This window comes from Palaemon carinicauda, chromosome 3, assembly GCF_036898095.1.
Source record: "Palaemon carinicauda isolate YSFRI2023 chromosome 3, ASM3689809v2, whole genome shotgun sequence".
Taxonomy (NCBI): domain Eukaryota; kingdom Metazoa; phylum Arthropoda; class Malacostraca; order Decapoda; family Palaemonidae; genus Palaemon; species Palaemon carinicauda.
Window position 1 is genome coordinate 67152854 of NC_090727.1, and position 60441 is coordinate 67213294.

At 45.9% G+C, this 60441-nt stretch overlaps 1 long non-coding RNA gene across 1 annotated transcript; it reads left to right on the plus strand.

Annotated features, from left to right (window-relative positions):
* The first annotated feature begins 6226 nt into the window (after nucleotides 1-6226).
* Nucleotides 6227-58420, plus strand: LOC137637729 (uncharacterized). Its single transcript, XR_011043769.1, has 3 exons — nucleotides 6227-6360; nucleotides 56747-56868; nucleotides 57802-58420. It is a non-coding gene; the product is annotated as an uncharacterized lncRNA (long non-coding RNA).
* Nucleotides 58421-60441: the final 2021 nt, after the last annotated feature.

Sequence of the window (60441 nt, forward strand, 5' to 3'; positions counted from 1 at the left end):
TAGTAGGCCATGTGCACAGTTTGGAGGCCCTTGGAGTTGGAGGTGAACAGTACGGGCGGATCTTGGTGCCTATGATCCTTGCTCTGTTACCTCATGACATAAGGTTGGACTGGTCGCGTAGTGGACAGAAAAGAGGAGATCTCGACGGATTGCTGAAGTTCTTGCAACGAGAAGTGGAAGGCAGAGAGAGGACAGAGGCTATCAAGAGACTAAGCCTTGGAAAATCCGAGGAACCCAGTGTAGAGCGACGGACTAAAAAGCACACTCCCAGTTCAGCCTCTGCCCTTCAAACTTCATCAGAAGAAAGTGGTTCGAAGACGTCTTGCGCATTCTGTGGAAAGCTGCATCCCAGTGAAAGGTGTTTAGGTATAACTAAGCTCCCCCTTGCAGAAAGAGAAGAAGCCGTGCGTAATCGGCGTTTGTGTTTTAAGTGTTTATCTAAAAGCCATTATGCCAAGGCCTGTTGGGCTAAGTGTTCAAAGTGCAAGACTGGGAATCACAACTCCCTTGTATGTCGGAGATCTGAAACGAAACCCTCCGTAACAGCTAGTGAAAATAACCCTGTAGTAGAGGGAGTGCAAGAGGGGTCAAATTCTGTGACCCATGTGGGGGTAGCACCTTGTGAGGTGAAAAACAAGGTTAATTCAAGGTGTTGTGTATTGCAGACGGCCCAAGTCAGGGTAGTAGGTCATCAGGGTATCACATTTGCTACTGTAATGTTTGATACGGGGTCAGATCGGTCTTACATTTCAAGGGAACTGGTCAAACGGGTCAAGCCTAAGTGGCTGACTTCTGAGTATTTATCATTTTCTGCCTTTGGTGGAGGGAAAGCCTCTAAGGCAGATTTGTGTAGTATTTATGAAATAATGAGTGTAGGGGCAAATGATCACAAATATAGTTTTAAGGTTGCTGAGATTGATGTAATTTGTCCTCCATTATCTAGGTCCAAAGTGGACCCTAAGTGTTTAGAACCTTTTTCTCACCTTAAGTTGATCGATGAGTATGGATCCCATCGAAATTTACATATTGATATGTTGATAGGCCTTGATTTATATTGGAAGATGATGATCCCCAACCAGGTTATGTATCATGACGGGCTTGTGGCCCAGGAGACAATTTTTGGTTGGATTTTGTCCGGATCCTTTAATAGGTCTGAAGGTAATATTGGTGTAAGTGTACAATTGTTAGCAATTGAGAATGTACAAGAGTGTAGTTTGAGTCAATTTTGGGATCTAGAGTCTGTTGGCATAAAACCCAACGAACTACATTCTGAGGCGATGAACCCTGACCCAGTCTTGGTTCAATTTGAGAATTTGGTAAGTTTTAAAGATGGTCGCTATGAAGTGGCCCTACCATGGAAATCTGAGAGTATGAAATTAGATTTGATTAATAATGAACATCATGCTTTGAGAAGATTGGAAGGTCTCTATAATAGGTTAGGTAAAAACCCCTGTCTGCAGGAACAGTATTTTAAGGTGTTTAATGAGTATGAAAAGGAGGGTATTATTGAAGAAATTCCTTCCCATCAACGGGAAGGTGGGTATCCTATATTTTATTTGCCTCATCGGCCTGTGGTACGGGAAGGGAGCCTAACCACCAAGGTGAGGCCTGTTTTTGATGGATCTGCACGTGGCAGTAATGGAGTATCTCTGAATGATTGTTTAGAAAGTGGTCCTTCACTCAACCCTGATTTAGTTGAGGTGTTGTTAAGATTTAGAAGGTGGAGGGTGGCCTTAACAGCTGATATTACAAAGGCTTTTCTTCAAATAAAGGTAAGAAGGGAGGACCGTGATGTTCATAGGTTTTTGTTGAAAGAGGGGAACAATGTTAAACATTTCAGATTTATAAGAATGCCCTTTGGTAATAAGAGTAGTCCATTTTTATTAAATGCCACCTTAAAATTTCATTTAAAGAAATACCCTCTCACAGAGGTGGTTTCTGAACTGTATGAGAATCTGTATGTAGATGATTGGCTATCTGGGGCTGATAGTCCCGCAGAAGCAAGTTTAAGATTTGAAGAAGCCTATGGTATCCTGCAGGAGGCTGGTATGTCATTGTCAAAGTGTACTTCTAATTGTAAGACTTTAACTATAACTGAAGGTTCTAGTGAAGAGAGTGTCAAGGTTCTAGGCCTCCACTGGGTATCTTCCCCTGACTGTTTTACCTTTAAGGTTGAGAACCTGGACCCCTTTGGAGATATTGTTTGTACCAAAAGAAATGTGTTAAGCCTCATAGCTCGGTGTTTTGATCCCTTGGGGCTCATATGTCCGTTTGTTATGCATGCAAAAATACTGTTTCAAGAAATCTGGAGATTAGGTTTAGATTGGGATGAGCTATTACCCGAGGCTATTCAAGGCAGAGTTAAATTATGGGTTGTAGGATTTTCTGTGCTTGAGTCATTTAGAGTAGATCGGTACTTGTTTTCTGAGTCACCCTTTAAGGAAATTCCTAATGTTCAATTCCATGCATTTAGTGATGCTTCAGAAAAGGGTTATGGTGCTTGTGTTTATGTGAGAGTGCCTGAGGGGGATAAATTCAAGGTATCGCTGGTTGTTGCAAGAGGCAAGGTAGCCCCTATAAAAAGGGTTTCCCTTCCTAGGCTTGAATTACTCGGAGCCCTGTTATGTGCTAGACTCGTTGTGTTTGTGACGTCCGCCTTGCAGCTGGGTAAAGAGGTTTCTGGTCAATGTTGGACGGATTCCACAGTAGCCCTAGCTTGGATAAAGGGGGACCCCAATAGATGGAAAACCTTTGTGGCTAACAGGGTTGTTGAGATTCAACATTTGACACCTCCTTCATGTTGGCAGCATTGTCCAGGCAAGGACAACCCAGCGGATCTTGTATCTCGAGGTGTTTTTGCTGAGCAGCTTTTGCAGTCTGATATTTGGCTGAAGGGTCCTCCTTGGCTCTGTTCCTCCCCGCTCCCTCATCAGGAAGGCAGGGGGGCGGACATTCCTTCAGAAGAGATATGTGATACTGACACAGTTTGTGTTGCAGTTGAAAATGAGCCGCCCTTATTTGAATTCACCCGATGGAGTTCCTTTACAAAGGCCCTTAATGTAGTAGGTTGGGTACTGAGATTTGTTGGGAATTGCAGACCTTCGTCCCGCAAATTAAGTGGACCTTTAACCTATGGAGAATTGACGAAGGCTAAGGTACAACTGCTGTACTTTGTGCAACGAGAGGCCTTTGCAAAGGAAGTAAATGCTCTGAGTAGATCTCTCCCCCTCCCAAGGGGTTCTTCCTTGATTAAACTTGATCCTTACCTAGATGAGGATGGGCTACTGAGAATAAAAGGGCACTTAGAGAATGCAGACTTGAGTTTTGAGAGTAAGCACCCTATAATAATTCCTGGTACCCACATTGCTTTACTGTTAGTTCGTTTCCAGCATAGGTTGCTCAAGCATGCTGGTGTTGCTACACTTGTATCCACTTTACGAAACAGTTACTGGATCATTCGCCTTCGTCAGATTGCAAAGAAGGTTTGTCGAGAATGTGTGGCTTGTCGGCGTTGTGATGCCTCGGCTTGTTCCCAGCCTGTGGGGCCACTTCCCGAGTTGAGAGTTAAGTCGGCTCCTCCATTCACGGTTACAGGTCTGGATTTTGCTGGTCCTTTATTTTGTATTGATTTTCCATCCAAGAAATTGTATATACTTCTTTTTACCTGTGCTGTCATTCGAGCTGTTCATTTAGAGCTCACCGAGTCTCTTTCGGTTGTTGATTGTAATTTGGCCATTAGACGGTTTGTAGCTAGACGGGGTGTTCCAACAGTGTTCTACTCTGACAATGCTAGAACCTTTGTGAGTGTCTCCAACCTGTTAAGAGAACATTATGGCTCGTTGACGCCCCAATGGAAGTTTATTGTACCTAATGCTCCTTGGTGGGGAGGCTGGTGGGAACGCCTCATTAGATCTGTGAAAGTTGCACTGAGGAAAACATTGGGCACTAATTCTTTGTCCAAGAGTGAATTAGAGACTACACTTCATGAGGTGGAAGCTTGTATTAATTCTAGACCCTTGACATTTGTAGGTGAGGAACCTGATATCGCAAATCCTCTTACCCCTTCCCATTTCCTAATTGGCCGTTCTGCAGGTTTTCAGTTAGAGTTAGTAGATGATCCAGACTGTGGTGTATCCTCAAAGGATTTGTGTGTAAGAGAAGCTGTGCGTCTGGGTCAGTTAGACAAATTTTGGAGAATATGGCAGACTGAGTATCTTAGAAACCTGCCTTGTATGGTGAAGGGGTTCAAGCCAAATTGTAACCTTAAAGAGGGTTCTGTTGTACTAGTAAAGGATGAACGGGTGCCAAGGTTAAGGTGGCCTCTTGGAGTTATTACTAAGTTGTATCCTGGAAAAGATGGGGTTGTTAGAAGTGTTGAGGTTACAACCAAACGTGGATTTATATCCAGACCTGTGCAAAATTTGTATAATCTAGAAATAACAGATTTGAAGGGTGAAATGGGTAGTAATTCCCAGGAGGAGAGACTTGAGAATCTTAGACAGGAGCCTGTAGAATCACCCTTAGTGTCTAATGTTGGTAAGTCCCGAAAGGGAAGACCTATTAAGGTTCCTATTAAACTTGACTTGTAGATTAAGGTAATAAGATAGCCTTGGAAGGCTCTGATGATGATAGGAGTGTTGAGACACTCCTATGGTGGGGAGGATGTTAAATGTTGGTTTGTTTGTCCTATGAAAACGCACCCAACGTTCGTTTACGTTGGTAAGTGTAGTGTTTGTCCAATGAGAACGCACCCAGGTTTGTTGACATTATCGAAATAGTTGATTTATTGAAAAATATGTTTATTTGAAAGGTTGATATGTTATTATGATTGGGTCATTACAATTATAAAGAGTAATCCATGTGAATTGTGATTATATTGTGAAAACTGTATTAATTTCCCGAGTGGATGGGAGCCGGGACTTCCCCTCTCCCGTTTTCGTCACGTATTTGTATTTTTTTTACCTTTGGGGAAGCTTTAAAGAGAATAAAAGTGAGAAATTTATGATTTGCTGGTTAAATGGATTGTCTTGTCTGTATCACAATGTTATCTATTTTTTTTTATGTGAAGTTTTCTACAAAAAGGAACCATGGGACCTGCGTGCTCCCCCAAGCTTTTGTTTGAATCTGTAGTAGAGAGTAGAGAGGAATAAACGAGAAAACGAGAAGGTCGTTTCCTTTCTCCCGTAGTTTATTTTTGAGTGTTACGAGAAAATTGAGGAGGCTATGCCTCAAACTGAGGGGCTTATGGCCCAAATACAACATATATATATATATATATATATATATATATATATATATATATATATATATATATATATATATATATATATATATATATATATATATATATATATATATATATGTGTGTGTGTGTGTGTGTGTGTGTGTAATATATATATATATATATATATATATATATATATATATATATATATATATATATATATATATATCAACAGTTTGAATAATATTTAGCTTCTAAATCTTTAAGTCCTTGTGTCTGAGTTAAACACTATCAGTAGATTTAGGAGGGGAATAAAATTTGATTTAGTGTTAGTTAATCAGCTAAAGTATACGCGTTTGAATATAGATTATCACTCAAGTTTGTTTTTAGAATATATTTCTTGAGAACTTTCTGTTCAATGTGATATGCTCTTTGAGATTTCGTCTGATTTGAACTTTATCGAACATTATTCATAAAAATATAATTCAGAATTTCTTATTCCTAAAAACATACCTTCGATAAATCTCTGGTATTCATTCGAAAGTAATATTGATAGTTAATTTTGTATAATTTCATATATATTTTGTCTATTTTTAAAAGTGTATACATTGATAATTCCATTAATATTGGGGATACGATAGTACCTCATTATTTGATACTGACCTAATTATCATTTTCCTTACTATTATATATTTAATCCTATTTTCTATAGGTTGACTAAATATGAAATATTATGAATTTCTTTTCTGTTCTTTCTATGTAAACAAGAATCTTCTTCCCTTCTCTACTTTCGAAGTCTTTCTATATATCTTTCAATAATCATAATTTATTCTACTACAATCAAATTAACTACTGCTACTTATAGTAAACGTTTATACTAGCAATTTAGGATCAATTCAATGCAGATTCTAATAAAAAAATGGTATAGATGATTAAGATTGGGGTATAAATAAATTAAAAAAGTGTTAGTTTTGCTGAACATTGTTGGAACTTTGTTTTGGAAATGTAAACAATGCCTGAAAGTTTGTAATATAGTGACATCTCCCGTTACTTGTTGCTCCCTTTTGACAACAAAAAAAACGGCGATATATTGAATTGTGCTGTGCAAAATTTTTCTGTTTTCCTTTATTGTAAAGGTGAGATTTTCCTTAATGCATAAAAACTTTATTGATATTCAAATAATTTGATAGTTACTGTGGTATTCTTTCTTGAGTTTGAACTAGTGTGAGAGATGTGTTTTTCAATATTAATCTTACCCGATAATCATGTAGCTGTCAACTCCGTTGCCCGACAGAATTCTACGGACGGGATACGCCAGCGATCGCTATACAAGAGGGGGGTGTACTCACCAGCGCCATCTGTGGTCAGGTACTCCAGTACTTCTTGACAACACCACCTCAATTTTTCCTCTGTCGTGCTTCCGGCAAGACCTACATGGATACGCTTATGATTTTGGAGTCTTTGTTCACGGTTTTGGTGAAGTATTGCTCTGAGATTTCAGCTTTCGCTATACAGGAAGCTTTTCCCTTAGCTTAGATAGCTTTTGGATTGATTTTGATTAATGGTATAACGATCTTTGCTTTAATTTGGAATCCCCCTTGACTGTTCTCTGATTCAAGATGTCCGACCATTCTCAAGCTCCTCCCCAAAGACGATGTAGGACTTGTATTAGGCGTCTTCCGAAGGCCTCGGTTGATCCTCACACCGTTTGTTCCGACTGTAAGGGAAAATCCTGTCAGTTGGAAGATCGATGTGAGGAATGTGCCGGACTTTCGGAATTTGATTTTATTCGATTCCTCAAGTATACGACTAAGTTAGAGAGAGAGAGAGTTAGGAGGAGTTCGGCTCGCTCTTTACTTTATTCCTCCCCCCATGATCCTCAACCTTTTCCTCCCCCTGTAGTGGCTACCCCCGAACCTATTATTAGTGCTCAGCCTGATATGTCGGATGTTTTACGTGCCATTCAGGCTTTAGGTGATAAGGTGGAGTCGGTAGTGAGTGACCACAAGTTTCTCTTGGCAGATGTCAAGGAACTTAAAGTGAAAAGTGCAGTGGGAAGTGGTAGTGCCAGTGCTGTGCCTAGTGTCAGTGTCAGTGTTGCGCATGAGGATACTTCTGTGCGTGCCAGTCGTCCTCCCAGTCAGGGACCTCTTGCAAGCTCCCAAGCCCAGGGGAGAAGCAATGTCGAAGGGCAAAAGGGTTCGGCAGGCCTTGATCGGCGCACAGTAGTATCCTCAGTGGTTGCGGGCGTATCTTATAGAGATCGTCACTTCCACTCTCAGACGATTGAGCCCTTTATTTCCTCGTCTGCAGAAGATGTTTCCGGGAGGAAACGCTGGACCCAGGTCTCAAGGCCTCTTAAGCGTAAGGTCCAGACCGCGCGAGTCCAACAACCCGGGTGTAGCCACTGGGCTAGCTCGGACTCGCCGCAGTCATTGGATGGCTGCACGCCTCCTAAGAGAGGTAAAGCATTGCCTCAACAGACCTCAACTTCTGTTAAAGCTATGCCTCAACAGACCTCAACTTCTGTTGATCCCAAGTTGGCTATGCTGCAGACTATGCAGTCGCAGCTTGCGGTGTTGATGCAGGAGTTTCAGGCAGAGAAGGTTATCACACCTCCTCCTGCGAGCGCTCCCCCACCTCTGCGCAGTCCAGCCTGCCAGACGTATGAGGTTGAGGTTCCTCAAGCTACCTCCATGCGTGAGCTGCCGCTTTGGGAGTTGCCAGATACCAGCGCTGTGCAGCAACCTCCACTTTCCTTGAGGCAGGAGCCTCTTGCCACGCGGCAACCTCCTCAACACTTGGGGCAGGAGTCTTATGCTTTGCAGCAACCTCCTCTACCCTTGAGGCAGGAGCCTCTTGCGTTGCAACCATCCTCGAGGCAGCAACCTCTTGCGGTGCGACAACCTCCACCATCCTTGAGGCAGCAACCTCAACTCTTGCAGCAGCCACCTCCACTTTCCTCGAGGCGAGAACTTCAACTCTCGAGGCAAGCACCTCAACTCTTGAGGCTAGAACCTCAACTCGTGGGACAAGAGCCTCTCTCTGCGCAGCCACCTCAACCCTTGAGGCAAGCGCAACCCTTGAGGCAGGAACCTCATGCTATGAGACAGCCACCTCAACGCATGCAGCAACCACATTCTTCTCAGCTTAAGCCGCTTCCTATTCAACTTGAACCGCAGACTATGCAGCATGAGCCTCATGCTTTACAGCATTCGCCTCTCACCACGCTTGCTCCTCAGACCCCCGCAGAACCTCCTTCATCCCAGCCTCAGGACTTTGTCATTACCAGCCCTCATCCTCTTCAGCAGAGTCTTGAGGATGAATCCGCTAGTGCGCATGCACCCGTTCTTCAGGATTCAGCCATTCAGCATACTGCTTTATCGTTACCTCTCGCTTCTCAACACTCAGGTGATGAGGTTTCTGAGGATGAAGCGGCTCACCTGGATGATCCTTCATCTGATGTGGAGGAACCCAAGTCATTGCCACCCTCCATTGACTTTCGCAAGGTCCTTACTCTTTTCAGAGAGTTATACCCTGAACACTTTGTTTCTGCTACCCCTCGTTCTCCTCCATCCGAGTTCTCTCTAGGCATGCAACCTGTTAAGTCTGCCTACACTAAGCTTGTCTTCGCCAGATCGTCAAAGAGAGCTTTGAGAATGTTAGGGGATTGGTTGCAGTCCAAGCAGCAACTGGGAAAGACATCTTTTATGTTTCCGCCTCCTAAGCTGGCTTCTAAGGCGGGCGTCTGGTATGCCACGGGAGAGGAACCAGGCTTGGGGGTCCCTGCCTCTGCCCAGGCTGACTTCTCAAGTTTGGTTGACTCTCCACGAAGGTCAGCTATGAGACGCTCTAAGGTCTGCTGGACCTTTTCTGACCTGGACCACTTCTTAAAGGGAGTCTTTCGCGCCTTTGAAATTTTTAATTTCCTCGACTGGTGCCTGGGGGCCTTGAGCAAGAAGACTGCCCCTTCTGACAAAGACTCGGCCATGCTGATTATGTCCTGTATGGACAAAGCAATTCGCGATGGTTCCGGCGAACTTGCCTCTATGTTTGTATCGGGAGTCCTCAAGAAAAGGGAACAACTTTGCTCCTTCCTTTCCACTGGTATCACCTCTTGCCAAAGGTCACAGTTACTTTTTGCTCCTCTTTCTAAGTTCCTGTTTCCTGAGGATCTTATCAAGGAAATGTCTGCGGCTCTTATACAGAAGGATACGCATGACCTCGTGGCCTCTTCAGCACGGAAGGCTAAGGTTGCACCTTCAGTACCAAGAACTTACCGCACCCCAGTGGCTGATACTCCTGCTACCAGATTTATTCCGCCCTTTCGTGGCAGAGCCCCCAGCCGAGGAAGTACCCGCCCAGACGGTCACAGGGGCAGGTCCAAGAAAGGTACCAAGTCTTCGAAAAGCAAACATTGACTCTCCTCCTCTCCAGACAGCCGTAGGAGCCAGACTCAAGACCTTCTGGCAAGCTTGGGAAAGAAGAGGTGCAGACGCCCAGTCTGTCAAGTGGCTAAGGGAGGGTTACAGGATCCCATTCTGCCGCAATCCCCCTCTGACCACTTCTCCCATCAACCTCTCTCCCAACTACAAGGAAAAGGACAAGAGGCTAGCGTTACATCAAGAGGTGTCGCTCCTGTTACAGAAGGAGGCAGTGGTGATAGTCCGGGATCATCAATCCCCGGGCTTTTACAACCGTCTCTTCCTGGTGGCCAAGAAGACAGGAGGTTGGAGACCGGTGCTGGACGTCAGTGCGCTCAATGCTTATGTCACCAAGCAGACGTTCACTATGGATACGACGAAGTCGGTCCTAGCAGCGGTCAGGCAGGAGGACTGGATGGTCTCGTTGGATCTGAAAGACGCCTACTTTCACGTCCCCATTCATCCAGACTCCCAACCTTTTCTGAGATTCGTTTTTGGAAAGGTTGTGTACCAATTCCAAGCCCTGTGTTTTGGCCTAAGCACGGCACCTATGGTGTTTACGCGACTGATGAGGAATATTGCCAAATTCCTCCACTTGGCGGACATCAGAGCCTCCCTTTATTTAGACGACTGGCTTTTAAGAGCCCCCACAAGTCGTCGCTGTCTGGAGAGTCTCAGATGGACTTTGGACTTGACCAAGGAACTGGGTCTTTTGGTCAACTTAGAGAAGTCCCAGCTTATTCCTTCCCAAACCATCGTATACCTGGGAATGGAGATTCGGAGTCAAGCTTTTCGGGCTTTTCCGTCGGCCCCAAGAATCAACCAAGCCCTAGAGTGCATCCTGAGCATGCTGAAGAGGAACAGATGCTCGGTGAGACAGTGGATGAGTCTAACAGGGACCCTGTCATCGTTAGCCTTGTTCACCGAGTTAGGGAGACTCCACCTCCGCCCCCTTCAATACCATCTAGCAGCTCACTGGGACAAGAATATGACGCTTGAAGCGGTCTCTATTCCTGTTACCAAAGAGATGAAGACCACTCTCATGTGGTGGAAGAGCAACATCCTTCTCAAGGAGGGTCTCTCGTTAGCTGTTCAGACCCCCAATCTTCATCTCTATTCGGACGCATCAGACTCGGGCTGGGGCGCGACCTTGGACGGACAGGAATGCTCGGGAACATGGAACAAGGAACAGGAAACGCTTCACATCAATTGCAAGGAGTTGTTGGCAGTACATCTGGCCTTAATGAACTTCAAGTCCCTCCTGCTAAGCAAGGTGGTGGAGGTGAACTCCGACAACACCACAGCCTTGGCGTACATCTCCAAGCAGGGAGGGACTCATTCGAGGAAGCTGTACGAGATAGCAAGGGACCTCCTCATTTGGTCAAGAAGTCGAAACCTCACGCTGGTAACGAGATTCATTCAAGGCAATATGAATGTCTTGGCAGATCGCCTCAGCAGGAAGGGTCAAGTCATCCCCACAGAATGGACCCTTCACAAGAACGTGTGCAACAGGCTTTGGGCCTTGTGGGGTCAGCCAACGATAGATCTGTTCGCTACCTCGATGACCAAGAGGCTCCCATTGTACTATTCCCCAATCCCAGACCCGGCAGCAGTTCACGTGGATGCTTTTCTGCTGGATTGGTCCCACCTCGATCTATATGCATTCCCGCCGTTCAAGATCATCAACAGAGTTATTCAGAAGTTCGTCTCTCACGAAGGGACACGGCTGACGTTGGTTGCTCCCCTTTGGCCTGCAAGAGAATGGTTCACAGAGGTACTGCAATGGCTGGTCGACGTTCCCAGGACTCTCCCTCTAAGAGTGGACCTTCTACGTCAACCTCACGTAAAGAAGGTACACCCAAGCCTCCACGCTCTTCGTCTGACTGCCTTCAGACTATCGAAAGACTCTCTAGAGCTAGAGGCTTTTCGAAGGAGGCAGCCAGAGCGATTGCCAGAGCAAGGAGGATATCCACTCGCAGAGTCTATCAATCCAAGTGGGAAGTCTTCCGAAGCTGGTGCAGAGCCAATGCAGTTTCCTCTACCAGTACCTCTGTAACCCAAGTTGCTGACTTCCTGTTGCATCTTAGGAATGTTAGATCTCTTTCGGCTCCTACGATAAAAGGGTACAGAAGTATGTTGGCAACGGTTTCCGCCACAGAGGCTTGGATCTTTCCTCCAACAAAGATCTACAGGACATCCTTAAGTCTTTCGAGACCTCTAAAGAACGTCGCTTGTCCACTCCAGGCTGGAATCTAGACGTAGTCTTAAGGTTCCTTATGTCTCCTAGATTTGAACCTCTCCAGTCAGCCTCTTTCAAAGACCTTACTCTCAAAACTCTTTTCCTTGTCTGCCTTGCAACAGCCAAAAGAGTTAGTGAGGTTCACGCCTTCAGCAGGAACATAGGATTCACATCCGAAACAGCTACATGTTCCTTACAGCTCGGGTTTTTGGCAAAAAATGAACTTCCTTCACGTCCTTGGCCTAGGTCGTTCGAAATTCCTAGCCTTTCCAACATGGTGGGTAACGAGCTAGAGAGAGTTCTTTGCCCTGTCAGAGCTCTAAAGTACTATCTTAAAAGGTCAAAACCTATACGAGGACAATCAGAGGCCTTATGGTGTGCCATTAAGAAACCTTCGATGCGTATGTCCAAGAACGCAGTTTCGTATTACATAAGGCTTCTGATTAGAGAAGCTCATTCTCACATGAAGGATGAAGACCTTGCTTTGCTGAAGGTAAGGACACACGAAGTGAGAGCTGTGGCTACTTCGTTGGCCTTCAAACAGAACCGTTCTCTGCAGAGTATTATGGATGCAACCTATTGGAGGAGCAAGTCAGTGTTTGCATCATTCTATCTCAAAGATGTCCAGTCTCTTTACGAGAAGTGCTACACCCTGGGACCATTCGTAGCAGCGAGTGCAGTAGTAGGTGAGGGCTCAGCCACTACATTCCCTTAATCCCATAACCTTTTTTAACCTTTCTCTTGAATGCTTTTATTGTTGTTTTTGGGTTGTTACGGTAGGCTAAGAAGCCTTCCGCATCCTAGTTGATTTGGCGGGTGGTCAATTCTTTCTTGAGAAGCGCCTAGGTTAGAGGTTGTGTAGAGGTCCTTTAGTATGGGTTGCAACCCTTTATACTTCAGCACCTTAGAGTTGTTCAGCCTCCTAAGAGGAACGCTGCGCTCAGTAAGGAAGACGAACTTATTAAAGGCAGAGTAATGGTTCAAGTCGACTTCCTTACCAGGTACTTATAATTTCATTGTTATTTTGAATAACTGATAATATGAAATACGGGATACTTAGCTTCTTGATTAACATGTACACTGGTTTTCACCCACCCCCCTGGGTGTGAATCAGCTACATGATTATCGGGTAAGATTAATATTGAAAAATGTTATTTTCATTAGTAAAATAAATTTTTGAATATACTTACCCGATAATCATGATTTAATTGACCCACCCTTCCTCCCCATAGAGAACCAGTGGACCGAGGAAAAAATTGAGGTGGTGTTGTCAAGAAGTACTGGAGTACCTGACCACAGATGGCGCTGGTGAGTACACCCCCCTCTTGTATAGCGATCGCTGGCGTATCCCGTCCGTAGAATTCTGTCGGGCAACGGAGTTGACAGCTACATGATTATCGGGTAAGTATATTCAAAAATTTATTTTACTAATGAAAATAACATATTTCATAAGCTACGCGTAAATTTTTTTTTTTTTTTTTTGAGACCTGGCAACTTCATGCTAGATTAGGCCTACTTACAGAATAGGCTTAAAAATACAAATTCCAGTAGGTCTCATCTATGATTTTTTATATGACTAAAAAAAAAGGATTTAAAGCAGAGAAATTATGATGAAGATAAAATTTATATGTTTCTAAGATTAATTATTCTGATTTATTGCATATCATGTAGTTTTGAGATTTTATCTTCTTGCAAACTACCAACATTTATATATACAAAATCCTGTATTTAAGAATAATTTAAAAACTATACCAAGAAACAGGGGTTCTGAGTAGTGGGGAACCAGAATTAAGTGGATTTCGTCATCAGTAATAATTAGGAACCTTCAATTTTGTCATCAGGAGTGATTAGAAACCTTAGTAATAACCATTTAATCAGTCCGAGATGATATGGGTTTTATTATAGTCACGGACAGGACAACATTTCCTACTAATAAACAGGTATTTCCTATAGAAAAATGAACGATTTCTTCATACATACATACATACATACATACATACATACACACACACACACACACATATATATATATATATATATATATATATATATATATATATATATATATATATATATATATATATATATATATATATATATATATATATATATACTTGTGTGTGTGTATATATATATATATATATATATATATATATATATATATATATATATATATATATATATATATATATATATATATGTATGTATGTATGTATGTATGTATGTATCCTCCGGCAACAGGAACCACCCAGTGGGAATCCCAGGTTTTGGTTGGGAAAATATACTGGGTAAATGAAAAATAATAGAAAAATAAACCAGTTTTTCTCCATATTTTCCAATAAAAATATTGTCCCGTTGTGTTCGTATTTATAATTTTGCCATAATATGGCTCTTATGAGTTTTCAATCATCAGTCCCACAAACCTAAAATCACAGCTATAAAGATGTACAGTAGTGACAAAAATTGCAGGCATGTGTACCAACCGTGTGTCACACAATTGTACATAATTCCTTTTGCATATATTATGCTTGTATCTTCGCTCTTCCCTCGCACTAAACGAACATGAAAATTCATGTCTGCTGTTTGTCCTGTAACATTGTCTGTCTTGTTAACTTGTTATGTCCTGTTGGCTTGAGGTTTTGTATATAAAGGAGAGTGTTCTATTGATTGGCCTTGATTTTAGTGCTGCCTTTGACCGTGTTAATCATGAGGCCCTTGTTTTCAAACTGAAACTGTTGGGAGTGGGTGGGTCGTTTCTTAGCATTATTATTGATTTTTTAAGTAGTAGATCTCAAAGAGTTGTTGTTGATGGGCACCATAGTGAGTATAGGAATGTGATATCCGGTGTTCCACAGGGTAGTGTTCTTGGCCCATTACTTTTCATACTATATACACATGACATGTGGTTTGGCCTAGAAAATAAGCTTGTTGCATATGCAGATGATGCTACTCTCTTTGCATCAATTCCATCCCCTGAATGTAGATCTGGGGTTGGTGAATCCCTTAATAGAGATTTAGCTAAAATTAGTGCATGGTGCAAATTATGGGGTATGAAGTTGAATCCTAACAAAACTCAAAGTATGATTGTAAGTAGGTCAAGGACGGTGGCTCCTCAACATCCGGATCTCAGTATTGATAATGTTTCTTTAAATTTGTATGACTCTTTCAAAATTTTAGGCGTGATTCTTGACAGCAAATTTACTTTTGAGAAACATATAAGGTCTGTGTCTTCTTCAATTGCACAAAAAATTGGCTTATTGAGAAAGTCTTTTAAGATATTCGGTGATCAATCTATTCTGAAGAAGTGTTTTAATTCTTTTATTCTACCTTGTTTTGAGTATTGTTCTTCAGCTGCTGATTCTCATCTTAATTTGTTGGACAGAAACTTACGGTCTATTAAATTTCTTATTCCTGATCTAGATATTAATCTCTGGCACCGTCGATCAATTAGTTCATTATGCATGTTGCATAAGATTTTTCATAACTCTGACCATCGTTTACATTCAGATCTCCCTGGACAATTCTATCCTGTTCGTAATACTAGGCAGGCAGTTAATTCTAATAGCCAGGCCTTCTCCATCATAAGACTCAATACTACGCAGTACTCTAGAAGTTTTATTCCAGCTGTTACCAAGTTGTGGAATGATCTTCCTAATCGGGTTGTTGAATCAGTAGAACTTCAAAAGTTCAAAGTTGGAGCAAATGCTTTTTTGTTGACCAGACGGACATGAGTCTTTTTATAGTTTATATATGACATTTTTGTTGTTGACGTTGTTAATAGTTTATATATGATATATCTCTTTTGACATTACTTTTTTTAGAATGATTTATTGTTAATTTGTTCTCTTCAGTTATTTATTTCCTTATTTCCTTTCCTCACTGGGCTATTTTTCCCTATTGGAGCCCCTGGGCTTTTAGCATCTTGCTTTTCCAATTAGGGTTGTAGCTTGGATAGTAATAATAATAATAATAATAATATAATAATATAACTCAGTCGATTGCTTCCAGCCTTTGAGTTCACAACCTTCCCCTTCGGCACCGTCACACATGTATCTTAGCCTAAGCTTCTCTGTTCTAAGTTACCTTACCTAGCTATTCCTTGCCTACCATCAATTTAGGTAACCTGTTACCTTACCTTACCTTATATTGCATACCCTTACCTTCCCAATGGACATCTTAGCTGCCCTTTCCTTACCCATCATTACCTAACATACCCTCACCATATGTAGTGTTACCTAACCTACCCTTACTTTAACTATCCCTACCTAACCTAACCTCACCTTACCTGCCCTTTGCTTAATACCTTCCCCTTTGCTTAAAACCTAACCTTACCTTATCTGCCCTATGCTTACTACCTTGCCTTACCTTACCTTACCTTATCTGTTCTTTGCTTACTACCTTGCCTTACCTTACCTTACCTTATCTTACCTTATCTGCCATTTGCTTACTACCTTGCCTTACCTTACCTTGCCTTGCCTTGCCTTATCTTATCTGTCCTTTGATTACTGCCTTGCCTAACATTACCTTATCTTATCTGTCCTTTGCTTACTACCTTGCCTTACCTTACCTTATCTGCCCTTTACTTACTACCTTGCCTTACTGTTCCTTACCTTGCCTTGCCTTACCTTGTCTTACCTTGCCTTACCTTATCTTATCTTATCTCTCCTTTGCTTACTACCTTGCCTTACCTTACCTTATCTGCCCTTTGTTTACTACCTTGCCTTACCTTTCCTTACCTTGCCTTACCTCTCCTTGCCTTATCTTATCTTATCTTATCTTTTCTTATCTGCCCTTTGCTTATTACCTTGCCTTACCTTACCTGATATGCCCTTTGCTTAATACTTTGCCTTACTTTACCTTATCTGCCTTTTGTTTACTACCCTGCCTTACCTTTCCTTACCTTGCCTTGCCTTGTCATACCTTGCCTTGCCTTACCTTTCCTTGCCTTACCTTATCTTATCTCTCCTTTGCTTACTACCTTGCCTTACCTTACCTTATCTGCCCTTTGCTTGCCTTAACTTACCTTAACTTATCTCATCATATCTGCCCTTTGCTTACTACCTTGCCTTACTTTACCTGACCTTGCCTTACCTTGCCTTACCTAACCTTACATTGCCTTACCTTACCTTACCTTATCTTATCTTATCATATCTTATCTGCCCTTTGCTTACTACCTTGCCTTACCTTACCTTATCTGCCCTTTACTTGCCTTACCTTATCTTATCTTATCTTATCTTATCTGCCCTTTGCTTACTACCTTGCCTTACCTTTTCTTACCTTGCCTTGCCCTACCTTACCTTGCCATACCTTGCCTTGCCCTACCTTACCTTACCTTATTTTATCTTATTTTATCTTATCTCCCCTTTGCTTACTACCTTGCCTTACCTTACCTTATCTGCCCTTTGCTTGCCTTACCTTATCTTATCTTATCTTATCTGCCCTTTGCTTACTACCTTACCTTACCTTATCTGCCCTTTACTTACTACCTTGCCTTACCTTTCCTTACCTCGCCTTACCTTGCCTTGCCCTACCTTACCTTACCTTGCCCTACCTTACCTTGCCCTACCTTACCTTACCTTTTCTTATCTTATCTTATCTCCCTTTTGCTTACTACCTTGCCTTACCTTATCTGCCCTTTGCTTACTACCTCGCCTTACATTACCTTGTCTTATCTTATCTTATCTCCCCTTTGCTTACTACCTTGCCTTACCTTATCTACCCTTTGCTTGCCTTATCTTATCTTACCTTCCCTTTGCTTACTACCTTGCCTTACCTTACCTTATATGCCCTTTGCTTAAAACCTTGCCTTACCTTTCCTTACCTTGCCTTGCCTTGCCTTACCTTGCCTTATCATATCTCCCCTTTGCTTACTACCTTGCCTTACCTTACCTTATCTGCCTTTTGCTTGCCTTACCTTATCTTACCTTATCTGCCTTTTGCTTGCCTTACCTTATCTTATCTTCCCTTTGCTTACTACCTTGCCTTACCTTACCTTATATGCCCTTTGCTTAAAACCTTGCCTTACCTTTCCTTACCTTGCCTTGCCTTGCTTTACTTTGCCTTACCTTGCTTTACTTTGCATTACCTTGCCTTACCTTATCTTATCTTATATTATATGCCCTTTGTTCACTACCTTGCCTTACCTTATGTTATCTGCCAGTTGCTTACTGCCTTGCCTTACATTACCCTACCTTACCCTACATTACCTCACTTTGCCTTGCCTTACATTACCTAACCTTACCTTATTTGTCCTTTGTTTACTACCTTACCTTATCTATGCTTGCATTAACTACTCTTAATTTACATAATGCTACCTTACCAGGCTTTACCTCACCTACTCACCCTCTACATACCCTCAATTCACCTTCACTTAACATTACTATTCATACCTTCCTACTCATTACCTAGTCGTAACTTACCCATCCTTGCACATTATTTATCCTTACCACTTATCTACCCTTACATTTTATCTACCCTTACATGACCTACCTTTACCTATCCTTACACCTAAGCTATCATCACTTTACCTGCCCTTGCTTTACATTCCTTACCATTGCTTTAACTTCTCTCTATATACCTTACCTTCCCCACCCTTGCCTTACATTCCCCTCCCTTGCTTTACATTCCCCATCTTTGCCTTACATTCCTTACCTTTAGCATACCTACCATTATGTAATCTTACTTTACCTTAGCTAACCTACCCTAACCCTACCTTAGCTAGCCTACCCTTACCCTACCATAGTAACCTATCCTTACCTTACTAAAGTAACCTATCCCTACCTTACCATAGTAACCTATGCTTACATTACCATAGCTAACCTATCCTTACCTAGCCTAATCTAACCTACCCTTACTTGACCATACCTAACCTAACCTGACCTAATTTAACTTGCTCTTACTTACCTTCTTTTTACATTAGCTAACCTACCCTTACCTTACCTTACTTTTTTATACTAGCTAACCTACCCTTACCTTACTTTACCTTACCTTAGCTAACATACCCTTACATTAGATTACATTTTTTACATTAGCTAACCTACTCTTACTCCACCTTACCTGACCTGACCCTACATCACCTTACATGAACTTACCTAACCTAGCCTTATGTTACCTTACCTTATATTACCTTACCTTATATCACCTTACCTTATCTCACCTTATCTTATCTTACCTTATGTTACCTTACCTTATGTTACCTTACCTTATCTCAGCTTATCTTATCTCACCTTATCTTATCTCATCCTACCTCACCTCACCTCACCTCACCTCACCTACCATAGCTAACATACCCTTTACCTTAAATAGCGTTTTTCAATATTAATCTTACCCGATGATCATGTAGCTGTCAACTCTGTTGCCCGACAGAAATCTACGGTCGGGATACGCCAGCGATCGCTATACAGGTGGGGGTGCACACAACAGCGCCATCTGTGGTCAGGTACTCTAGTACTTCTTGTCAACACCACCTCAATTTTTCCTCTGTCGTGCCACCGGCTAGACCTACTTGGATACGCTGTTGATTCTGGAGTTATTGTTCACGATTTGGTGATGTATTTGCTCTAGAGTTTAGCCTTCGCTATTCAGGAAGCTTTAACATTAGCTTAGCAAGTTTTTGGAATTATTTGATTTAATTTTGGTGACGAAGAGAGTATGAACTCTCTTTCACTTTTAAATGGCCGACCCTTCCCTTAGACGGAAGTGTTGGTGTCGAAGAGAGTATAGACTCTCTTTCTTAATTTTGCTTAACAAAGTTATAGATTTATTTTATATCTCTCCGCCTTTTATAGGCCTCTTCGATTAACTTCCTTTTATTATAAACTTATGAAAATTAATTTTTATGTTTGTTTATATGCGACCTTTCCTAATAGTAGGCGGTCTTTTCTTGGAACCGAAGTTAATTAACATTGAGCCCGTCATATCGTTTTTACCTGTTAAGATTTTATGCTATTTTAATTTTAATGTTTTTGAAAGAATTTCTTTGATAGTCTCGTACTGTTTTCAAAGTTGAACTAACGTTTTGTTTTGTCTCCGCAGTTGTTGACGTTCAGAACGTTCAACTTGCGCTCTATCGTTACGATAGAGAGAGAGTATTCACGGTTTCACGTTGCAGTAAGAGTAAACCGATTCTAGCGTTTTGTTCATTCTTTCTTAGCTTAAATGGTTTTAATTCTAATAAAGGAACTTTTTATTTGGGAAATCTTTCAGTTTTTTTCCTTTAACAATAATATGTTTTAACGATATATATAATTGGGCTCATCTCTCAGGTTCTAAGTCAAGAGAGAGAGAGATAGAGACGGAGGGAGAGAGAGGAGGATAAACGTTTCGTTCAAGCGGGTAACGTTGTTATCGTTTTTGCTCTTCTCCCTAGTCTCTTTAGGGGAAGAAGGTAAACGTTTCTAGAGTTTTATTCTTGTTCCCAGGCTTTATGCGGTGAGAGATTTTAAACGTAGTTTATTTGATCTAGTGTTTAGTCTCTTTTCCAGCCACTGAATTCTTTATCTTTCATTATGTTTTTCTGTTACATTGTAATACTGTTTTCGCAATTACTAACTTTTAATGAAGGATAGAATTGCGTGTTTCAGGTACAAACCACTTAAAGTTTCGAGTTCAGTGAAATAAGTGCAAACAGAAAATCAAAAGTGATAAAGTGATAAGCGCAAAGTGTTACAGTGTTGCGTTCGAGGGTTCGTCTGTTCGTGCCAGTTGTTCGCCTAGTCTGGGACCTCTTACAAGCTCCCAAGCCCAGGGGAGAAGTAATGTCGAAGGACTTATGGGTTCATCAGGCCTTGATCGACGAACAGACGTTTCCCTCCGTGGTTTCGGGTGTATCCACTCACGTAGCCGACGTGATCACCCCACCCACACAAAGACGAGAGAGCCCATTTATTCCTCGTCTGCGGAAGAGGTTTCTCGCAGAAACCATGGACCAAATCTTGCAGCTTTTAAGTGCAAGTCGGTCCCTTCCGCGCAAGTCCAACTCCTAGGTGTAGCCACTGCCACTGGGTCAGTTCGGACTTGCTGCAGTACGACAACTGCACACCTCCCAGAGAGGCAAGGTGGTACCGCAACAGGCAGTAACTCCGTCTGTTGCCGCACCAGCTGTTTTAGACCCTCAGTCTCAACGGACAGTAGCTCCGTTTGTTGTTGTCTTTCATAGACCCTAGTGGTCCATGCTGCAGACTATACAGTCTCAGCTTGCTCCTTCATACAGGAGTATCATGCTGGAAGGTTGACAATGCAGCCTGTTAACCTACAACCCGCCGAGGTTGTGCGCTCAGCAGATACTGCGGCTGCCTGCTCCCACCCTCCACCTGTGAGAGCTCCACCTCCGATGCGCAGTCCACCCTGCCAGACGCATGTTCTTGCTGCGCCTCCTGCTTTCATGCGTGAGTTGCCGCATCGGGAGTTGCCGGGTTCCAGCACTATGAGGCAACCTCCTCAACCCATGAGGCAGGAGCCTCATGCTATGCGGCAACCTCCTCTACCCATGAGGCAGGAGCCTCATGCTATGCGGCATCCTCCTCAACCCATGAGGCAGGAGCCTCATGCTATGAGGAGCCTCATGCTATGCGGCATCCTCCTCAACCCATGAGGCAGGAGCCTCATGCTATGAGGAGCCTCATGCTATGCGACATCCTCCTCAACCCATGAGGCAGGAGCCTCATGCTATGCGGCATCCTCCTCAACCCATGAGGCAGGAGCCTCATGCTATGCGGCATCCTCCTCAACCCATGAGGCAGGAGCCTCATGCTATGCGGCAACCTCCTCTACCCTTGAGGCAGGAACCTCATGCTATGCGGCATCCTCCTCTACCCATGAGGCAGGAGCCTCATGCTATGCGGCATCCTCCTCAACCCATGAGGCAGGAGCCTCATGCTATGAGGAGCCTCATGGTTTGCGGCATCCTCCTCAACCCATGAGGCAGGAGCCTCATGCTATGAGGAGCCTCATGCTATGCGGCACCCTCCTCAACCCATGAGGCAGGAGCCTCATGCTATGCGGCAACCTCCTCAACCCTTGAGGCAGGAGCCTCATACTATGCGGCATCCTCCTCAACCCATGCGGCATGAGCCTCATCCCTTGCAGCATGAGCCTCATCCCATGCAGCATGAGCCTCATACCATGCAGCATGAGCCTCATCCCATACAGCATGAGCCTCATCCCATGCAGCATGCTCTGCATACCTTACAGCATGCTCTACATACAGCATGCTCTGCATACCTTACAGCATGCTCTGCATACTATGCTCTGCATACAGCATGCTCTGCATACCTTACAACATGCTCTGCATTCCTTACAGCATGCTCTGCATACAGCATGCTCTGCATTCCTTACAGCATGCTCTGCATACCTTACCGCATGCTCCTCAGTCACACATCTTTGGTTGTTGCCAACTCACAAGACTGTCAAGCAGTTTCATAACGTTGCCTTCTGGTCTGCTGCTTTTGCACCAGTGAAACCCTCACTGAGAGAACTTAGCTTTTCTCGGATATGGTTCCTGTAGATGAGAAAGTGCTATTCTCCCTCCTTCTGATATTCCCTTGAGGACTCTGTCATTTGGAGAGGAGCCTTAAGCTGCTTAGCCTCCTATGGACTTTTATTTAAGCATAACATGCTTCCAGGGAAGGTAATGGTTCCGCTTCAGTCGCTAACCCCGTCTGTTGCCACACCTGCTCCCATAGACCTTGAGCTTTGTTGCAAGACATGCAGTCCAAGCTTAGTCCTTGTTAGAGGATTTTTTGTTTACGGAGTCAGTGTGTCACTGGGAAGACGTTCAACAACCAGCAGAGGTGACTTGTTGTGACGCAGTGCGGCAACCTCAGCAACCCGATAAGGAGTTGTCTGTACTACCCAGACAGTCTAGACAGTTTCGGGTTGTCGCTGTACTTCCTCGCTTCCCCATGGTTGACAGTTCACAGACTGTGCAGCAGTACCATGATCTTGTGTCCGGCTCCGTCAGACGACTGGCTTTTAAGAGCTCCCACAAGTCGTCGCTGTCTGGAGAATCTCAGATGGACTATGGATCTGACCAAGGAACTGGGCCTCCTGGTCAATTTAGAGGAGTCCCAGCTCGTCCCATCCCAGACCATTGTCTACCTGGGTATGGAGCTTCAGAGTCGAGCTTTTCGGGCTTTTCCGTCGGCCCCAAGGATCTACCAAGCCCTAGAATGCATCCAGAGCATGCTGAGAAGGAACCGATGCTCAGTCAGGTAGTGGATGAGTCTAACAGGGACACTTTCATCGCTGGCCCTGTTCATCGAGTTAAGGAGACTCCACCTCCGCCCCCTTCAGTATCATCTAGCTGCTCACTGGATAAAGGACATGACGCTAGAGACGGTCTCAGTTCCTGTTTCCGAAGAGAGGAGGTCTACTCTAACGTGGTGAAAGAACAGCTTTCTTCTCAAGGAAGGTCTACCTTTGGCTGTTCAGAAACCCGACCGCCATCTCTTCTCAGACGCATCAGACACGGGCTGGGGTGCGACTTTGGACGGACAGGAATGCTCGGGAACATGGAATCAGGAGCAAAGGACACTTCACATCAATTGCAAGGAGCTGTTGGCGGTTCATCTGGCCTTGATATACTTCAAGTCCCTCCAGCTTAACAAGGTGGTGGAGGTGGACTCTGACAACACCACAGCCTTGGCTTACATCTCCAAGCAGGGAGGGACTCATTCGTGGAAGTTGTTCTAGATCGCAAGGGACCTCCTCATCTGGTCAAAAGATCGAAAGCTCACGCTGGTAACGAGATTCATTCAGGGCGATATGAATGTCATGGCAGATCGCCTCAGCCGGAAGGGTCAGGTCATCCCCACAGAGTGGACCCTTCACAAGAATGTTTGCAGCAGACTTTGGGCCCTGTGGGGTCAGCCAACCATAGATCTGTTCGCTACCTCGATAACCTAGAGGCTCCCGTTGTATTGTTCTCCGATTCCAGACCCAGCAGCAGTTCACGTGGATGCTTTTCTGCTGGATTGGTCCCATCTCGACCTGTATGCATTCCCGCCGTTCAAGATTGTCAACAGGGTACTTCAGAAGTTCACCTCTCGCAAAGGGACACGGCTGACGTTGGTTGCTCCCCTCTGGCCCGCGAGAGAATGGTTCATAGAGGTACTGCAATGGCTGGTCGACGTTCCCAGGACTCTTCCTCTAGGAGTGGACCTTCTACGTCAACCTCACGTAAAGAAGGTACACCCAAACCTCCACGCTCTTCGTCTGACTGCCTTCAGACTATCGAAAGACTCTCAAGAGCTAGGGGCTTTTCGAAGGAGGCAGCCAGAGCGATTGCCAGAGCAAGGAGGACATCCACTCTCAGAGTCTATCAGTCTAAAGGGGAAGTCTTCCGAAGCTGGTACAAGGCCAATGCAGTTTCCTCAACCAGTACCACTGTAACCCAGATTGCTGACTTCCTGTTACATCTAAGGAACGTAAGATCCCTTTCAGCTCCTACGATCAAGGGTTACAGAAGTATGTTGGCAGCGGTTTTCCGCCACAGAGGCTTGGATCTTTCCACCAACAAAGATCTACAGGACCTCCTTAGGTCTTTTGAGACCTCAAAGGAACGTCGGTTGTCCACTCCAGGCTGAAATCTAGACGTGGTCCTAAGGTTCCTTATGTCATCAAGATTTGAACCTCTCCAATCAGCCTCTTTTAAGGACCTCACATTAAAAACTCTTTTCCTCGTGTGCTTGGCAACAGCTAAAAGAGTAAGTGAGATCCACGCCTTCAGCAGGAACATAGTTTTCACATCTGAAACGGCTACATGTTCCTTGCAGCTCGGTTTTTTGCTAAAACGAGCTTCCTTCACGTCCTTGGCCTAAGTCGTTCGAGATCCCAAGCCTGTCCAACTTGGTGGGGAACGAACTGGAGAGAGTACTTTGCCCAGTTAGAGCTCTTAGGTACTATCTAAAAAGGTCATAACCTTTACGAGGACAATCAGAAGCCTTATGGTGTGCTATCAAGAAGCCTTCTCTTCCAAGGTCTAAGAACTCAGTTTCTTACTAAATCAGGCTTCTGATTAGGGAAGCACATTCTCATCTGAAGGAAGAAGACCTTGCTTTGCTGAAGGTAAGGACACATGAAGTGAGAGCTGTGGCTACTTCAGTGGCCTTCAAACAGAACCGTTCTCTGCAGAGTGTTATGGATGCAACCTATTGGAGAAGCAAGTCAGTGTTCGCATCATTCTATCTCAAAGATGTCCAGTCTCTTTACGAGAACTGCTACACCCTGGGACCATTCGTAGCAACGAATGCAGTAGTAGGCGGGGGCTCAGCCACTACATTCCCATAATCCCATAACCTTTTTAACCTTTCTCTTGAATACTTTTTATGGGTTGTACGGTCGGCTAAGAAGCCTTCCACATCCTTGTTGATTTGGCGGGTGGTCAATTCTTTCTTGAGAAGCGCCGAGGTTAAAGGTTGTGATGAGGTCCTTTAGTATGGGTTGCAGCCCTTTATACTTCAGCACCTAAGAGTCGTTCAGCATCCTAAGAGGATCGCTACGCTCAGTAAGGAAGACGTACTTAATAAAGGCAGAGTAATGGTTCAAGTCGTCTTCCTTACCAGGTACTTATTTATTTTATGTTATTTTTGAATAACTAATAAAATGAAATACGGGATACTTAGCTTCTTTGTCAACATGTATGCTGGTCTCCACCCACCACCCTGGGTGTGAATCAGCTACATGATCATCGGGTAAGATTAATATTGAAAAATGTTATTTTCATTAGTAAAATAAATTTTTGAATATACTTACCCGATGATCATGATTTAATTGACCCACCCTTCCTCCCCATAGAGAACCAGTGGACCGAGGAAAAAATTGAGGTGGTGTTGACAAGAAGTACTAGAGTACCTGACCACAGATGGCGCTGTTGTGTACACCCCCACCTGTATAGCGATCGCTGGCGTATCCCGACCGTAGATTTCTGTCGGGCAACAGAGTTGACAGCTACATGATCATCGGGTAAGTATATTCAAAAATTTATTTTACTAATGAAAATAACATTTTTCAATATTAATCTTACCCGATAATCATGTAGCTGTCAACTCCGTTGCCCGACAGAAATCTACGGACGGGATACGCCAGCGATCGCTATACAAGAGGGGGGTGTACTCACCAGCGCCATCTGTGGTCAGGTACTCCAGTACTTCTTGTCAACACCACCTCAATTTTTCCTCTGTCGTGCCGCCGGCAAGACCTACATGGATACGCTGTTGATTTTGGAGTCTTTGTTCACGGTTTTGGTGAAGTATTTGCTCTAAAATTTAGCCTTCGCTATACAGGAAGCTTTTCCCTTAGCTTAGATAGCTTTTGGAATTAAATTGATTTATTGGTTAACGATCTTTGCTTTACTTTGGAATTCCCCCTTGACTGTTCTCTAAATTCAAGATGTCCGACCACTCTCAAGCTCCTAAAATTAGGCGATGTAGTGTTAGGACTTGTAATAGGCGTCTTCCGAAGGCCTCTGTTGATCCTCACACCGTTTGTTCCGACTGTAGGGGAAAATCCTGTCAGTTGGAAGATCGATGTGGGGAATGTGCTGGGCTTTCGGAATTCGATTTTAATGAATTCCTCAAGTATACGACTAGGTTAGAGAGGGAGAGAGTTAGGAGGAGTTCTTCTCGCTCTTTGGTTTATTCCTCCCCCCATGATCCTCAACCTTTTCCTTCCCCTGTAGTGGTGACCCCCGAACCTATTACGAGTGCTCAGCCTGATATGTCGGATATGTTACGTGCCATTCAGGCTCTAGGTGATAAGGTGGAGTCTTTAGTGAGTGACCACAATCTTCTCTTGGCAGATGTCAAGGAACTTAAAGTGAAAAGTGCAGTGGGAAGTGTTAGTGCCAGTGCTGTGCCTAGTGTCAGTGTCAGTGTTGCGCATGAGGATACTTCTGTGCGTGCCAGTCGTCCTCCCAGTCCGGGACCTCTTGCAAGCTCCCAAGCCCAGGGGAGAAGCAATGTCGAAGGGCAAAAGGGTTCGGCAGGCCTTGATCGGCGCACAGTTGTATCCTCAGTGGTTGCGGGCGTATCTGATAGAGATCGTCACTTCCACTCCCAGACGATTGAGCCCTTAAATTCCTCGTCTGCGGAAGAAGTTTCCAGGAGGAAACGCTGGACCCAGGTCTCACGACCTCTTAAACGTAAGGTCCCGGCCGAGCGAGTCCAACGGCCCAGGTGTAGCCACTGGGCCAGTTCGGACTCGCCGCAGTCATCTGATGACTGCACACCTCCTAAGAGAGGTAAAGCAATGCCTCAACAGGCCTCTGCTCCAACTTCTGTTGATCCCAAGTTGTCTATGCTGCAGACAATGCAGTCTCAGCTTGTGGTTTTGATGCAGGAGTTTCAGGCAGAGAAGGTTAGCACACCTCCTCCTGCGAGCGCTCCTCCACCTCTGCGCAGTCCACCCTGCCAGACGTATGATGTTGAGGCTCCTCCTGCCTCCATGCGTGAGCTGCCGCATTGGGAGTTGCCAGGTACCAGCGCTATGCAGCAACCTCCTCTTTCCTTGAGGCAGGAGCCTCTTGCTATGCGGCAACCTCCTCAACCCTTGAGGCAGGAGCCTCATGCTATGCGGCAACCTCCTCTACCCATGAGGCAGGAGCCTCATGCGTTGCGGCAACCTCCTCCACCCATGAGGCAGCAGCCTCATGCTATGCGGCAACCGCCTCAACCCTTGAGGCAAGAGCCTCTCTCTGCGCAGCAACCTCCTCAACCCTTGAGGCAGACGCAACCCTTGAGGCAGGAACCTCATGCTATGAGGCAGCCTCCTCAACGCATGCAGCAGCCGCATTCTTCGCAGCATGAGCCTCTTCCCATTCAACATGAACCGCATACCATGCAGCATGAGCCTCATGCTTTACAGCATTCGCTTCTGACCACGCTTGCTCCTCAGACCTCCGCAGAACCTCCTTCACCCCAGCCTCATGACTTTGTCATTGCCAGCCCTCATCCTCTTCAGCAGAGGCGTGATGATGGATCCGCAAGTGCGCATGCACCCGTTCTACAGGATTCAGCCATTCAGCATGCCGCTATACCGTTACCTCTCGCTTCTCAACTCTCAGGAGATGAGGTTTCTGAGGATGAAGCTGCTCACCTGGATGATCCTTCTTCTGATGTGGAGGAACACAAGTCGTCGCCACCTTCCTTAGACTTTCGTAAGGTCCTGACTCTGTTCAGAGAGTTATACCCTGAACACTTCGTTTCTGCAACCCCTCGTTCTCCTCCATCCGAGTTTTCTCTAGGCATGCAGCCTATTACGTCTGCCTACACCAAGCTTGTCCTCGCCAGATCATCAAAGAGAGCTTTGAGGGTTTTAGGGGATTGGTTGCAGTCCAAGCAGCAACTGGGAAGGACATCTTTTGTGTTTCCTCCTCCTAAGCTGGCTTCTAAGTTGGGCGTCTGGTATGCCACGGGAGAGGAACCAGGCTTGGGGGTCCCTGCCTCTGCCCAGGCCGACTTCTCAAGTTTGGTTGACTCTCCCCGTAGGTCAGCTATGAGACGCTCGAAGGTCTGCTGGACTTTTTCTGATCTGGACCACTTGTTGAAGGGAGTCTTTCGCGCCTTCGAAATTTTTAATTTCCTCGATTGGTGCCTGGGGGCCTTGAGCAAGAAGACTGCCCCTTCTGACAAAGACTCGGCCATGCTGATCATGTCCTGTATGGACAGAGCAATTCGCGATGGTTCTGGCGAACTTGCTTCTATTTTTGTCTCAGGAGTCCTCAAGAAAAGGGAACACCTATGCTCCTACTTATCTACTGGTATCACCCCTTGCCAGAGGTCACAGTTGCTGTTTGCTCCTCTCTCCAAGTTCCTGTTTCCGGAGGAGCTAATCAAGGAGATGGCTGCGGCTCTTATCCAGAAAGATACGCATGACCTCATGGCCTCTTCAGCACGTAAGGCTAAAATCGTACCTTCAGTGCCGAGATCTTACCGCACCCCTGTGGCTGATACACCTGCTACCAGATTCATTCCGCCCTTTCGTGGCAGAGCCCCCAGCCGAGGAAGTTCCCGTGCAGACAGTCACAGGGGCAAGTCCAAGAAAGGTGCCAAGTCCACGAAAAGCAAACTTTGACTTCCCTCCTCTCCAGACAGCTGTAGGAGCCAGACTCAAGACCTTCTGGCAAGCCTGGGAAAGAAGAGGTGCAGACGCTCAGTCTGTCAAGTGGCTAAGGGAGGGTTACAGAATTCCGTTCTGCCGCAATCCCCCTCTGACCACATCTCCCAGCAACCTCTCTCCCAACTACAAGGAGAAGGACAAGAGGCTAGCGTTACATCAAGAGGTGTCGCTCCTGTTACAGAAGGAGGCAGTGGTGATAGTCCAGGACCATCAATCCCCGGGCTTTTACAACCGTCTCTTCCTGGTGGCCAAGAAGACAGGAGGTTGGAGACCGGTGCTGGACGTCAGTGCGCTCAATGCTTATGTCACCAAGCAGACGTTCACAATGGAGACGACGAAGTCGGTCCTAGCAGCGGTCAGGCAGGAGGACTGGATGGTCTCGTTGGATCTGAAAGACGCCTACTTTCACGTTCCCATCCATCCAGACTCCCAACCTTTTCTGAGATTCGTCTTTGGAGAGGTTGTGTACCAGTTCCAAGCCCTGTGCTTTGGCCTAAGCACGGCACCTCTTGTGTTTACGCGACTGATGAGGAATATTGCGAAATTCCTTCACTTGGCAGACATCAGAGCCTCCCTTTATTTAGACGACTGGCTTTTAAGAGCCCCCACAAGTCGTCGCTGTCTGGAGAGTCTCAGATGGACTTTGGATTTGACCAAGGAACTGGGTCTCTTGGTCAATTTAGAGAAGTCCCAGCTCGTTCCTTCCCAAACCATAGTTTACCTGGGAATGGAGATTCAGAGTCGAGCTTTTCGGGCTTTTCCGTCGGCCCCAAGAATCAACCAAGCCCTAGAGTGCATCCTGAGCATGCTGAAGAAGAACCGATGCTCGGTGAGGCAGTGGATGAGTCTACAGGGACTCTTTCATCGTTAGCCCTGTTCATCGAGTTAGGGAGACTCCACCTCCGCCCCCTTCAGTACCATCTAGCAGCTCACTGGAACAAGGATATGACGCTCGAGGCGGTCTCTATTCCTGTTTCCAAAGAGATGAGGGCTACTCTAACGTGGTGGAAGAACAACATTCTTCTCATGGAGGGTCTCTCATTAGCTGTTCAGACCCCCGACCTTCATCTCTACTCGGACGCATCAGACTCGGGCTGGGGCGCGACATTGGACGGACAGGAATGCTCGGGGACATGGAACCAGGAACAGGAAACGCTTCACATCAATTGCAAGGAGTTGTTGGCAGTTCATCTGGCCTTAATGAACTTCAAGTCCCTCCTGCTAAACAAGGTGGTGGAGGTGAACTCCGACAACACCACAGCCTTGGCGTACATCTCCAAGCAGGGAGGGACTCATTCGAGGAAGCTGTTCGAGATCGCAAGGGACCTCCTCATTTGGTCAAAAAGTCGAAAGCTCACGCTGGTAACGAGGTTCATTCAGGGCGATATGAACGTCTCGGCAGATCGCCTCAGCAGGAAGGGTCAAGTCATCCCCACAGAATGGACCCTTCACAAGAACGTGTGCAGCAGACTTTGGGCCCTGTGGGGTCAGCCAACTATAGATCTGTTCGCTACCTCGATGACCAAGAGGCTCCCATTGTACTGTTCCCCGATTCCAGACCCGGCAGCAGTTCACGTGGATGCTTTTCTGCTGGATTGGTCCCACCTCGACCTGTATGCATTCCCGCCGTTCAAGATCATCAACAGGGTTTTTCAGAAGTTCGTCTCTCACGAAGGGACACGGCTGACGTTGGTTGCTCCCCTTTGGCCTGCAAGAGAATGGTTCACAGAGGTACTGCAATGGCTGGTCGACGTTCCCAGGACTCTCCCTCTAAGAGTGGACCTTCTACGTCAACCTCACGTAAAGAAGGTACACCCAAGCCTCCACGCTCTTCGTCTGACTGCCTTCAGACTATCGAAAGACTCTCTAGAGCTAGAGGCTTTTCGAAGGAGGCAGCCAGAGCGATTGCCAGAGCAAGGAGGATATCCACTCGCAGAGTCTATCAATCTAAGTGGGAAGTCTTCCGAAGCTGGTGCAGAACCAATGCAGTTTCCTCTACCAGTACCACTGTAACCCAAGTTGCTGACTTCCTGTTACATCTTAGGAATGTTAGATCTCTATCAGCTCCTACGATCAAGGGGTACAGAAGTATGTTGGCAGCGGTTTTCCGCCACAGAGGCATGGATCTTTCCTCCAACAAAGATCTGCAGGACATCCTTAGGTCTTTTGAGACATCTAAAGAACGTCGGTTGTCCACTCCAGGCTGGAATCTAGACGTAGTCCTAAGGTTCCTTATGTCATCTAGATTTGAACCTCTCCAGTCAGCCTCTTTCAAAGACCTCACTCTCAAAACTCTTTTCCTCGTCTGCCTTGCAACAGCCAAAAGAGTAAGTGAGGTTCACGCCTTCAGCAGGAACATAGGTTTCACATCTGAAACGGCTACATGTTCCTTACAGCTCGGTTTTTTGGCAAAAAATGAGCTTCCTTCACGTCCTTGGCCTAAATCGTTCGAAATTCCTAGCCTTTCCAACATGGTGGGTAACGAACGGGAGAGAGTACTTTGCCCTGTCAGAGCTCTTAAGTACTATCTTAAAAGGTCAAAACCCTTGCGAGGACAATCAGAGGCCTTATGGTGTGCTATTAAGAAACCTTCGCTGCCTATGTCTAAGAACGCAGTTTCTTATTACATAAGGCTTCTGATTAGGGAAGCTCATTCTCACATAAAGGATGAAGACCTTGCTTTGCTGAAGGTAAGGACACATGAAGTGAGAGCTGTGGCTACTTCAGTGGCCTTCAAACAGAACCGTTCTCTGCAGAATATTATGGATGCAACCTATTGGAGGAGCAAGTCAGTGTTTGCATCATTCTATCTCAAAGATGTCCAGTCTCTTTACGAGAACTGCTACACCCTGGGACCATTCGTAGCAGCGAGTGCAGTAGTAGGTGAGGGCTCAGCCACTACATTCCCATAATCCCATAACCTTTTTAACCTTTCTCTTGAATGCTTTTATTGTTGTTTTGGGTTGTACGGTGGGCTAAGAAGCCTTCCGCATCCTAGTTGATTTGGCGGGTGGTCAATTCTTTCTTGAGAAGCGCCTAGGTTAGAGGTTGTGATGAGGTCCTTTAGTATGGGTTGCAGCCCTTTATACTTCAGCACCTAAGAGTTGTTCAGCCTCCTAAGAGGACCGCTGCGCTCAGTAAGGAAGACGTACTTATTAAAGGCAGAGTAATGGTTCAAGTCGACTTCCTTACCAGGTACTTATAATTTCATTTGTTATTTTGAATAACTGATAAAAATGAAATACGGGATACTTAGCTTCTTGATTAACATGTACACTGGTTTTCACCCACCCCCCTGGGTGTGAATCAGCTACATGATTATCGGGTAAGATTAATATTGAAAAATGTTATTTTCATTAGTAAAATAAATTTTTGAATATACTTACCCGATAATCATGATTTAATTGACCCACCCTTCCTCCCCATAGAGAACCAGTGGACCGAGGAAAAAATTGAGGTGGTGTTGACAAGAAGTACTGGAGTACCTGACCACAGATGGCGCTGGTGAGTACACCCCCCTCTTGTATAGCGATCGCTGGCGTATCCCGTCCGTAGATTTCTGTCGGGCAACGGAGTTGACAGCTACATGATTATCGGGTAAGTATATTCAAAAATTTATTTTACTAATGAAAATAACATATTATTTACCTTACTTAATGTACCCTTTAAATTAGCTAACGTAACCTTTACTTTAACTAACCTAACCTTGCCTCCGCTTAGCTGATCTTGCATTCCATTAGCTTAGCTTAGCATACATTGCATTTTATTAGCTTAGCTTATCTTGCAATGCATTTTATTAGCTTAGCTTATCTTGCATTGCCTTAGCTTAGCTTACCTTGCATTGCCTTAGCTTAGCTTACCTTGCATTGCGATAGCTTAGCTTAGCTTACCTTGCATTGCCTTAGCTTAGCTTACCTTGCATTGCCTTAGCTAGGCTTAGCTTATCTTGCATTGCCTTAGCTTAGCTTAGCTTACCTTGCATTAGCTTAGCTTAGCTTAGCTTAGCTTACCTTGCATTGCCTTAGCTTAGCTTAGCTTAGCTTGCATTGCATTAGTTTAGCTTACCTTGCATTGCCTTAGCTTAGCTCACCTTGCATTGCCTTAGCTTAGCTTACCTTGCATTGCCTTAGCTTAGCTTACCTTGCATTGCCTTAGCTTAGCTTACCTAGCATTGCCTTAGCTTAGCTTAGCTTACCTTGCATTGCCTTAGCTTAGCTTAGCTTACCTTGCATTGCTTTAGATTAGCTTACCTTGCATTGCCTTAGCTTAGTTTATCTTGCATTACCTTAGCTTAGCTTAGCTTAGATTACCTTGCATTACATTAGCTTAGCTTATTTTGCATTGCCTTAGCTTAGCTTAACTTAGCTTAGCTTGCATTCCATTATCTTAGCTAAGCTTAGCTTGCATTCCATTATCTTAGCTTACCTTGCATTGCCATAACTAACCTTAGCTTACCTTGCATTGCTTTAGATTAGCTTACCTTGCATTGCCTTAGCTTAGCTTACCTTGCATTGCCTTAGCTTAGCTTAGCTTAGCTTAGCTTATCTTGCATTGCCTTAGCTTAGCTTACCTAGCATTGCCTTAGCTTAGCTTAGCTTATCTTGCATTGCCTCAGCTTAGCTTACCTTGCATTGCCTTAGCTTAGCTTAGCTTAGCTTGCATTGCCTTAGCTTAGCTTACCTTGCATTGCCTCAGCTTAGCTTAGCTTGCATTGCCTTAGCTTAGCTTAGCTTAGCTTGCATTGCCTTAGCTTAGCTTAGCTTGCATTGCCTTAGCTTAGCTTACCTTACATTGCCTTAGCTTAGCTTACCTTGCATTGCCTCAGCTTAGCTTAGCTTGCATTGCCATAACTTAGCTTAGCTTAGCTTAGCTTAACTTGCATTGCCTTAGTTTAGCTTACCTTGCATTCCCTTAGCTTAGCTTAGCTTACCTTGCATTACTTTACCTTAGCTTGGCTTAGCTTAGCTTGCATTGCCTTAGCTTAGCTTACTTTGCATTGCCTTAGCCTAGCGTAGCTTGCATTGCCTTAGCTTAGCTTAGCTTCGCTTACTTTGCATTGCCTTAGCTTAGCCTACCTTGCATTGCCTTAGCTTAGATTACCTTGCATTGCCTTAGCTTGCATTGCCTTAGCTTAGCTCAGCTCAGCTTACCTTACCTTACATTGCCTTAGTTTAGCTCATCTTGCATTGCCTTAGCTTAGCTGAGCTTACCTTGCATTGCCTTAGCTAAGCTTACTTTGCATTGCCTTAGCTTAGCTTAGTTTACCTTGCATTGCCTTAGCTTAGATTACCTTGCATTGCCTTAACTTAGCTTAGCTCAGCTTACCTTACCTTACATTGCCTTAGTTTAGCTCATCTTGCATTGCCTTAGCTTAGCTGAGCTTACCTTGCATTGCCTTAGCTAAGCTTACTTTGCATTGCCTTAGTTTAGCTTACCTTGCATTGCCTCAGCTTAGCTTACCTTGCATTGCCTTAACTTAGCTTAGCTTAGCTTAGCTTGCATTGCATTAGCTAAGCTTGCATTAGCTTACCCTGCATTGCCTTAGCTTAGCTTAGCATACCTTGCATTGCCTTAGTTTAGCTTACCCTGCATTAGCTTACCTTGTATTGCCTTAGCTTAGCTTAGCTTTCATTGCATTGCCTTAGTTTAGCTTACCTTGCATTGCCTTAGCTTAACTTAGCTTACCTTGCATTGCCTTAGTTTAACTTACCTTGCATTGCCTTAGCTTAGCTTAGCCTCCAATATCCGCAACCCAAGTTAATCTACAGCTTTGGGCAAATATAGAAAAAGAAAAGCCTTAGACAAACTAAGATAGGAAGTTTGGGCTTAATTGAGTGTTCAATTAAATTTTGTAATAAAGTTTTTGTTTGATATGAAAATTTAAGGAAACTAGTATTACATAATGAAGTTTACTTGTAAATTAGTCTAAGGAAACTGCCCCATAATCATTATTTTACACAATTATATAGACGTATTACTTAAAACAAAGATATATTTTTTGTGCAACTATTGATTGCTTAGTTTGGTTCTGGTTTAGATAATGTTGAGTGAAATAGAAAAAAATGTTGATACTGTCAAGATAAACGATTTGCTTTAGTATATACTCTATATTTTAAGAAGTATAATGGTGTGATGTTCAGCGTCATGGTGAATATGAATTTTAAACATAAAATTTACCCACTGGTTATATAAGAATGGCTATAATCCCTGGACGCCCCGGCAGAAATTCAAAACTCGTGGCAATCGCAGATATGCTAGGTGTATACTAGCGCCCTCACGGTAGATAGGCCGAACTATTCCAACCAATTCAGAACTTCTCTGCTGCTTTCGCTGGCAACAACAATTGGAACTCACTTGTGATTAACCTGGATTTTAGCAGTAATTTGGTGATGTACTCCTATTTTCAGGTTCTGGCATTCGCTTATTTTGTTTGTTTGATCTGTTATTACGTGTTTATAACTTAAAAGGTAGGATTAGGAATTTTTCAACCTATCTTAAATCTAACGAAAGCATGATGGCAATATGTATACATCTCGCCTCATCTATGACGTCACAGCCATATGACATAAGGTAAAGTCTTACTTGCTTTTTACAAAGAATGATAAGTGAATACATTCTTACGAAGTATTAAGTTAGAATTGTTCCGTATCCGAAATACAAACCACGCTATTTACATTGGGGGTATTACTTTCGGCGTAGCTGAAATGACGAGCCATTAGATTTTAACGAGGGTTAAACTACCCCCGCGCTAGTTAGTACGGGGGTAGGGGAGGGGTAGCTAGCTACCCCTCCCCCCCCCACATACTGGTGAGCTGCCTCACTTCACTTTTGGCTCGAACGATGAGCAGACGTCTCTGTCCCGTCCTCGCATGGCAGCCATTAATGTTTTGTCTTTACTTAATTACTTAATTTCTTATTCTTAATATGTAAACATTCTTATGTTTATGTATATATATGAGTATAGAAATACAGTAAGTTTCCTTTTCAGTGTTTGTGCTGTGTGTGTGTGTAGGAAGTCCACTCAATTGTACGACAACATCTCCGTGTGGTCCCAGGCCCCCATGGTGACAATTCATGGGTCGCAATCTCTCCCTTGGTCCTTCGGTCTTCCCTTCGGTGGGCGCCGTGGGGAATCGTCATCGCTGGACTTTATTCATTGATCTGTTTCTCCGCTGTTCCTCCTTCCCTACGGGGAACTTGGTCTATCAGCGTAGGGAACATGGAAGTTTAGTTTGACTACGGTCTATCTCTCTTACCTTAATAATTCTTGGTTTGTTTTTTCCTGGTCCTCGGGTGGTTATGCTATTGGTGCTGAGCGACCGCTTTTGTAACCATGCTCTAGGGGCTGAGCGGTTGCAAGGCCGGACCATGGAATTCGTGCGATTATGCTCTTGGTGCTGAACGGTCGCACTTGCAGCTACGCTCAAGGGGCTGGCCAGCTGCAGGAGCTCCTCTTCAGAGGGTTTCTCTTTATGGTCAGCTTGCTGATCCAACGGCCCTCAGGGGCGCCCTCATCAGTTCTTCTGGTCTCTTCTATGAAGTGTTCTCCTCTCTTGTTCGCGAGAGAGTCTCTCGTTCGTGAGAAGGACACTCATAGAGGTTCCTCTTCGGAGGACTCCCCTGCTGTTGTTGCTGATGTTGCTGAAGGCTCAGTTCCCCCCTCCGAACATCCTTCAAGAGGGCAGCTGAGTCATATGGTCTCTCCTTCGAGTGTCTCTCCCCCTCGGGGGAGTTCACTAACAGACTCCTCTTCGGAGGACTGATGATGGTGCTCCTGTTCGTGGTCGTCTTCATCTTCTGCCGCAGAGGATCCTCCTCTTCGGAGGACTGATGATGGTGCTCCTGTTCGTGGTCGTCTTCATCTTCTGCCACAGAGGATCCTCCTCGACGAGAACAGACTGTTACAGCTGCTTCGCTAGAGCTTTCGGCAGATCGTTTGCGATCTCCGACACCTGCCAGACCTTCTTGTCTTCCATCTCTGTTCCTGGACGCAGATGCGCAGTGGGCGCCACTCCACCCCGTTTTCCGACGGGCTCCGGTCCCTTCGGGACTAAGGGCTTATCTCACAATGTGAGTAAATCCCTTAGTGCCAGGTTTTTACCTGTGCAACCTCGTTCTCCTGCGCACTCGTGCGCAGTAGTTCGCAAATACTCTCCTGCTGTGGACCAGTCTTCTGCTGAATCAACACTCCATTGATCTCCTGTAGCTAAGTCTCGCCGTAGATCTACGCTTCTGGGACCTTCTGTGCGGCTACGCGCCTTGTGCACCAACGGTCTCCTGAACGCCCACGATCGCCTGGTCGCCGGCGCACATCTGATCGCCCTTTTCTGATGTGCGCAATGCGCGCCAACGTTCGCCCTCGCGCCCACGATCTCCAGATCTGGGCGCAAGCAGGGAGATTATTTCTTCACTGAACTCCACGTTCACCTGCTCGCCAGCGCACATCTGCGCCCCCTTTCCTGATGTGCGCAATACGCGCCAATGTTCGCCCACGCTCCCACGATCTTCGGATCTGGGCGCAGGCAAGGAGTTTATTCCTTCGCCTCCTCGCCGACGATCTCTCTGGTTCTGCACCCTCGCTGATATCTTCTGGCCGCGCATATCTTCTGGCCACGCAACTACGCGCCTACGATCTCCCGGTTCCTGCCTCGTTGCGCGCAGTTCAAGAAGTTCCTATGCTAGCGCACAGGCGCTCACAGGTTCTTCTGGACTCGCAGCGCCCTTCTGGAGTTTCGCGCCAAGCGCGCCCATACGCGGTTCCAGTTCCAGCGCGCCAACGCACCAACACGCTTCCACTTCACACCGCGCCATGTCCACACCGCGCCACCCAGGAGACACCTAAGCTAGCGCACGGGCACTCACACGAATCCCTGGGCTCTCCTTGCGCGACAGCGATCTCCTAAGTGCCCGCGCGATTCTTCGCCTGCGCGCAAGCATTTTCAAGACGCCAACGCTTCAATCGTCGTAGGTTTCCTACGCGCCCACGCGTTAACTGTCCTGTGCGTGATCGGTCGCTACGCGCCACCGCTCGCCAACGCGCCATCGCTTGCCAACGCGCCTTCGCCCGCTTTCGAGCCATCACTCGCCAAGACGCGCCATCGCTCATAAACACGCCATCGCTCGCCAAGACGCGCCATCGCTCATCAACGCGCCTACGCTCGCTTACGCGCCATCGGTCTTCCCGCCGCCTGCGCTCCCCCTTACGACCACGCGTCTGCGCACATGCGCACCCATATTCGCCCGTGCGCACCCATGTTCGCCAAGACGCGCCATCGCTCGTCAACGCACCATCGCTCGTCAACGCACCATCGCTCGCGTATGCGCCATCGGTCTCCCGGCTGCCTAAGCTCGCCTTTACGACCCCGCACATGCGCAACCATGTTCGCCCGCACGCGAACCAACGGTTTTCCATTGCGCGAGCGCCAGCGCGATTTCGTTCGCGATTCCCGTCGGGTTTCGCAACACGGGCAACCTGGCGAGTCTTCTGGAGCGCGTACTTCCAGATCATTGTCGGCACGATCTCTCACCTGTAGACGCAAAGCAGCGCACATGCAGGAACTTGAAGAGGCTTCAGAGAGGTCTGGGCAACATTCTTCTCCTTCTTTTCAGGCAGGCCCCATCATCTCTACTCCTCAGGTTCGCCCGATCCCCTTCCCTCCAGCGGGAGTCGCTGACACTGCGTCTGTCAGCCGTCTGCAGAGGAGGTACTTTGAGATCATGGGGGAACCTGGTTTAGCCCTTCCTCTCCACCATTCCGTGGAAGGGGCATACCAGGGAGTTTTTCTCTCGAGAGATTCTCCGCCAGGCAGGTGACATTCTCGACTTCGGAGATCTTAAGCCAGGAGAAAGCCGCAAAGTGTGCCATGCAGGCCACTTCGTGGCTGGTCGTCTGGCTTGGATCTCTGGGCATCCTGTTGTGATCCGAGAATTCGTCCAAGGAGAGCTCCAGGAAGGTCATGGAAACTTTCCTCCTCTCGGGCACGAGCACTATCGTTTCCCTGGCTCACCAAGTTTCGAACTTGTGGGCAAACTCGATGTTGAAGCATTGAGATGCAGTGACCGAGAGGTTCCTCTCTGAAGTCCCAACCATGGATGTTGGCAAGCTCAGACACTCTTCCATCCTTGGAAAGACCTTGTTTTGAGCCCAAGGATGGGGAACGGACAGCTGAGAGGTGGAAAAAGTCGAATCATGATTCTCTCCTCCTAAGGCGCTTACATCCAGACCCTACAAGCCTTCAGCGCCTCAACAACAACAGCCTCGTCAGCCTAGGACATCGGAACCAGCCCCGGCAGCTAAGACAAGGTGTCTAAACAGAAGCCCCCTCCTGTCAGAGACAAGAAGGGCGGGAAGTCCTCCTGGGGAGGCAATAATCCTAGAGGGAGCGGCCAAGGCCGCAAACGCTAGGATTAGCAACCCCCCTGCATGGTCCCCAGTGGGGGGATGCCTAAGGTTGCGCGTTCAGGTGGGAGCAACTCAGGGCCAATTCCTGCACAATCTCCGTGATCAGCCAAGGATATCGCGTCCCGTTCTTTACATCTCTACCTCCAGTGACAGCGAATCCAGTGTCGCTGAGCTCCTATGCCATGGGATCGGCAAAGGGGCTAGCCCTTCGGGCAGAAGTCGAGACCATGCTCTAGAAGGATGCTCTATAAAAGGTCATCGACGGCTCCCCCCCCCCCCCCGGCTTCTTCAGTCGACTCTTCTTTGTAAGAAAGCGTCTGAAGGCTGGAGACCTGTCATCGACCTCTCAGCCCTGAACAAGTTTGTCAAACAAACTTCATTCAGCGTGGAACAGCAGAGTCGATCAGGCTTGTAGTGAGACCACAAGACTTTATGTGCACACTGGATCTTCCAGGAAGTACTTGAAATTCAGCCTAGACAACAAGATATACCAGTTCAAGGTGCTGTGTTTCGATCTCTCCACAGCACCGCAGGTGTCCACCAGAATGTTCACCCTGATATCTTCATGGCCACACAGGTGCGGCATCCGTCTCCTTCGCTTTCTGGATGACTGGCTAACCCAGGCAATCTCGGAATGGACCCCTCTTCGACACCCCTCTTCGATATTAGACTCCAATCTCCAAGCCTTCCCATCAGATGACAGGATAGCAAGGCTGAGGAGAGTCGCAGAACCTTTCCTCAGACGAGGAGAGCTTCCTGCCCAATCTTGGTTACGCCTCCTAGGTCACCTTTCCTCCTTGACCAGGCTAGTTCCAAACGGCCGCCTCAGGATGAGATCCCTGCATTGGCGGCCCAAGTCCCGGTGGAGTCAAGACAACGATTCCCCAGATATTCTGGTCCTTTTGGGACCTGCGGAATGAATGGACCTGCAGTGGTAGTTGACCTATGGATACCTTTGCAAGGGAATGGATCTTCTTGTCCTTCCCCCGCATTTGATGCTGTTCTCGGACTCTTCAAAACAAGGAGGGGGGGGGGGGGGAGGGGCACGTTCTGAATCAGGCCTATGGTCAGAACCAGAAGGGTACCTCGACATCAATCTGCTAGGAATGAAGGCCGTATTCTGGCCCTTCAACACTTCCAACAGACTCTGGCGAGTCACTCCGTGAACGACAACTCCACGGTAGTGGCTTTTTTCAACAAGCAGGGAGGTACCTTTTCATAACAGCTTTCTCATCTTGCAGTAGAGATACTGAGATGAACCGAAGTCCACTCAATACCCTATTGGCTCACTTCATTCCGGGCAAAGGAATGTGCTCTCCGACAGTCTGAGCAGGGCCTCACAGATAGAGAGTACTAAGTGGTCCTCGGCCCCCTCTGGTAGCCAACAAGTCCTGACCTTGTGGACCTGTTTGCGAAAGCCTTGAATTTCAAGCTGCCACTGTACTACTCCCCAGTCCCAGACCCCTAGGCACTCTGGCAAGATGCCTTCCTACAACGGTGGGACAACATCGACGTCTTCGTCTTCCCACCGTTCTATCAGTTGAGAAGGGGGCTCAGCAAGATCAGACTATCGGTCAACCTGTCGATAACTCTGATAGCTCCTCTGCGGCATCATGCAGAGTGGTTCCAGGAACTTCTGCATCTCCTGACGGAACTCCTGAGAGAGCTTCCCCCACGACACGAGCTACTCAAACAACCACACTGCAACATCTACCACAAGCCGTAGTCGTGGGAGAGGTACCTCTCCCCTTGATGTCACTATTCCAGCAATAGCGGAGTTATTGTATATCGGCGGGAGGAAATGCGCCTTTCACTCTTGGCGGTGGAAGCCTATCGCTCAGCCTTAAGCCTGGCCTTCAGGCTAAAAGGAATAGACATTTCATCCTCGCTGGATCTTTCTTCACTCATACGAAACTACGAACTTACCTGCCCCCAGTCGGAAGTGAGACCTCCTCCATGGAACATGGTTCGGGATCTTAAGGCTCTTAACAGATCTTGCGAACCATTACGCCAGGATTCTGATCGTCACCTGTCTTGGAAGACGGTGCTCCTGCTCGCTCTGGCCTCGGCGAAGCGTGTCAGCGAACTTCATGGTCTCTCGTACGACGTCGCCCATTTAAGAGGATAGGTGGAGGTAACGTTCAGGTTCGTCCCTGAGTTGGTTACTAGACTCAAAACCTTGGAATCCCGGACCTTCGGTTCGACTCCTTCAGGATTTCGAGTCTCCGTTCTGTAACAGATGACCCAAACCATCTCCTACTAGGCCCAGTAAGGAGTCGGAGGGGTTATATTAAAGAACAGCTGCAGTTCGTCCTCACGTGCAAGCCCTGTTTGGGAGCACAGGGAGGACGGAGAGGAGGGTCATCAAGAATGCTTTTTCAGCCTGGATTCAAGGGTCACCCATCACGCCCTGAATCCAGACCCTCCTCCGTCACGTCGCCTTAGAGCACACGATGTCAGAGGCATCGCAACGTCCCTGGCCTTCAAGAGGAACTACTCTGTGACGCAGGTGCTACAAGCTGGAGACTGGAAGCGTCAAACGACCTTCACAGCCCGCTACCTGCAGGACGTGACCCACAGGTGCCTCGATACATTCTCTATCGGCCCTGTGGTGGCTATGCAACAGCTGGTCTAACCTCAGGCTCCTTAATGGACAGGTAGCCGAAGGTTCTCTGCATAGCTGACATCAAACCTCTGCAGGTAATCCATGCTTCCTTGTGTTGCTATTATTAAGTTAATACTGTCACGTCCCCCATACCTTGACGAGGTGGTATTGGGAACGTCCTAGCCTAGAATTCCAGCTAAAGGACTTCAGGTCGACTTCCTAGGACAAGTCACACTTCTTCCCTCCACACATAAGCTTATGTAGGCCGCACGTTTCTTGAGTAGCAAGAAACTTGCGAGGTGCAGGGACTCTTTTTCTCGAGTGCTGCTCACTCGGATTCTGAGTCCCCGGGTAAGCCAAAGCCAGTAAGGCTGAGGACTTTCCACCCTACCTAAGGGTAAATCACCCTATGTAAATAGCGTGGTTTGTATTTCGGTTACGGAACAAATGACAAATTCGGAGATAATTTGTATTTTTCCTAACCATACAAACCTTAGCTATTTACACATATTTGCCCGCCAGCCCTGTCCCCCAAGACAAGTCCTACCTCTAAGTGAAGTGAGGCAGCTCACCAGTGTGTGAAGGGGAAGGGGTAGCTAGCTACCAATCCCCTTCCTCTTGCTAATTAGCGCGGGGGTAGTTTAACCCTCGTTAAAATGTAATGGCTCGTCATTTCAGCTACGCTGAAAGTAATACCCTATGTAAATAGCTACGGTTTGTATGGTTAGGGAAAATACAAATTATCTCCGAATTTGTCATATCACTTTCGGCGTAGCTGAATGACGAGCCATTAGATTTTTAACGAGGGTTAACTACCATCTCACATACCGGTGAACTGATTCACTTCGCTTTTGGCTCTGGTGATGGTCAGACGTGTCGGCTCTCACCCTCGCATTGACATCCTTAATCTTTTTTGCTTTCTCTTTCAGTTTGTGTGTTTGGAGGTTGGCCTCTCTCCTTATCATGCGGAAGTGCCCTGGTTTACCCGACCGCCCTTGTGGGAGCTATATGTCGGCAGTCGAGACGGACCCTCACACCTTATGTCCGTTCTGCAAAGGTCAACGGTGTGATAAAGATAAAGTATGCAGTGAGTGCAGGGAGTGGTCTACCTCCCAGTGGGAAAGGTTTTCCCGGCGATGGAAAAAGAAGTCTAAGCTGGATCTTTCTCCTTCAAGGGTTTTCTTGAAGAAGGAAAATTCCAAGGACTCTATTCCGTTGCCCGAACCTCCTCCGAAGCTCCCGCTCGATCGGTCTCTCATGAGATGCCGTCGAGTGGTAGCGTAGGCCGTTCTTTTGTTGACCGACCTCGGGGTTCGGGAGAGGGAGTTGCCTCCCATAGTGAGGCAGCTCCTCCTCCTCCTCCGGGGGAGGATTTATCTGTTTCTGTGCATAATGATGATTTATTGCAGCTTTGGGCTTCCTTGGGGCTTAAGGGTTCTCCCTCCAGGGAAGCCCTGTTTGACTTGATCTAGTTGGGCGCAGCTGTCAAACAGTCGCCGGTGATAGCGGAGGTTGACCCTCTGTCTATCGTCGACGTTGTTGTGGCAGAGGCTTCCTACGGGTCGGGTCAAACCCCTGCCTTGGGTGCTGATATTGCTGAAGGCTCAGTTCCCCCCTCCGAACATCCTTCGAGGCAGGAGCTGAGTCCAACGGTCTCTCCTGCAGGTGATTCTTCCCCTCGGGGGAGTTCACTGACAGAGACTCCTCTTCGGATGACCGACGATGGTGTTCCTGCTCCAAGAGGACGTATCCGTCGCAAGGCTCACCCTCCTCTTCGCCGTAGAGGTCTTCATTCTCCCCACAAGGGAGTTAGGAGGCGCCTCTTTGGCTCCTTGCCCTCGCCGTCCCCCGCAGAGGATCCTCCTCGACGTGAGTCGACCGTTGCAGCTCATCACTGGACCTCTCTGCAGATCGTTCGCGATCTCCTACGCCTGCCAGACCTACTGATCCTCCTTCACCATTCGTGGCAGCTGATGCGCAGTGGGTGCCCTCGCACCCCGTTATCCAACGGGCACCGGTCCCTTCGGGGCAAAAGGGCTTGTCTCACAATGTGAGCAAGTCCCTTAAGTGCCAGGTTTCACCGTGCTGGAAACAACGCGTCAGCGATCTCCTATGGTAGAATCGACATGTCAGCGCTCTCCTGATTGCCATCGATCTCCTGCTCGCAAGCGCTCTCCCGCGCGTCAGCAATCTCCTGTACGCTAGCGATCTCCTCCTCGCCAGCGCAAATCTGCGCGCCCTGATCCTGATACGCGCCACGCACGCCCATGATCTCCTGCGCGCCCACGATCTCCAGCTCGCCAGCGAACTTCTCCTGCGCGCCAGCGCGTAACTACGTGCCCTTGCTTGCCTGCGCGCCCACGGTCTTCGGATCTTGGCGTAGGAAGGAAGCCTCATCCTTCGCCTTCTCGCCAGCGTTCACCTGCTCGCCCTCGGAACTCGCCCTCTCGTCGACCCTCGCCTACGCGCCATCGCGCGCAGTCACCTTCGCGCACACAGGTTCCAGCTCCTACCGTGCACACTTCCAGAGGTGGACGGGACACTACGCGCCCACGAGCAGTATCCTTCACGCGCTTCTACGCCTGCTGGTCCTACGCACCATCTGTCTTCTCCAGATCGCACACCTGCGCGCCCACGCGCCCCATCGCCTGCGCGCCATCACTCTCCAGCACGCCCACGTGCCCACGATCCTGGTCGCCGAAGATCACCTGTGCGCCCACGCGCAACCTCACCTGTGGGCAGTCGCTCATCTGCTCGCCATCGCTCGCCTGCGCTCCGTCGTTCACCTACACGCCGTCATTCTCCTGGTCGCCAGTACTTGCCCGCACGCCCTCGCCTGCGTGCCCACGCGCTCCCTCGCCCGTGCGCCCACGCCTTCATCCCCGCGCACACGCACACGTGCGCGAACCTGGGATTGTTCCGTCGCGCGAACGCCAGCACGAGCCCAAGCGCGATTCCCTCAGGGTTTCGCAACGCGAGCTTCCTAGCGAGTCTTCAGGAGCGAGAGCAGTCAGGTCATCTTCTTCACAGTCCCCCCCTCCCCCTGCAAGCGCAGAACAGCGCGCTTGCAGGAGGCAGCGAGGTCTTCAGAGAGGTCTAGGCACCAATCTTTTTCCCGTTCTTTTCAGGCGGGCCCTGTGGTATCTACTCCGAAGGATAGCCCGATCCCCTTCCCTCCAGCGGGAGTCTCTGACACTGCGTCTGTCAGTAAGCAGCCATGGTTTGGGTCCCTCATCAGAGCTGTCGTCCAGGCTGTTAAGCCTGCTTTCGCTGATTTGGGTCTCAAACCAACGGCAGCTCCGACCCCACTGAAGAGGAAGAGAGGAGTAGAGGTCGTGGTGACTTCTCCGAGGGTCAAACTGGCTCCTAAGAAGTCCGTAAGGAAGGCTCCTCCCCCCCCTCAGATGTTCTTTCCTTCTCCTGTGGACGAAGCTTTCCCGTCCTCAGGGGAATCTACCAAAGTGAGACCTTCTCCCACTGCACCAATGGGAGAAACCCCACCACGAGTAGGAGAATCGTCCCGTGTTGGGGCGGAGAAGAGCCCTCAGACTTCGTTGCTGGAGTCCTGCATCCCTCCTAGAAGGGAACCGAAGGACTCGAAAACTATCCCGAAGTCTTCTTCCAGGATTCGACCAGAGCCAGCGAGACCCCAGGAGAATGTCCACGTGTCCCCCCAAGTAGAGCATCTGGGGACAGGAGACTTTGCTGCCAGTTCACCAGGAGGAGAGCAGCAAGAGTCAGAGCATGCCTTCTGGCAAGTTTTGACTCTGATGAGGGATCTCAACGGGTTCAAGGACCAAGAGATCACCCCTCGTGAGGGCAAGGACACGGTCCTGGACCGAGTCTTTGGCACTCAGAAACCCAATAAAGCCAGTGCGGCTTTGCCTTGGACCTAAGGGGTGAAGAGTGCCAGGGATAAGGTTGAGGGCCAGCTCTCAGTTCGCCTCCTCCAGCCGTTCCACTGCTGGCAACAAGCTCCTCCCACCTCCTCGTGTTCAACAGAGGAGGTATTTTGAGATCATGGAGGAGTCTTGTTTAGCTCTTCCGCTCCACCACTCTGTGAAAGAGCTTACCAGGGGAGTCTCTTTTGAGAGACTCTCTAGCCGGCACGTATCATTTTCAGCAACAGAGATCCTGAGTCAGGAGAAGGTCGCAAAGTGTGCCATGCTGGCCACTTCGTGGCTGGATGTCTGGGTGGGGTCTCTGGGCATCCTGCTGCGATCCAAGGATCTGTCCAAGGAAAGCACCAGGAAGGCCCTGGAGACCTTCCTCCTTTCGGGCACACACACCATTGAGTTTCTGGCCCACCAAGTCTCGAACTTGTAGGCAAACTCGATCCTGAAGCGACGTTATGTGGTGACCGAGAGGTTCCACTCGAAGGTCCCAGCCGTGGATGTCTGCAAGCTCAGACACTCTTCCCTCCTGGGAAAGAGTTTGTTTGAGCCCAAGGATGTGGAACAGGCAGCTAAGAGGTGGAGAAAATCGAACCACGATTCTCTTCTCCAAAGGGCTCTTACAATAAAGCCCTACAAACCTCCAGCACCTCAACAACCTCGCCAGTCCAAGACGACGAAACCGGCAGCGGTAGCAAAGACGACGGTGTCCAAGCAGCAGCCCTTTTCTGTCAAAGACAAAAAGGGCAGAAAGTTCTCCAGGGGAGGCAAGAATCATAGAGGGAGCGGCCGAGGACGCAAACGCTAGGATTGGCAATCGCCCTGCATGTCCACCAGTGGGGGATGCCTGCAAAGTTGCGCAATCAAGTGGCAGCAACTCGGGGCCGATTCCTGGACGATCTCCGTGATCAGTCAGGGATATCGCGTCCCGTTCATAACATCTCTTCCTCCCCTGACAGCGAATCAGTGTCGTTGAGCTCCTATGCCATCGGATCGGCAAAGGGACTAGCCCCACGGGCAGAAGTCGAGACCATGCTGAAGAAGGATGCTCTCCAGGAGGTTGTCGACGGCTCCCCTGGCTTCTTCAGTCGACTCTTTCTTGTAAAGAAGGCGTCTGGAGGCTGGAGACCAGTCATCGACCTCTCAGCTCTGAACAAGTTTGCCAAACAAACTTCGTTTAGCATGGAGACAGCAGACACGGTCAGACTTGCAGTGAGACCGCAAGACTTCATGTGTACACTGGATCTGAAGGACGCGTACTTCCAGATCCTAATCCATCCGTCTTCCAGGAAGTACTTGAGATTCAGCGTAGACAACAAGATCTACCAGTTCAAGGTGCTGTGTTTTGGTCTCCCCACAGCTCCCCAGGTATTCACCAGAGTGTTCACCCTGATCTCGTCGTTGGCACACAGGATCGGCATCCGTCTCCTCCGTTATCTGGACGACTGGCTGATCATGGCAGACTCGGAATCGACCCTTCTTCGACACCGAGACAAGCTAATGGGACTTTGCCAAGATCTAGGGATCATGGTAAATCTCGAGAAGTCTTTTCTGCTTCCATCTCAACAACTGGTATATCTAGGCATGATATTGGACAACAATCTCCACAAAGCCTTTCCATCAGACGACAGGATAGCAAGGCTGAGGAGGGTCGCAGATCCTTTCCTCAGACGAGAAGAGCTTCCAGCCCAATCGTGGTTACGTCTCTTAGGTCACCTTTCCTCCTTGGCCCGTCTAGTTCCAAACGGCCGCCTCCGGATGAGATCCCTGCAATGGTGGCTCAAGTCCCGGTGGAATCAAGGCCACGATTTTTCGGACATTCTGGTCCCTTTGGGCCCTGCAGAACGGACGGAACTTCAGTGGTGGGTGACGGACGAAAACCTCCGAAAGGGAGTGGATCTTCTCGTCCTCCCCCCGGATTTGATGCTGTTCTCGGACGCTTCAAAAGAAGGTTGGTGTGCCCATGTTCTGAACCACAGGATCTCAGGCCTATGGTCAGAATCAGAAAAGTGCCTCCACATAAATCTGCTAGAGATGAAGGCTGTATATCGGGCACTTCAACAGTTACAAAAAACCCTGGCAGGTCACTCCGTGGTGGTGATGAGCGACAACACCACAGTAGTGGCTTACATCAACAAGCAGGGAGGTACCTTTTCACAACAGCTATCCGATCTTGCAGTAGAGATACTGAGATGGACCGAAGTCCGCTCGATTCCACTATCAGCTCTCTTCATTCCGGGCAAAAGGAATGTGCTCGCCGACAGTCTGAGCAAAGCATCGCAGATAGTGAGTACCGAGTGGTCTTTGGATCCTCTAGTAACCAACAAAGTCCTGACTTTGTGGGGTTCCCCGACGGTGGACCTGTTCGCGACAGCCTTGAACTTCAAGCTTCCGCTGTACTGTTCCCCAGTCCCGGACCCCAAGGCACTCTGGCAAGATGCCTTCCAACAACGGTGGGACAACATCGACGTCTACGCCTTCCCACCGTTCTGTCTTATGAGAAGGGTGCTCAACAAGGCAAGAATATCGGTCAACCTGTCAATGACCTTAATAGCTCCGCTATGGCATCATGCAGAGTGGTTCCTGGACCTTCTGCAGCTCCTGACGGAACTCCCGAGAGAACTTCCTCCGCGACACGAGCTACTTAAGCAACCACACTTCAACATCTTCCACAAAGCCGTAGCATCGCTTCGGCTTCACGCCTGGAGACTATCCAGCATCTCCTCACAGAGAGAGGTTTTTCGCAACAAGTTGCGGAAAGGATGTTTCGGCACCTGCGAAAGTCATCTGCGTGGGTCTACCAGGCGAAGTGGAGAGTCTTCTGTGGTTGGTGTCGTGGAAGGGGTATCTCTCCCCTCGATGCCATTATTCCAGCAATAGCGGAGTTGCTTGTGTACTTGCGGGAAGAAATGCGCCTTTCAGTCTCGGCAGTGAAAGGCTATCGCTCAGCCCTAAGCCTGGCCTTCAGGCTGAAAGGAATGGACATATCCTTCTCGCTGGAACTTTCTCTACTCATATGAAGCTACGAGCTTACCTGCCCTCAGTCGGAAGTGAGACCTCTTCCATGGAACGTGGTTCGAGTCCTCAGGTCTCTTAAGAGACCTCCGTTCGAACCATTACACCAGGCTTCTGATCGTCACCTGACTTGGAAGACGGTTTTCCTACTCGCATTGGCCTCAGCCAAGGGAGTCAGCGAACGTCATGGTCTCTCGTACGACGTCGCCCATTCAAGGGGATGGGGGGAGGTAACGTTCAGGTTCGTCCCTGAGTTTGTGGCTAAGACTCAAAATCCTGGGATTCTGGACACACGGTTCGATTCCTTCCGGATTTTGAGTCTCCGTTCTGTAACAGATGACCCAGACCATTTCCTACTGTGCCCAGTGAGGAGTCTGAGGCACTATCTTAAGAGAACAGCTGCAGCCCGTCCTTGAGTGCGAGCATTGTTTGTGAGCACAGGAAGGACGAAGAGGAGGGTCACTAAGAACACCATCTCAGCATGGATTCGCAGGGTCATCCACCAATCCCTGAATCCAGACCCTCCTCCGTCACGTCGCCCTAGAGCACACGATGTCAGAGGCATCGCTACGTCCCTGGCATTCAAGAGAAACTACTCAGTGACGCAGGTTCTACAAGCTGGGGTTTGGAAGCGTCAAACGACCTTCACAGCCCACTACCTGCAGGACGTGACCCACAGGAGGCTCGATACATTCTCAATCGGTCCTGTGGTGGCTGCACAACAGCTGGTCTAAACCTCAGGCTCCTTGATAGACAAGTAGCAGAAGGTTGAGGGCATTGTTACCCAGTTTTAGTCTGCATGAATGAAAAAGTATGCCTGGCCCTTACTCTTTTCTTCATCCTCCCCTCTCTTGCGGAAAGCAGCATCCTGGGTTCTCTGCACAGCTCACCTCAAACCACTGCAGGTAAACCATGCTTCCTTGTGTTCCTAGTATTAAGATAATACTGTCGCATCCCCCATACCCTGACGAGGTGGTATTGGGAACGTCCTATCCTAGAATTCCATCTAAAGGATTCCAGGTCAATTTCCTAGGACGAGTCACACTTCATTCCTTCACACACAAGCTTACGTAGGCCGCACGTTCCTTGCAGAGCAAGGGATTTGCGAGGTGCAGGGACTCTTTATCTCGAGTGCTACACACTCGGATTCTGAGTCCCCGGGCAAAGCCAAAGCCTGTAAGGCTGGGACTTACCACCCTACCTAAGGGTTAAGTCACCCTATTTAAATAGCGTGGTTTGTATTTCAGTTACGGAACAAATGACAAATTCGTAGATAATTTGTATTTTTCCTAACCATACAAACCTTAGCTATTTAATCATACTTGCCCGCCAGCCCTGTCCCCCGTGAAGTCCTACCTCTAAGCAAAGGGAATCAGTTCACCGGTGTGTGAGGGGGGAGGGGTAGCTAGTTACCCCTCCCCTATCCCCTCGCTAACTAGCGAGGGGGTAGTTAACCCTCGTTAAAAATCTAATGTCTCGTCATTCAGCTACGCCGAAAGTAATACCCTATTTAAATAGCTAAGATTTGTATGGTTATGAAAAATACGAATTATCTATGAATTTGTCATTTTGCAATTAATTGGTCCTTTTAGTATTTTTCTTCAGTCAAAGATTAAAGAAAGTTACGGTTCAGTTAATGTTTATACAACGTAGTATTCTTTACAATCGATATAGCTCACGATTCTGGGTATCTTTGTTTACTTGTTGGTTTTTGGAATACTAAAACTTTTCGTATAATAATTATAGATGTTCCAATTGTTACTGTTGATAATTCACCTTTTATTGGAACCCCTTAATATAAGGGTTGGTTTTAATATATAGATATATTCTTTTCCTATATCTATTTAGGTAATATGTTAATATTTTATATTTAATATTTTGTTGCATTTATATGAGATTCAGTGACTTTTGCATTCCCATTCAAACCCTTGACAGAATAGTAAGTCTCTGTCTACGGGGGTCATTTTTTTTGAGAGTGTGTATTCTTTGGTTTTTAAACGATTATGAAAATATCATTTTTGCCAAAGAGTAAAATGCAAATTCTTAGTCCTAAATTGGAGCAGTGAATTTTATTCAATTCAGTAAAGGGTGCTTCTGTTCGGACATGTCGTTATCCTAGCCTTAGACCTCTTTCAAGCTCCTGGACCTAGGGGAGAAGTAAAGTTGAGCGGCGAAAGGAAGCGAGAGGCGTAGTCTGGCGCTTACCGTCTTGTAAGACCCGAACAGAAGTCCCCTCGAGCGTTTTCTGTCGATCCCCAGAACGCTCGCCCTCGCTGAAGGTAAGGGGAGGTAAAAGTGTTTTCTAACATTAAGGGATGACTCGCATCAGGCGCGAAGCTGAAAACAAAATTTGAAACATCCTTCGTGTGTTACGGTTCATGCAGTTTCAGCGTCAGTCAGATGCGGACGTGGGGCCGCCGCTTCCACCAGACGGGTTTTCGTCTCCCAAAAGTGGGGAGCGCTATAGAAGCGACGAAGAAGGCGGGTTCGTGTTTGAGGAAACTGTACGCGTGTCGCCTAAGATTGATCCTAATTGGTCTTTGCTGTTAGACATGAAACAGCAACTATCTTCATTTATGCAGTCTTATCAGCCTGCCTTGGCAGTGCGGTTGGGTGTCATGAGTCGGGTTTTGACGTGTTGTCGCACAGGCGACCTGCTAATTCCGGTGATGACGCGTTGCCGCTCAGGCGACCTACCAGCCGCAATGTTCAACGACGGGAGTTAGTGGATGCATCTCGGTAGCGGGGCGGAGCTACAGCATCAGCGTCAGTGTCAGTCAGACGCTACGCAACCCATGACAATAGAATTTGATGTCTACATGATCATGAACGTCTAGCGTTGGAACATTGTTGCACCAGGCACTATATTAAGAAATAGATCTTAACTAGAAAGATATGTTCTCCGACCAAGGCCTGCTGGACTAATTCTTGGTTGGGAGAGCTTGAATTAAAACCTCTAAAGCATTGAGATCAGAATTCAGAATCTTAATGAGTTGACTCCTAGGAAACAAGACTTCTCTACCTAGGATAGAGACTTGTAGGAGGAAGGGAGTGACTTTCAGAAACTCATGAGAGTTTTTTCTGAAGAGTTTCCCTTTTATTTTGTACCTGCTGCATCTCGTTCTGACTTCAGAGTTTTTCGCTAGGTACGTCGATGGTGTCTCTATTTATTATTTTATTATTATTACTAGCCAGGCTACAATCCTAGTTGAAAAATCAAGATGCTTTAAGCCAAAGGGCTCCAATAGGGAAAGATGGCTCAGTGAAGAAATAAGAAAATAAATAAATTAGCAATAAATCATTCTCAGAAGACTAACAGCGTAGAGAGACAATGCTGAGGGGGCAGTGCAATAACGCATCCTCAATGCAGCATAACGAACCTAACTCTAGAGGTTGGTGCAGCAGCACCTTCAGCTGCAACAGCAGGAAGTGCATTAGGGCCTTTATGAAAAAAGAGCGGAAGAGTATATCTCTCGCAACGGACAGATCTTTTATGATTTAATGTGATATAGTTAAAAATGCAAATGTTCAGTGGCTCGTAAACATAACACAGTGCACTGGAGGATGTGTTCATTCGTGCCCGTCTTACTCCTAGCCCGACACCTCTTCCATACTTCCCAAGCCCTGGGAGAAGGAATGTCGGAAGGCTAAGGTATATCATGGACCTTGTTCGCTAAACGTATGTTCCACCGAGCGATCCTGCCGATGCATTCCAAGACGTTCGCTCTCGTCTTTGGAATGACGAAGTAAAGGTGTTTTCTTTGCCTTCGATTGACGAACTATGACGTCACATCCATGTGACATAATCTCTTAAGCAGAGCGAGATTTGAGTGTCTTGAAGCGATCAGTTCATCATCGCAATGGCATCACGGATCTTGTGACATTTTTGTGTAATAGGAGGCAGTTCTCTGATGAGGCTGGCGCTTTATGTTTTCCTTCCTGCTAGACTAGGAAGTTGCTCGTCATGAACGCACGCGAACAGGACTTACCCTCGCAGCATGCGTGTCGTGATGCTTAGGCTGGAAGCAATCGAGCATGTTTTCTTCCACGAGAGAGGCGGAAGTCAGACAAATTGCATACAAACGTAACTCTTCCTCTGGAATCTTACACACTTTCCGGGAAGAAAGCGTTAGTCCTCGTCGAATGACGCAAAACCTAGACTTGGTTAACACCAACCAATACGTTCAAGACCTTTCATGACTAGTATGTCTCCTGATAACCTATCCCGCAGTAACTGATGTTCGCCGGAGGTTTTCTTTTCGGAAGAAGGCGACGTTTCAGCACCAAAAATCGTGTAAGACACGTAGTTCAATAGGGGAAAAGGTGCTCAGTTTACTTCTGTTCACACTTCTTCTCCCTCAGATTGGGAGAATGTCTAGTACTTTCCTCTGGTGACCACCCGACTACTGTTGACGACATCTCGCAGCATTAGGTCCATTCAGATCGCGCACAAGGCGCGCTGGAAATGTCATAAGGAATTTCCCATGTTGGTCACTCGACTACGATTGATAATCCCTCACAGCGATCGCTCACGTTTGAGTTAGCGCACACGGTGCCCCGCAAGTGTCTGTTATGTCTGAGCTAAAGAGGTCAATTTCATCTCTATTTGACGCTTACGAATCTTGGGCGGAAAAATTTTACCTAAAAGATTCTAATGACAGCAATATACCAAGAAAACGGTCTTCCGATAGTATCAGACAGCGTAGTTCTCCGATACTCAGCACCGCTCCCTCGCAGCGATCAGCTCGCATTGCGGCAAGTGTTAGGGCGGACGCATGTGGCAGTCTGGACTCTCCATCTCGTCAGACACAGATGCCAGTCTGGTCTCTACCTTATGGCAGACGCAGACGCCAGTCTGGTCTCTCCCTCACGCAGACACAGACGCCAGTCTGGTCGTATGCTAAACTCTGACAGTCAAAATTTATCCTTTCAACAAGTTGTCATGCCCTCGCATTCTGCGGGGCGCGCGACTACTGCTCATGCGGACGCATGCTACACGCGGACAGCTCACGGCAAACTGATCAATCTGAAATCCCACTGCAACCTAGACGCATGTGTTAGCCTGGACATATGCTGGACGAGGTCAGTCGGGTTTTGTCCCCACGTCATGATAGACAAACAGGTGCTTCTTTGTGCCACTGACCGGACACGATACTGTCACCTCCTTGCAGCACGCTGTAGATTTGCAACAGGCGGGATGCAGACAGCGCGCTGAAACCTCACGGCAAGGTGAACGCATACAGCACGCTGACACCTTATGGCAATGCAAATGCATGCGGCAATCTAGTCGCATGCTGGACGCATATAGTCAAGACTTGTTCTCACAGCAGTATAGACAATTTGTTATCTCTCATTCGCGTCAAGCTATTGACTTAAAGCATGTTGAACACTCGCTGGTTACACGCGATCGGGTCTAAACCTCATAGCATGAGGTTCACTTTTTTGATGCTCCTTTCCAACGAGCCTAGCTTCGATATCAGTTCCTTGCAAGCGATCTAGATGCGTTTTGGGAGGCGGTATAAATCTTGACTCTCCCTTGTGGCATGTTGGGCATATGCAGCATGCTGGAACCATACTGGGTTCATGCTGGGCCCATGCTGGATGCATGCTGGACGCATGCGATCGGAGCGTTTCCCCACGTCAGGATCGCAAACGTCTTATTTTTAACCACCAAGCTTTAGGTCTGGCTGCCTTCAGTCTTTCGGAAAACCCCTAAAGATCTAAAGGGTTTTTCGAAGGAGGCAGCTAAGGCTATCGTTAGTACAAAGGACTTTTACCTCAAGGTTTTGCAGTCCAAATAGGAGGTTTTAGGGAGTGGTGTAGAGCTAAATCAGTTTCTTCATTTAGTACCTCTGTAACACAAATGGCCGATTTCTTCTTAGACCTTAGAAGAATGCACGATTTTTCCTCCTCGACCATCAAGGGGTACAGGAGTATTCTGGCAGCTGTCTTCAGACTCAGGAAATTTGATCTATCAAATAAAGACCTTCAAGATCTTCTCAGATCGTTTGAGATGGCTAAGAAGCGTCAGCAAGATTCACCAGCCTGGAATTTAGAGGTTGTTTTAAAATTCCGCATGAGTGACAGATTCGAGCCTTTACACTCGGCTTCTTTTTAAGATCTGACTTTGAAGACTTTTTCTTAGTAAGTCTGGCAACAGCTTAAAGTCAGAGAAGTTCACTCTTTTAGCAAGAATATGGGCTTCAGAAGCGGATAAGCCATATGCTCCTTGCAACTTGGATTCTTGGTCATAAACAAACGTCTTTTTCCTCCATGGCCTAAATCTTTCGAGATCACTATTCTCTCGGATATGGTGTGTGAAGAGTTGAAGAGAGCTTTTTGTCCTGTTAAAGCGATGAAGTTTTATCTGAACAGGACTAAAGGAGTTAAGAGACAATTCAGAGCCTCTTTGATGCTCAGTCAAGAAGCCTGCGCTACCTATGTCTAGAACGCCCTATCATTTCATATAGACTTTAATTAGAAAGGCTCACTCACGCTGTGGTGAGGCAGACCTTAAGCTGTCTAAAGAGTGAAGACTCATGAAATTAGAGCTGTGGCAACTTCTGTAGCTTTTAAATAAAAATATTCTCTGCAAAGCATCGTGCATACAGACTTTTGAAGGAGTAGACCTGTATTTGCCTCGCATTACTTATACCGTATCCAGACTCTTTATGAGGACTGCTACACTTTGGGATCATTCGTAGCAACGAGTTCAGTAGTAAGTGAAGCATCCGCCACTACGTTTCCCCCAATCCCTAGTACCCCTGTTCTCCTCTTGGAATTTTTGTATATGTTTTTATGATTGTACGTGAAGATTGGTCGACAATCCTCCGCAATCTTTGATTTAGTCAGGTGGTAATTTTGTTCCTTGAGAGCACCCGGAACAAGGGTATAGTTGAGGTCCTGTCAAGTTATAGGTTATTGCACCGTTTGACAGCTCCTAGAGATCTTCAGCCCCCTGGGTGGACCACTGGATCTTGTAAGGATAGCAGATAGAATGAGGCAGAGAACCATTGAAGTCAGCTTCCTTATCAGGTACGTACCTCGTAAGTTTGTTATATTTAACTCTTAAGTGAATTTCCAATTATGTTGCTGTCTCTGACCCGCCACCAAGGGTATCAATCAGCCATTCTTATATAACCTGTGGGTAAGTTTTATGTTTAAAAATGATATTTTCATAATAAAATAAATTTTTTAGCATACTTACCCGCTGGTTATATAACTTATAATCCCACCCTCCTCCCCTCTAGACACCAAGGGGCATGGAAGGTCTGAATCTTTTGGAATAGTTCGGCCTATCTACCGTGAGGGCGCTAGTGTACACCTGGCATATCTGCAATTGCCACGAGTTTTGAATTTCTGCCGGGGCATCCAGGGACTATAGCCATTCTTATATAACCAGCGGGTAAGTACATTCAAAAATTTATTTTATTATGAAAATATCATTTTACCATAAGATATGGTTGTGTACAGGCTTTTTGTGTTTTTTTATCAATCAATAATAATAGTAACAGCAATGTCGTTTCTGAAATTTGATATTGATGTTTGAAAAGGTAATGGTGTCTTATTAGTATTCCAGATTTCTTGTGGACACTTTTCTTGGTTTTCTTTGGTATAGTCAATACCTAATAATTAGAATCAATGGAATTAAACTTAAATATTTTTATCATTAATTTCCCATATGTTTTCCAATTTTTACAACCTTGTCTTCAGCTCCACAATGTGTTATGCCAATATTGTCCCCTAAAGAATAGGAATGTAGCATTTAAGTTTTACCAAAAATGCTGATGCATACAAGTTTTCCTAACAACATAAATTCATCCCTTTAGCCGTGTTATGCCAGACCGGGTGAAAGTCATGAGTATTTGGACTCCAAGTTAATCAGTGGGCTTATAACCATACACTGATGGTAATTACTGAAGGAACTTAAATGAAAAGAGTTCATGTAAAGGTAAGGCATACATTGCTTAATGAATCATTTCCATCAAATTTCTTTTAGTCATGACTATATCATTCATACCATTGACTAGCTAAGAGTTGATTAGAAATAGTACTCACTTTTTGTACCCGTTGAAAGATATCAATGGAAAAAAAATCATTGTCCAAGTAGACATTAAAAGTTTCATACTCCTTGTCTCCCAGCTCATATTTTGGGCTGTGTTTTGAACGATTAGTTGATAACACATTAATAGGAAGGACTAGGCAATGTCTGAGAGTAGCTAAGAGGATCAATTTATCAATAATTGGCCTAATAATATCATTCAGAAAATAAAAAATCATTGATTTTGAATCTAAATACTAAAACAGTTAGTTTATTGAAATAATTCCAGATTGCTAAAGTTTATGAAAAGATTTTGTCTTCCATCTTTTATACTTGGACTCGAGGCTTTACCAGAAAAAAATATAATTTTATCTAATTTTTTATTCACGTATATAATTGTGAGATTTTGATCTTATCCACTTCTTGTTACTTCAAAAATAATATCAATGCAATGACAATACTTTTGACTTTATCAAGAATAGTTCTCATAAAAACCGTTTTTAAAGAATATGGTTGATATGTTAGTAACAATACATGGCTGTTCTATAGTTACAGATAATTATACAGGCCAAATTTTGTTTATTCTTCTTTTTTTTTTTTTAAACTCTGGTTATGTGCACTGTTCTTCCTTCATTTGGTTTTGTTGAAGAACACCACAGCATGGTAAAGTCTAAGGTTCAAAATTATGTGCTATATTTATCTCTAATATGTAGTTGAATATGTCAGTTATTCTAATAAATAATCCTAAAAAAGTGACTATGTATCAAATTAATTATCAAAGAGTCAGGTTATGACATGAAGGTGAAGAACGTTTGGAGTAAATATGTTTTATTTTTCTTTCAGATGCGTTTGTATACCTGCACATCTGAAATACAAAAGCCGAGGCTTGTAAACAAAATACGTTTCATTGTGGTGCCCAATTCCCCTTATAATAATGCAAGATGGAAGCTAAAGGAACGTTGATGGCCCAATATTAAATTAAGCATATCCATATCAAAGCTGATAACATGGATGGAAGCTGTAAGATTCAACTGACATCAGTTTACAGAGATTTACAGCTCGGTTAGGTTACAGAGTAGGTAATAAATATCTATGAGAGGTAGCTTGTGTACAGTGTATGATTCAGACTTGACCATATACTACCAGAAAAAAATTCCAGTATTGCAGAGATTCTCTTGAAATGGAGATTGTATTTTTTTTTTTTTTGTGAGATGGTCAGTTTTTGTCATTATAATACGAAAGTTTTATGTCTATACTATTGGCCCATTGTTTCTCAAAAATTGCATTCTCAAAAAGTTGTTTTTCAGTGATGTAGTAGCTAATGTGAGATTAGACAGTATACATTTTAGGTTTTATGACCATAGAAGGCCATATTTCGTTAATCTGTAATATGGTACTTGTTTAATAATTAACAATTGTAAAACTGCCTTAGAATTCATAACATTTTAGCAAAGAGGAATGATATAGATTATTTATAAGTCAGGTATTTTATTTTCCATTTATCTGAAACTGAAGTTATTCATAATTTGATTTGAACTGGGAGCCCTTGCTTGATGTTTGAGGCGAGTCCACTATCCCCATCACAATATCCTCCTAAACCTATTGATGCTAAGGACCTCGGTTAGATTTCGCCAATCATCTCTATCTCGTGCTTTTAATTCAACACTTCTCCATTCATCATCTCCCACTTCATGCTTCATAGTCCTCAGCCAGGTAGGCCTTGGTCTTCCAACTCTTCTAGTGCCTTGTGGAGCCCAGCTAAACGTTTGGTGAACTAATCTCTCTTGGGGAGTGAGAAGAGCATGCTCAAACTATCTCCATCTACCCCTCATCATGATCTCATCCAGCTGCTTGATTACTATGACAGGCTATATTTGATTGATATTACAATATTCCTTCCAGCACTGAAGTATATCTAATTCTGTCAAGAAACTTGGACTTCCAGGTTCAATAGAAAATAACACAAGCCAGTTATTTCATCAATTTATTCTTAAGTGACTTCTTACTTAAACGTTATAATTTTACCCTACACCAAATGTTAGCAAGTTGTATTGTATAAAATAGGTTTACAGATAAATAGTTTAGTCTCCAGTTAGGGGTTTGAATGTACAAATATATTTAATCTTTAATATATAAATTGATAAGGAAAATTTTCCGTGTTCCATGCCTCCGTCATGCATGGATTTTATTCTTGCATAAAAATATTTAAATCTTCAGGATAGAATGGAGTTCTACTTAAGGCTGTATTCATATAAATGATACCTTATTAAGAGTGACATTAGTGGTACCATACAAAGTGTTAGAAATATGGTTGTAGGATAAATTTTGACTGAGAAATTTTCACTACTACTTTTTTTTTCGATAAGTAGGTAGGCCTATAAAAATTCTCAATCATCACAAGAGGTTTCTACTAGTGAAGCCATCTTCTTAGTCATGTGTAAGAATTTTGATTTAGGCAGTCATCTTTATACTTAGGTGTTGTCTTTATAAAAGAAGTTCATATGAAATATAAATGGTGTGTTAGGTAGCTACGTTTTTCTCAAATAGTCTCGTTATCAGGTAATTAAGTGCTTCATAAGACTGATCCCTATAGCTTAAATTAATGACAAAAAGTATAGATTAAGTCTGATTACCAGAGCTTTTTCTGTATTTGATTTGAGTATAGAGCATTCATGTAAGTTACATGGAATTGCATAATGTAAACACTGCAATGAACAGTGGATTAGATTTTCCACGGGCTTTTCCTGTTCTGTTGCTCAATGATATTTGATGCGTTTTATATAGAAAGGTAAATGTCTAAAAATTATCTTTCTAGGTTCATCTACAAATAGTAATTCTTTTACCTATTTATAAGTATGAGTTTAAGATAAGTTTGTGACTCAAGGTAAGTAAAACATCCAAATGGAACAAAATAAACATAAAGGGTTTCTTAGAATAGACCCATCCTTCATGGTAAAAATTTTAGTTTTTTAGTAAATCTTTGTTTATTGGTAGATTTGGAATTTACTTACTGAATATTTTAAATATTCGTTCATAAGCACGACTAGATTATTACCTGTACAATTACCTAGTAATCTCTGAAAATATATCTATGACTGAGGAATGACAAACTATATTATTATTATTATTATTATTGTTATTATTATTATTATTATTATTATTATTATTATTATTATTATTATTATGCTAAGCTATATCCCTAGTTGGAAAAGTGGGATGCTATAAGCCCAGGGGCCCCAACAGGGAAAATAGCTCAGTGAGGAAGGGAAAAAAGGAAAAAAAAATATTTTAAGAGGAGCAATAACATTAAAATGAATATTTCCTATAAAAACTATAAAAACTTAAACAAAACAAGAGAAAGAGGAATCAGATAGAATAGCGTGCTGAGTGTACCCTCAAGCAAGAGAACTCAACCCAAGACAGTGGAAGACCCTGGTACAGAGGCTATGGCACTACCTAAGACTAGAGAACACTGGTTTGATT